Source organism: Procambarus clarkii, chromosome 18 (genome assembly GCF_040958095.1).
Source record: "Procambarus clarkii isolate CNS0578487 chromosome 18, FALCON_Pclarkii_2.0, whole genome shotgun sequence".
NCBI classification, from domain to species: domain Eukaryota; kingdom Metazoa; phylum Arthropoda; class Malacostraca; order Decapoda; family Cambaridae; genus Procambarus; species Procambarus clarkii.
In genome coordinates, this window is record NC_091167.1 from 4,577,791 (window position 1) to 4,649,879 (window position 72,089).

Sequence of the window (72,089 nt, forward strand, 5' to 3'; positions counted from 1 at the left end):
AGAGACAAAGCTCAACCCCCGCAAACACAATTAGGTGAGTACAATTAGGTGAGTACTCCCATCTCCTTGAAGAAGTAAGTTGGTGACTCGGGTCCAGCGAGACCTCCTTCTGTGTCCCACACCAACTCTGGAAACTTCCATTTGTTGCTCACCTAGACAGTCGCTGTCAATACTTAGAGGACTGGTGAGAGTAGCTTGGATACTCCAATCCGACTCTTTCTCACCTGGCACTCGTCCTCCCGCCTCCTCTCTGAACAGATGATCGAGCCCCACGTCATCCAGCATGTCCTCCTCAAGGTATAGCTTTATATACCTTGAATGCCAATATATTTAGTTATTGGTTATTCACCATGGACCAAGCTTCTACACCCCCTCAGTCTTCACCGGCAGTGGATGAAAATTCTGCTTTATTAAAAGGGGTTGGTTGCTACACAAAGATACTACAAGATCGTCGCACACAAATGTAGATTGATATATTCTTTGTGGGAAACTTATGATTGATTCGTAATGAGTACCCCACCCAATTGTTTTTTAAGACATTTAACGAGACTGTGCAAAGCTATGAAACTTATTATACACCAAAAACCCAAACGGAAATTTGGAGACTAAAAAAATTAACCTTCCAACACCGCGACATGATTACCTCCTTTGAGACAGGGCGGAATGTCTAATGGAGTCATACAGTGAGGACGTTGACCTCTAGCCCACACCCCGCAAATAACCTTCTTCCCTCTCTTCCTCTTCCTTTCCCCTACATCCCTCCCAGGTATGGGCACGTGTATTTAAAGGTCCCCAACTCCAACCTCGGCACAGTAGGAGTGTTGTCGAGTCTCTCTGCACGTTCTCCACCAAGCACCTCCACCCACCATGGCTATCCAAAACTTGCCGTTCGTCGAAGTCGATATCACCGACAGTCACTCGTTGGGTATGGAAGATGTAATCAGGTACGAGCTGCCCGCTACCGTTATAAGGCAATCAGGACTAGCATTCATCGTTTGAAAGACTTACCCCTACACCCGTGTGGAGAGGAACCCATATAAGCCGCGCCATCATCCGAAGTTGCTCTACCCCCGGAGATGTGCACCTGAAGATTGCCCCAGAACCTAGCAACGGACTCATTGCTGACCCAAGTCTCATTTTTCAGCCGATCACGGCTGTTCTGATCACCTCATTTGGTTGGTTGAAGACATCGCTCACCAAGCTGGGCAATATAATTATTCAAGACACCTACGATTTACTGTCTGGTCTTGCCCTACGGCACTGGGGCCATCCCAGACCACATGAACAGGTGGTATCCTAATGTTGAACCTCTCATTTTGTCACTACGTCACGAGCTGACAAAGTATGATAAGGAACTCGTCATGCTACATCGCCCTGTGGGGTTGGCCCAACGAGTGTCCCCCTCCCCCTTGGCGGCGGCGGCGGCTGAGTGGACAGAACATTGGATGCATGATTCTGTGGTCCCGGGTTCGATCCCGGGCGCCGGCGAGAAACAATGCGCAGAGTTTCTTTCACCCTGATGCTCCTGTTACCTAGCAGTAAATAGGTACCTGGGAGTTAGTCAGCTGTCACGGCCTGCTTCCTGAGGGTGGAGGCCTGGTCGAGGATCAGGCCGCAAGGACACTAAAGCCCCGAAATATAACCTCATGATAACCTCCCCATTGATGACCCCAGAGGTGAAGCTGAGAGTAAAATCATTGTCCTTGATGCTGTGGAGGATGAGGGTGGTATCACCGTAGAAAACTCTTCTCCTTCGACACTGCCTCCACTCAAGAAGAAGCATCAACAACAACAACAACAGCAGCAGTATGAATACATTCCTATTACATCTACAGCCAGTACTATGGGCGCCTGACAGCTGTGTGGACAGCGCTTCGGATTTGTAGTCCTGAGGTTCCGGGTTCGATACCCGGTGGAGGCGGAGACAAATGGGCAAAAATGTTTCCTTCACACTAATGCACCTGTTACTTAGTAGTAAATAGGTACCTGGGAGTTAGACAGCTGCTATGGGCTGCTTCTTGGGGTGGAGGCCTGGTCGAGGACCGGGCCGCGGGGACACTAAACCCTGAAATCATCTCAAGATAACCTCAAGATAACCTAGAGTACCACTTGCCCACCCACAACCAGTGCCAAACGTCGGATTGAGGCTCTTCACAATCCTGAGTGCCAGAAGGAGTTTTTCGTGAGCTCATCACCAAAAATAACATGCAAACATTGACTCTTTTACTTTCCTCAATAAATAAATAAAAATTAATCTATGTTTTTTTTTATTTTAAGCCAAACTCAAACCTTTTATTATTATTATTATTATTATTATTATTATTATTATTATTATTATTATTATTATTATTATTATTATTATAATTATTATTATTATTACCACCAACCACCGGCCAGTGGGTGAGAGGGGTGTCAACACATTCATCGGAGATATTAACACATGTTTAAATATTTAATTTTCAGTTTGAGACGGTACAATGTCGGACGAACGTTACATACATCTCACTAGCCTCGAAAATGCCGATATTTACAACAATAAGACTTTGGCATTTATAAACAACGTCTCCACATTACATTTAAACCCATCCATAAAACATGAGATGAGTTTAATAAATATACGCTTCCCTAATCGAATTAATGGTATTATCAGTGATTGATTGATTGATGAAGATTAAGCCACCCAAGAGGTGGCACGGGCATGAATAGCCCGTAAGTGGGACAATTTTGTTTTTCTCAGTATTCTGAGTTTGCATTTAACCATCAAGCTGTTATCGCGGGGGAGGATACTGCTTCACAGTCTTTATGAGGGTGTCCAGCTGCTGAACACCTTTGTTGACCAGGAGAGTGGCTGTGTTGATGGCTTCAGGGTGGCCACTGCATGATTCAGGAACTCTTAAAGCTCTTCTAAGGTCATTGGTTTTTTCACATTCCAGAAGATAGTGAAGTAATGACTTTTCTGTGACAGTTTGGCAGAAGATGCACTCTCTCTGTCGGGGTTCACCAATCTCCCAGTTGCTTCTGTAACCTAGACGTAGTCTATATAACCTAAGATCAGTGATGATAAGTACTCTGGTATTGATGTCTATACTACATTTAAACGCGAGGGTCGCACTGGGAGTCCAGAGCATTTAATATATACATTTCTTCCCATATCCAACATCTTATCACGAAACATCAAATTTATGACATCCGAACTTAGTCGTCAAATTACAACCGATATGAAGCTAAGTTTTAAAGCTGATTTTAACACCTACTTTTCAGATATAGAATCAATTCTCTCCTATGATCAATCTTTAGAGAGGATATTACTTGCTTCAACTTTTAACAATGGGGGTACTGGTTCTTTATATTCTCTTCATCAACAATTCAAACAAAGAATAGCCAATGTACTTGTTTTCGACAACAAGCGCAAATACACCATTAATCGCGCAAAAACAGATGACCTTACAACAGCCTCTAAGACTATAGCTTTATATACCCCCTCCCCCCCCCCCCCACACACACACACACAACTATAGAGGTTGCGTCTACTTTTCAATTTATTGTGATGTAATCGAACTAGAAAGATACAGAGGACAGATTGTAAATCTCTTAGATTCGATCAGTTTTCATGATTCATATTCCAGAGGGGCACACCTGCTAATATACAAATCATTAAATACCAACATTTTAAAGAAAAACAACCTTAAGATTACCGATCAGTTCTGGCAGGTGATTAGTTTTGAAGATGAAAGATCGGTTACTGCTATCCTACATATCCGCCCTTAAGTATTGTAATATATATAGAGCTGTTTCCCCCACTCCCCCCATGTCTTGGTAATTATAAAGACAGAGGTCAACATGAGAATATCTATCCAGCCCCCTACTCAAAATGAATTTCTGGAGATATTTGCTTCCCTCTCTTAGGGAGCATCGTGTGTGGAACGTGCATTGAAAGGGGGAAGGTTGGATGACATTAGAACCTACCAGGCAAATTATCTCAGATCTGGTGGGGGCTTCTTTGGGACTCTAGCTGGTATAGCACGACGTGCCATTCCATTTAGCATGAGGGGCTGTAACACCAAGTGCTATTGATTTTGGGAGAAATGTACTTGGTGATTTATCCAGTGGTAAACGAGATGTAAAGAGTGCCCTGTAAACACACGGTTTTGATGCTCTTAAGAGTGTGAGAAAGAAATTGGTAGCAGGTTTAAGAATTAAGACACTCTAGGGGAAAGACTCTCTCTAAGCAAATTGAAAAATATGTAAACGGAGTCTTTGCTACATAGATGATGTATTTTCACTAACTGCAAAGGGCCTATTGGCCCATATTTCTTGATGCTTCTATATTGGTGCGGAGTCTTGATGTGGGTAAAATATAGTTGTGCATTAATTGGCTGTTTATTGCTGGTGTCGACTTCTTAATGTGTAGTGCCTCGCAGACGTCAAGCCGCCTGCTATCGCTGTATCTATCGATGATTTCTGTGTTGTTTACTAGGATTTCTCTGGCGATGGTTTGGTTGTGGGAAGAGATTATATGTTCCTTAATGGAGCCCTGTTGCTTATGCATCGTTAAACGCCTAGAAAGAGATGTTGTTGTCTTGCCTATATACTGGGTTTTTTGGAGCTTACAGTCCCCAAGAGGGCATTTGAAGGCATAGACGACGTTGGTCTCTTTTAAAGCGTTCTGCTTTGTGTCTGGAGAGTTTCTTATGAGTAGGCTGGCCGTTTTTCTGGTTTTATAGTAAATCGTCAGTTGTATCCTCTGATTTTTGTCTGTAGGGATAACGTTTCTATTAACAATATCTTTCAGGACCCTTTCCTCCGTTTTATGAGCTGTGGAAAAGAAGTTCCTGTAAAATAGTCTAATAGGGGGTATAGGTGTTGTGATAGTTGTCTCTTCAGAGGTTGCATGGCGTTTCACTTTCCTTCTTATGATTTCCTCGACGAAACCATTGGAGAAGCCGTTGTTGACTAGGACCTGCCTTACCCTACAGAGTTCCTCGTCGACTTGCTTCCATTCTGAGCTGTGGCTGAGAGCACGGTCGACATAGGCGTTAACAACACTCCTCTTGTAGTGTTGTTAACGACTTGACGTCTGCGAGGCACTACACATCAAGAAGTCAACACCAGCAATCAACAGCCCATTAATGCACAACTATATTCTACCCACCTCAAGACTCCGTTCCAATATAGAAGCATCAAGAAATATGGACCAATAGGCTTTCTACAATCACTTCCATTCAATACCCATTGTTTCGTGTTCTGTCTTGTGTTTAGGAATTTAATACCCTATTAATACCACCTCACTCAAATGTAGATATAAACAAATCGAAGATGTGTAATTTCTATTCAGTTGTGTATGTGTAAACTAAAGTCTTTGAAAATGTAATAAGTCTTACGAAACGCGCTCAAGTGTCGCGTCAGACTAGAAATAAAAATGAATTTTGGAGAATTGATTTTTGAATTACCACCAACAGTGAAAAAGAATGTACGAAAGATCGAGAAAATTCGTGTTAGAATTATTAATCTTACTTTTTCGGTCATATTTAATAATAAATGTCTACAGGAAAGACTGCTTCCAAAATATACTAATATATATATATTCAAATTATATGAAGAGGTTCAGTTAGCCTGATTGAATCTTTTCCCACACAAGGGACACTCATGAGATTTTGTTTACCTCGCGGGGTGTCTTTATGCTTGGAAAAATATTCAGCTGCTGCACTACAACAATAATAAATACTCACTGAAATATGAGCCGTTGCCTTTCTCTGTAACCAACAGACAGACTTATTGGATATATTAAAGTTATACAAGCATACAATTGGTTAATTAATACACTAATAACATTCAATATACTTCTCTGAATGCCGTGTGCCTGTCTGACAAGTGTGCCAGACTGTGTAACTCTCTTGTCAAGTTTAGGCACGATATTTTATACCACAGCTTTGCTGTATGATGTTCTAGTAGCTTTGCTACTTGATTGTCCTTAATTGCATTTGCTGTAGAATGATAGGTGATGATACAGTGGAGGTGGAGACAATGTCACTTTGTGTGCTCCACTCTACACTTATTAGATATGATTTAGGAATTTTTCCTTGTAGATATATTGTCCAGGTACTCCCCCAGTTCTAAAGAGTAATCACTGGTGATAAAGATAATTCGATAAGGTGTCCTGAGATAATTAATGTTCACTAAGCACTGTGACACATGTTCACTGTTTGTAAACACACGCGTTGTCCCTGGGGTGCCCCCATCGGTCGCCTCATTCCTGAGATGGCTCCTCCCTCTCCCTTGAGAGGGGTAGCTTTAAATGAATATTGATTGATTATTTTTACTGTCTAGACATATGATTGAGATAAGATGTGATTATAATATAATTAGATATAGGATATAAATATTATAAGTAGTACTGGATAGTACTATTGATTCTCATTAAGGATTCGATTTAACCCCTACCGGAAATCGATTCAATTGTTCCAATAGTTTTTTTTAATCAGGAAATCCTTCTAGAAGCTTCTGGATCCTTGAGATATCATGCACAAAGCCACGCAGGCACCTATAAGGCCCTATGGTGTACGTGATCATAGGTGGCAGTCTTGTATGATCCAGATATAATGAATCTATAGTGATTCTGATATTATTCTGTTATGATTTTGATATGATATAGAAATAATACATTTCTTAGATAATAATATAGATATAGCGGGTAAAATTTCCCACAACATGATCACTACCTACAAAATTCTCAGAGGAATTGACAGGGTAGATAGAGATAAGCTGTTTAACTCGGGTGGTACGCGAACAAGGCAACACAGGTGGAAACTGAGTGCCCAAATGAGCCACAGGGACGTTAGAAAGAACTTTTTCAGTGTCAGAGTAGTTAACAGATGGAATGCATTAGGCAGCTCAACCCCTGCAAGCACAAATAGGTGAGTACATATATATGTACAATTCATCCCCTATCACCCAAACATCTGTCCAATCCATCCTCTCTCAATTATATATCTGTACAATCTATCCTTTCTCATCTATATATATATATATATATATATATATATATATATATATATATATATATATATATATATATATATATATATATCTGTACAATCCATCCCCACTCACCCTATATATCTACACAATCCATCCCTCTCTCACCCATATATCTGTACAATCCATCCCCCTCTCACCCATACATCGGTGCAATCCATCCCCTCTCACCCATATATCTGTATAATACATCCCCTCTCACCCATATATCTGTACAGTCCATCCTCCTCTCACCCATATATCTGTATAGTCTATTCCTCTCTCACCCATACTATCTGTACAATGCACTCCTTTTCACCAATGTATCTATACAATGCATTTCATCTCTCAAATATTTGTATAACTATCCCCCTCTCTCCCATATGTGATCAAACCATGCCCTTTCACTCAAATGTCTATACAATCTAAGTACTCTCACCCATATCCCCTCTCATCCATATATCTGTATAATCATCTTCCTCTCTCTCCCTTATATCTATATAATTCTTTCTCTCTCGTCTATATACCTTTAAAATATATCCCCTCTCATCTATATATCTTTAAAATCTGTCCCCTTTCACCTATATATCTGAACAATTAATTCCCTCTCAATCATATATAGAAACACTCCACCCCTTTCTGTTACACATATATAGAGAGAATTTATTACTCAGACACTACAACACAAGAATAAAGTAGCCCCGAGAAGGCCAAATTACTCGTTAGTACCGGGTTCTCACCCAACCGCTTTCAGTATATATCCAGCGTACTTCCAAACTTGTATCAACTTAATTTATTTTAAGTCTGATATGTTTCAGTTTTGGCTAGATTTTTTAAGCCATTTAAAATATCCGATGTAGTTACCTTTCAACACATTTGTTTATTAATGTAATGGCAATCTTAGACCTAGAGTTTAACTAATGTAAATTTAGATAAAGTCCGTGGGAGAGATTGACACAAGAATACGAAAAGACTAACACAAGAATTGGGAGAGACTGACACAATATTCTGGAGCGACTGGCCCAAGAATCAGGAAAGACAGACACAAGATTCGGGAGTAACTGACACAAGATTTGGGAGTAACTGACACAAGAATCTAGAGAGACTGACATGAGAATCTGGAGACTGACACATAAATGGAAAAGAAGATTACATAAGCAGTCATAATACAATCAGGGGTGTTTTGTATACTGTGTAAAATGACCAATGTATATTTTCTTAGTATATAATAAAAATAATAATAATAAAGATAGTACTGACATGGGTAATATTTACTTTAGGATAACAAAGGTTCAACAGTGTTAAAGTAATCAAGACGCATCTAACAATGTATTACTAAATGTTTTCCTGTTATCTTTAGTTCAATTCATCAGTCAATAGTTGGAAATAACTAATGAAAAACATTTTATTTTTTAAATCTTTACTAATTGTAATATTAATACCGAATATATTTAAAGTTATACAAAAATATATAAATTTTATTGGCGAGCTGGTTGTGCAAGGATGGAAGGTGATGGATGCTGATGTCGTCTTGATCTGAGGTCGTCTACCTCTGAGCTCGTCAGCCTTTCAGGAGGTTAACCTTTAAGGTCGTCTGCTTCTAGGGTCGTCCGCCTCTGAAGTCGTCTGCCTCTGAAATCATCTGCCTCTAAAGTTGTCTGCCTCTGAGATCGTCTGCCTCTGTGGAAGTCAGTCTTTGAGGTCGTTACCTCTGAGGTCGTCCGCCTTTAAGGTCGTCTTCCTCTGAGGTCGTCTGCCTCTGAGATCGTCTACCTGGCATTTGCCTCTGAGATCGTATGCCAATGAGGTTGTCTGCTTCTGAGGTCGTCTCCTGCAGGACGGACATCGCCGGGGCAGAGGTTGGCAGCGGCAACAAGGAGAGACAAATATAATTGTTCACGACTACTTATTCTGAAGAACATAAATTTATGTTCCGCGAGCCACCGACATCTTGCACCACCACAACACATTCACACAAAAAATTGAATTTTAGCATAAAGTTTATTTAGTAGAAAACTGTTATATTTAACAGTTTTGACATGTACAAAAGGTCGGGTGCTGACACCGTCAGGAGTAGCGGAGATCCTGGGACTCGGAGCCTCACTTGAGTCACCACAACACACCAGAGAACACATTGGGGGTGGTATAAAGCAACTGAAGTGTGAGGGCCACGGCCGGACGTTACATTAATAGTAACCCCATAATTTCTTAAATATGAAATTAATATTTATATTAATTTTCTTAAATGAATTTCAGGGAAGAAATTAACACTACAGCGGTGAGTCTACAAATCACTACAACTGTCAGTTATTTCAGCATTTTTGCCAAACCTAATATTTATAAGACAATGAAGACGTCTTCACTAATGAAACAAGGAAGCATGATAGCTGAAGATTGCTTTGTGTCTGAACTTTCTGAATTGTGGACACTGCTTTTATGATAACCAAAAAGATCGAGATTAATCACTGTCATCACTGCAGTATTGATCAAGATTTTCGGAGTTAAGCAAGAGATGGGACACGAACCATGGTTCAATACGACCACCTCTCATTATCTCAGCTTCCATGATCGAGCCTTCATGTTCTTCAGCTAGTGTTGTGGGTGTTATGGGTGTTGTAGATGCGTGGTGGGTGTTGTGCGTGTTATTGGTGTTATAGGTGTTGTGTGAGTTGTGGGTGGATGACGCTTCTCTATAGTGGACAGGTGGCACTGCTCTAGAGTGGACGGGTGACACTTCCCTATTCTTGGCAGGAGACACTGTCCAATAGTGGACGGGTGGCACTTCTGTATTTTGGACTGGAGACACTGTCCTAGCGTTGACGGATAGCACATCTGTATGCTTAGAAGGAGACACTGTCTCTGAGTGGACGGGCGACACTTCTGTATTTTGAGCTCGAGGCTCTACCATACAGTGGACGGGAGGCAATTCTCTCTTTTGAGTAAGTGGCACTGTCGTAGAGTGGACGGGTGGCACTTCTGCATCGTGGACGGCTGGTACTCGCATAGACTGAACATAAGACACTTCTGGATACTGGACAGCTGATACTGGCCTATACTGGACGTGTGGAACATTTGTATAGTGGACAGGAGGCACTGCCGTACGGTTGACAGACGCCTCTTGTGAATGGCGGACAGGAGTCGCCGGTGAACAGTGGACGGGAACCATTGTTGAGTGATTGACGGAAGCCTTCGGTGCACAACGTGAGTATGGCTTTAATCTTCGGGGTGGGTTAGGCACTGTCTTATTGTGTTCATGAGGGACTCTCATGTGGAGCTCTTGAGTTACTGTCATTTGGGGCTCTTGAGACACCGTCATTTGGGGCTCTTGTGGCACTGTTATGTGGAGCTCTTGTGGCACTGTCATGTGGGGCTCTTGATCCACTGTCATGTGGAGCTCTTGTGGCACTCCCATGTGAAGCTCTTGAGGCATTGTCATTTGGGGTTCTTGAGGCACTCTCTTGTGGGGCTCTTGAGGCACCGTCATTTGGGGCTCTTGAGGCACTCTCCTTTGAGGCTCCTGAGGCACTGTCCTGTGGGGCTCTTGAGGCACTGTCATGAGGGGCTCTTGAGGCACTGACATGTGGTGATCCTGAGGCGCTGACATGTGGTGTTCTTGAGGCACTGTCATGTGGTGATCCTGAGGCACTGTCATGTGGTGATCCTGAGGCACTGTCATGTGGTGATCCTGAGGCACTGTCATGTGGTGATCCTGAGGCACTGTCATGTGGTGATCCTGAGGCACTGTCATGTGGTGATCCTGAGGCGCTGACATGTGGTGATCCTGAGGCGCTGACATGTGGTGATCCTGAGGCACTGACATGTGGTGATCCTGAGGCACTGTCATGTGGTGATCCTGAGGCACTGACATGTGGTGTTCTTGAGGCACTGTCATGTGGTGATCCTGACGCACTGTCATGTGGTGATCCTGAGGCACTGTCATGTGGTGATCCTGAGGCACTGTCATGTGGTGATCATGACGCACTGTCATGTGGTGATCCTGAGGCACTGTCATGTGGTGATCCTGAGGCACTGTCATGTGGTGATCCTGAGGCACTGTCATGTGGTGATCCTGAGGCACTGTCATGTGGTGATCCTGAGGCACTGTCATGTGGTGATCCTGAGGCACTGTTATGCGAGGCTCTCGTGACACTGTCATTTGGGGCTCTTGTGGCAATGTCATGTGGGGCTCTTGAGTCGCTGTCATGTAGGGCTCTTGAGTCACTGTCATATGGGGATCCTGAGGCACTGTTATGTGGGGCTTTTGAGGCACTGTCATGTGACGCATTTGAGGCACTGTCATGTGTGGCTTGTGATGCACTGTCATGCGGGGCTTTTGAGGCACTGTCATGTGAGGCTTTTGAGACACTATCATGTGAGGTATTTGAGACACTGTCATGTGGGGCTTTTGAGGCACTGTCATGTGGGGCTTTTGAGGCACTGTCATGTGGGGCTTTTGAGGCACTGTCATGTGGGGCTTTTGAGGCACTGTCAGTAGGTGATCCTGAGACACGATCAAGTGCGGATTTTTAGGCACTGTCATGTAAGGCTCTTGAGGCACTGTCATTTGGAAATTTTGGGGCACTGTCATGTGGGACTTTTGAGAACCTGTCACGTGGGGCTCTGTTGGCACTGTCATGTGGGGCTCGTGAGGTATTGCTATATGGCATTCTTGAGGCACTGTCATATTGCGTTCTTGAGGCACTCTAATATTGCGTTCCTGAGGCACTGGCATATTGCGTTCTTGAGGCACTCTAATATTGCGTTCCTGAGGCACTGTCATATTGCGTTCTTGAGGCACTCTAATATTGCGTTCCTGAGGCACTGGCATATTGCGTTCTTGAGGCACTCTAATATTGCGTTCTTGAGGCACTCTAATATTGCGTTCTTGAGGCACTGTCATATTGCGTTCTTGAGGCACTCTAATATTGCATTCTTGAGGCACTGTCATATTGCGTTCCTGAGGCACTGTCATCTTGCGTTCTTGAGGCACTCTAATATTGCGTTCCTGAGGCACTGTCATATTGCGTTCTTGTGGCACTCTAATATTGCGTTCTTGAGGCACTGTCATATTGCGTTCTTGAGGCACTCTAATATTGCGTTCCTGAGGTACTGTCATATTGCGTTCTTGAGGCACTCTAATATTGCGTTCTTGAGGCACTGTCATATTGCGTTCTTGAGGCACTCTAATATTGCGTTCTTGAGGCACTGTTATATGATGTACTTTTGGCACTGTCATAACGCTGGCGGGAAGCTCTGGCTTATGTTGGGCATGATAAACTGAGGAATATTTAGCTTGTGGGACAGGTGTATAGCAGACCTGAGGCACTACAGTGTACTGGACCGGAGGCCCTGTTGAATGATGGATGGCAGGCACCGGTGTGTGCTGGAAGGGAGGCACCGGTGTATGCTGGAAGGGAGGCACCGGTGTATGCTGGAAGGGAGGCACCGGTGTATGCTGGAAGGGAGGCACCGGTGCATGCTGGAAGGGAGGCACCGGTGTATGCTGGAAGGGAGTCACTGGTGTATGCTGGAAGGGAGTCACCGGTGTATGCTGGAAGGGAGGTACTGGCGTGTGCTGGATGGGAGGGACCGGTGTATGCGCTGCAGTATAGTGGACGGATGAAGATGGTGTATAGTGTGTGGGGGTCACTGAGGTATGGTAGGCGTGGGGCACTTGTGCATAGTCGGTGTTGATCATCGCTGTATACTGGGGGGAAGTCAGTGTTTTATAATGTATAGGTAGTAATGGCGTAATATAGTTTGTGGGTGCTTGTGTTTGATTGGTGAGAGCCACTGTTGTATAGTGAGTGGGAGGTCCCGGTGTATGGGAAGAAGGAGATAATATTAACGTGTTGTACTTGGGCCTTTTGGGTTGGGTAGAGGGGACAGGAGGCTTAGGTAATATTTGTCTGAGATGATTGTGGATGGCTGGGGGAGGTTGACGAGGGACGGCAGGCCAACTTGTTAACGGCCCCAGTGTGGACACTTGTGACGGTCTAGTAGTAGGCGGAGCCGGTGTAGACAGGTGAGACGGTCCAGTAGTAGGCGGAGCCGGTGTAGACAGGTGAGACGGTCCAGTAGTAGGCGGAGCCGGTGTAGACAGGTGAGACGGTCCAGTAGTAGGCGGAGCCGGTGTAGACAGGTGAGACGGGCCAGTGGTAGGCGGAGCCGGTGTAGACAGGTGAGACGGGCCAGTGGTAGGCGGCGGCGGTGATGTGAACACTTGAGACAGGCTGGGAGGTACATTCAACTCCTTGCTTGGTCTGAAAGTATCGTTACGAAGAATGTAAAGAACTTGTACCTGGTCACGATTCAACATATTCACGGAGAAATATATTCAACATAAGCAGTCAAGATCTATGGAAAGCTGATAACAATACAGTTAACAGTTACATTCTAGAAACTTAAATACATCATTAAGAAATACTTTTGGTAATTGACTTACTTGCTGAACGCTGGATGTCGAGCAGGAAGAGGAGGTGCCTGCTGCTGTTGACTTGTTGAGCCAGCAGGAAGAGGTGCCTGCTGCTGTTGACATGTGGAGGCAGCAGAAAGTGGTGCCTGCTGCTGTTGACTTGTGGAGGCAGCAGGAAGAGGTGCCTGCTGCTGTTGACTTGTGGAGGCAGCAGGAAGTGGTGCCTGCTGCTGTTGACTTGTGGAGGCAGCAGGAAGAGGTGCCTGCTGCTGTTGACTTGTGGAGGCTGCAGGAGGAGGTGCCTGCTGCTGTTGACTTGTGGAGGCAGCAGGAGGAGGTGCCTGCTGCTGTTGACTTGTGGGGGCTGCAGGAAAAGGTGCCTGCTGCTGTTGACTTGTGGAGGCAGCAGGAAGAGGTGCCTGCAGCTTTTGACTTGTGGAGGCAGCAGGAAGAGGTGCCTGCTGCTGTTGACTTGTGGAGGCAGTAGGAAGAGATGCCTGCTGCTGTTGACTTGTGGAAGTAGCAGGAGGAGGGGCCTGCTGCAGTTGACTTGTGGAGGCAGCAGGAAGAGGTGCCTGCTGTTGTTGACTTGTGGAGGCAGCAGAAGGAAGTGCCTGCTGCTGTTGACTTGTGGAGGCAGCAGGAAGAGGTGCCTGCTGCTGTTGACTTGTGGAGGCTGCAGCATGTGGAAAAGCCAGACGAAAACGTCGTCGGAATCCTTGGTTGAAGGTTTCTGGAGCAGCTATGATGAGACGACTGCGGTGAAGCAGGTCTCCAACTCGCTTCCTCACACGAGATAAAGGCACGTCTCTTATGCAGGAGGGCGACCGTTTCATGAGCTCATTCACTGCCTCATGTGTAGACACACAACCTGTAAATATCGTTCTTGTATAAACCCATATTCTGTACTATTAATTCCCGTGGTCGTTCACACACAGCATTAAAGAATTCCTACAAGAACAAACGGGACCACACTCCTTACTCAGCACACACTCTTTACTTACAGGTGTCTAAACAGTCTAATTAACTCGTCACTCAGAAGGTCTAAGTGTAAACATTCCAAGAGTTCTGTCAGTATATTCCTGTTGTCATGTAAAGTGACTTCGTGAACCCTTCTTAACAAGGTATACTTCGTTCAGGATTATTATTACCTCATGAAATTATAATTGTATTTGGTTAAGTTTTAAGATGTTACTCACTAAATGTTAAAATGTTATTAATCATAACTCTTGTTAAGATTAGTAAGTAAGTAGTGTGTTAGTTTAGGTCATTACTCTGGTAAAACAAGAGTAACAACCACACTCCAACCAACGAATTATAACTTTGTCTTATACAATACACATTAGTTTTTAATAAACTTCATCAAAGAGTATGCTGGTAAATGAGTTCTGTAGTCATTGCTAATTGTTAATTTATTCCTAATAGTTTACCTCTACTACTACTATGCCAAAGACAGGTGAGTAGAGAGGTGACTTCGCTCTTTGTAAGGTTGGCGTTCGATCCCCCAATGGTTCAAGTGGTTGGGCATCGTTTCTTCCCTCCATTCTCATGTCCAAGCTTGTTTTCCTTGTATCTTTCCCAAGTACATAAAAGTAACACGAGTTTGTGCTCTCTCCTCATAATTAACTTGCCTATCTATAGTAAGTTCAGAAAAAAATAATTCAAAAGAATAATTTGCACTTACCCAAAGCAGATGCAGCAATGATGTCGACCAAGTGCTTCGTCAACTGAGACTTGTACCCTCTGCATTGGTTGTTGTTGCCGCCTCCTGTTTACCATTAATATATTAGACAACATCCTTTGTTAATTTTTTTTAACTAAAACAGCATAATTTATTTATAACAAATAAAATCATATTAACGTGATGATCAAGAGAAGACAGGAGCCACGAGGAGGATTCCCACTGCTTTAATCACGTCGTGGTGTTGTGGTCCAATGCGTTGCCTGGGAGTAAAAGGATTCTAATCCTTCTCTTGGATCCTACTTATTTTCTCACAAAAATAATTGTAAATTGAATTGCAAATTTTCCAAAATTAAATAATAACTTCTGAAATATAAATACAGATTGTTGATTTGTTAACAAAACTTAAAATTTCAGACACCCAGACCATGCTGTCATTAGTGAAACAAAAATAATTAGTGAATTATTATATCAACTTTACACACACACACATTTATATATATATATACATATATATATATATATATATATATATATATATATATATATATATATATATATATATATATATATATATATATATATATATATATATATATATATAATATATATATATATATATATATATATATATATATATATATATATATATATAATATATATAATATATATATATATATATATATATATATATATATATATATATATATATATATATATATATATATATATATATATATATATATATATATATATATGTCGTACCTAGTAGCCAGAATGCACTTCTTGGCCTACTATGCAAGGCCCGATTTGCCTAATAAGCCAAGTTTTCCTGAATTAATATATTTTCTCTAATTTTTTTCTTATGAAATGATAAAGCCAACCATTTCATTATGTATGAGGTCAATTTTTTTTTATTGGAGTTAAAACACTTTCGCGCTAACCGGACTCACCGGTGAGTCCTGTTTCGTCTAACGCTACCGCATAGTGGACATAAAGTTATGTCCTCTTTTAAAATATTTGTATAAAATTCAATTTTTATCCGATTTACTTTGGGTTTGTTTCAAACTGCGCGCCATGAGGCTCTCTTTCTCACCACTAGGCTGCATGGTACAATAAGTTCATGAAAGGTGTGGATCACTTCGATCAAATGGTATTATGTCCCAAACGGGTTGCAGGTGGGTGACTTTAGCCGTTTATACTGGTAATGCTTCCCCCATATCATGTATTATATGCATATGTCTGTTTAGGGAATTTTATTCCGATCAATGTACAACCAAAAATAACTGTGTGCAACAAGTATAAACTTGACAAACATTACAAAAGTAAAAACATTTCGTGTGTGTTTGACGCTCACTGATATGTTCCAGCGTTGTTTTATATTTGGCGCTATTCTATCTTACGCTTTGTTGATATTTTTTACCTATGGGCTCATAGAACATTCTATTGAGAACACATTGACACAAAAATGAATGACGTACATAGAAAATTAATGTCATGAGAGTGAAATAAGTATAAACTTTCAAAGCGCCGTGCGTCGTCCCGTCACCGATACCGGGTAACAATTTCACCACTTCCCACACTCTTGCGGGCGGGCCGCATCATTATTCTACGCTTATATTCATATCACCGTGTTGGGAATTTCATTGCGAGTCCATTGATACCAAAATTAACGCTGTAGAACAAGTGTGGAGGTCATAACAATCCCAAGAGTAAAAACATTTTGTTGCTGTTGGGCGCTCACGGCGAGTCTTCTTCGTAGTTATTTATTTGGTGCTGGTATCGCTATACGTTTCGTGACTTTTTTTTTACTGATGTTCTTCTAGAGAATTTTATTGCGAACACGTTGGTACCAAAATGAAATACGTAGCTCGAGAACTAAGGTCATGAGAGTAAATAGAGTATACACATTTTTGTTTTTATGCTTACGCGGGAAAATGCCGTGGCTGACGGACCTTCGCGGAGAGCGCGAAAGTGTAATTATTAACGTAGATATATGACCAAACCTAACCAACCCTACCTAACCTAACCTAACCTATCTTTATAGGTTAGGTTAGGTTAGGTAGAAGAAAAAGTTAGGTTAGGTTAGGTAGGTTAGGTAGTCGAAAAAACATTAATTCATGAAAACTTGGTTTATTAGGCAAATCAGGCCTTGCATAGTAGGCTGAGAAGTGCTTTCTGGCTACTAGGTACTCAGACCCTTAAAAGAGATGGTAATTTCGGAGTATTTAAATACACCAAAGATCACCACATATATATATATATATATATATATATATATATATATATATATATATATATATATATATATATATATATATATATATATATATATATACAACTTTAGAACACTTTCCCACCAGGAGACTCGAACCCTAGCCAGCACAGAAGCCTTCCAGCAACTGGCATAACAGGTACGCCTTAACCCGCTCCACCACCTGCTCAGACCCTTAAAAGAGATGGTAATTTCGGAGTATTTAAATACACCAAAGATCACCACCTCCCAAGAGCACTAGAGCAAGTGAGGGGTCATTTAGACGTTAATTTCATCAAGTCCCTGTTAATATGGGAAGACACAGTGTCTATGCTTAAGGCACAACTCTCCTAAACACGAGAGTGAAGTATACAACTTTAGAACACTTTCCCACCAGGAAACTCGAACCCTAGCCAGCACAGAAGCCTTCCAGCAACTGGCATAACAGGTACGCCTTAACCCGCTCCACCACCTGCTCAGACCCTTAAAAGAGATGGTAATTTCGGAGTATTTAAATACACCAAAGATCACCACCTCCCAAGAGCACTAGAGCAAGTGAGGGGTCATTTAGACGTTAATTTCATCAAGTCCCTGTTAATATGGGAAGACACAGTGTCTATGCTTAAGGCACAACTCTCCTAAACACGAGAGTGAAGTATACAACTTTAGAACACTTTCCCACCAGGAGACTCGAACCCTAGCCAGCACAGAAGCCTTCCAGCAACTGGCATAACAGGTACGCCTTAACCCGCTCCACCACCTGCTCAGACCCTTAAAAGAGATGGTAATTTCGGAGTATTTAAATACACCAAAGATCACCACCTCCCAAGAGCACTAGAGCAAGTGAGGGGTCATTTAGACGTTAATTTCATCAAGTCCCTGTTAATATGGGAAGACACAGTGTCTATGCTTAAGGCATATGCATATATATATATACATATAAATACACATATGGTTCCAAGGGTTGTTATAGCCGGGGGGAAGGGTTGTAGAGATAAGCTCCCACAGCCTGTAAAGTGCCCTTGATGGCTTGTGTCTCAAATAGCCTCTGACAACCAAGTCCAGCTCCTGGCCTGCACGTGTGGCTTAGCCTCTAGGCCTGGCGGAACTGCTTCTACCAACAGGAGAACGGGCGAAGGCACATCTCTGGCGCCTTAAAACCAGTTGCTTTGTGCAGATGGGACTCGTTAGCCTGGAAAGGCAGCTCATCGAGGGGAAGGAAAACCCCGAATTCAACCCTCTGCTGTCTTGTGGCTTAACCCACTCATGGGAAAGACTTCGGGAGTCAACCCTGAGGAAAAATTCGGAGTCGGAGTCCCTAAGGCAGTTTGCAGCTGTTTACAGCTACATTCTGGCAACTCCTGCGACGACACTGGTGCCAAGGGTATCGGCACTTGCCCTTCCCTTGGATCACATCGGTGGCGTTTAGAGGGTGGATCTTCTGCATGGGCAACAGCTGATCCTCCATAATTACTGCCCAGGCCTGTGCCCTGGAGAGGATACTCCAGGGTTGCCTTGGCGATGGCTCAACACGGGAAGTGACAGTTACCGGTGATAAGCCTGCCACTCAATTGGCGTAGAGTAGGGCGCCAGGGGTTGCTTCCGTCGGTGGGAGAAATCATCCGATTTCATAGGACAGCTACCGCCCGCCTCAAGCTGGGCAGTCCCCAGCCAAGAAGGTTCTGTCCCGCCACAGTCCTCCTGCTCCACTGGGTGTGTGGGGCTTAGGCCACAATCCAATAAGCGGATCGTCAACCCATGCACCAGGCAAAAGAAAACAAACACAGAGCCACCCAGTTCTCAAACTGGGCACATGGAATGTAAGGACCATGACACAGGGTCTCTCGGAAAATCTACTGGAAGTGAACGACGCCCGCAAGACAGCTGTGATCAACAATGAACTGCGCAGGCTCCAGATGGACATAGTCGCCCTGCAGGAAACACGTCTGCCCGCAACCGGCAGCATACGGGAGAAGGACTTTACCTTCTTCTGGCAGGGCAAACCACCAGAAGAGGTAAGGGAGCATGGCGTTGGCTTTGCCATCAGGAACACGTTGTTAGGGTCCATAGTACCGCCTATGGAGGGGTCTGCAAGGATCATCAAATTTCAGCTTCATACAGCAGTAGGAATGGTCAGCCTCATCAATGCCTATGCACCAACACTGACTTTCTCTACCGAAGCGAAGGACAAGTTTAATGATGACCTCGGCCTAGCTCTCAGAGATATAGCTCAACAAGAGCCAGTCTTCCTCCTGGGAGATTTTAATGCAAGAGTTGGATCACAGCTCTTGGCCTTCCTGCCTGGGCCAGTTTGGATTTGGGGAGATGAATAAGAGTGGGCAGCGCCTCCTGGAGTTCTGCTGCCGTCATGATCTCTGCATCACCAATTCCTTCTTCGACACCAAGCCCCAGCATAAGATTTCCTGGAGACATCCCAAGTCTAAGCATTGGCACCAACTCGACCTGGTGCTTAAGGGGCGTAACAATCTGAGAAATGTCAAACTGACCCGCAGCTTCCAGAGCGCAGATTGCGACACCGACCACTCTCTCGTCGTTTGCAGAGTAAAGTTCCAGCCCCGGAAAATCCACAGAGCAAAGAAGGAGGGAAGACCACGCACTAACGTAAACAAGACCCGTGACCTTCACAAGGTGGAGGAATTCACTGCGGCGCTTGTAAATGCCCTTCCTGTACCACCCTGCGATAGCGCAAGTGAGAGGTGGTTACACCTCAGGGGCACTATTTTCAACACTGCCATGTCCACCTTCGGTAAGAGGCAGAACAAGTCAGTAGATTGGTTCGAGGCCAGTGCAGAGGAACTGTTACCCCTCGTAGAGGAAAAGAGACGAGCTCTCTCATCCTACAAGAACCTGCCCTCAGAAAGGAACCTTCAGGCCCTCCGTACTGCCCGCAGTAGAGTTCAACAAACTGCGAGGCGTTGTGCTAATGATTACTGGCTTCGACTCTGTTCCAGCATCCAGACTGTGGCCACTGTCGGCAACATAAGAGGCATGTACGAAGAGATCAAACAGGCAACAGGCCCTACACAAAACCGGACGGCTCCTCTAAAGTCAGCCACTGGAGAGATCATTAAAGACCGTGATCAACAGATGAATCGCTGGGTGGAACATTACTCCGAACTCCACTCCAGAGAGAACTTGGTCAGCGTAGAGGCTTTGGGTGCAATTGAATGCCTGCCCATCATGGAAGAACTTGATCTTGAACCAACTGTGGAAGAAGTTGAGAAAGCAGTGGATTCACTTTCCTCAGGGAAGGCCCCAGGAGACGACAGGATTCCGCCTAAAGTTCACAAGTACGCTCGTGGAACACTTAAATCTGAGCTTCATGAACTTCTGTACCAGTGCTGGAGGGAGGGCTCGTTGCCACTAGACATGAGAGATGCAAATATCATCACTCTCTACAAAAATAAAGGTGACAGAAGCGATGTAAACAACTATCGCGGCATATCCCTCCTCAGCGTCGTTGGCAAACTCTTCGCTAGGGTCGTTTTGGTCAGGCTTCAGATTCTTGCCGAAAGAGTGTACCCCGAGTCACAGTGTGGTTTCCGAGCAGAGAGGTCGACCACTGACATGGTGTTCTCCCTGAGACAGCTTCAAGAAAAGTGCAGGGAGCAGAGAAAAGCCTTATACATTGTCTTCATTGACCTTACAAAGGCCTTCGACCTCGTGAGTAGGGACGGACTCTTCAAGATCTTGGCCAAAATTGGCTGTCCACCCATCCTACTCAGCATGATACAATCGTTCCACAAGGACATGAAGGGGACAATCGTGTACGACGGCTCAACTTCTGAACCATTCAACATTAACAGTGGTGTTAAAAAGGGGTGCATTCTTGTTCCAACCCTGTTCGGCATCTTCTTCGCGATCCTCGTCAAGCATGCCTTTGGAACAACCACAGAAGGCATCTATCTCCGTACAAGATCTGATGGAAAGCTCAATAATCTATCCAGACTCCGAGCAAAGACAAAAGTACAGATGCGAATCCTCAAGGAGTTCCTCTTCGTCGACGACGCAGCGATCACCACACACACAGCAGAAGGCCTGCAGCAGCTACTCAACCGCTTTGACGCAGCCTGTTCTGCATTCGGCCTGACAATCAGTCTGAAGAAGACACAAGTGATGGGACAAGATGTCAATGAGCTACCCTGTATAAATATAGCAGACAATGTGCTGGAGGCAGTTCACGAGTTTGTGTACCTGGGTTCCACAATCTCAGACACCCTTTCCCTGGTCACTGAGCTCAACAGGCGTATCGGGAAGGCCGCAACAACACTGGCCAGGCTCACAAAGCGCGTTTGGGAAAATACCAAACTGACAGTACACACCAAGGCACAAGTCTACATGGCATGTGTGGTGAGAACACTTCTCTACGGCTCGGAATCCTGGACCCTGCGCTCTCGCCAGGAGAGACGGCTTAATACCTTTCACATGCGGAACCTGAAACGCATCCTTGACATCACAGGGAAAGACCACGTCACCAACAACACTGTACTCGAGAAAACAGGAGTCCCTTCAATGTTCACTCTCCTGAAACAGAGACGTATGCGATGGCTGGGACGTGTCACACGCATGGTCGACGGCCGCATACCAAAGGACCTCTTGTATGGAGAACTGGCATCAGGAAGGAGACCCACCGGAAGACCTCAGCTGTGTTTCATAGATGCCTGCAAACGGGACCTCAAGCAGATGAACATCGACATCAACACTTGGGAGGCAGCAGCTGCGGACAGATCTGCCTGGAGATGTAAAGTGTAGAAGGGACTCCAGCAATTCGAGGATAAACTGAAGAGGCAGGCGGAGGGTAATAGATTTCAGAGGTCTCGACCACTGTCAGACGCACCCGCTTCGGCGTTTATCTGCGCTCGCTGTAGTCGAGACTGTCATTCTCGGGTTGGCCTTCACAGCCACAGCAGGCGCTGCATCCAACTAGACTACAACAACTAGACACCCAGGGCACAACTTCATAACCCCACGGAATTGACGGATGCCTAGTGTTACATATACACATAAGCAATAACAATCAACCACATAACTAAATGTTGGCAAAATTCACTTCTTAATTAACATAAATATAAATAATGCTCACCTGTAGTCATGACTGAAATATCTGTAGGATATCACTTAAATATAAAACTGTTGACACTATAGTGATGACTGTTCTCACTAATGTTTGGCCGATGACTGGGAATTATCACCTCATCAGGTTAATTTATATGAAACAAATCACACGTGACCTAGTCTAGACCTCGCAATGTCATGTGTCGGCGGCCTCTTCTTATGTTCAAGTTGACACTAATGATGGCACGTCTCCTCCACTATTGCCACGCCATCACCGCTATTGTCGCATCCTTACATCTTCTGTCACGCCAACACTGGTGTCAATAGGAGGTTGACGGTAGCATCAATGGTGCCAGGAATCAATGGATGCCTGGAAAGAGAGACAGACACACCGCCGCAGCTGTTGTCACGACAAGAATGATGCCGCCATCACTGGCGTTATGAAGACTGTGACGCCGCTGAAGTCTATGAGAAAGCGAGGACACTGCCACTGTTCCAGTGAAGAAAGTAATGCCGCTATCTCCTGTGTCAATGATCGTGACGGCGCCAAAACTGGTGTCGTTAACACAGTAACCATGTCCCCGATGGTGTCTTTAAGAGTGTGACATCGTCACTATTTGTGTCATAAACAGAGATACGCCGCCACTAATAGTGTCATGAACAGTGTGACGCCGCCACCGCTGGTGTCACGAGTAGAGTAACGCTGCAATTAATTAAGTCACAAACAGAGTGACGCCGGCAGAGATAGTGTCATGAAAAGAGTGAAGCTGCCACCAATAGTGTCATGAAAAGGGTGACGCCGCAACAATAGTTTTATCAACGGAGTGACGCCGCCACCAAAAGTGTCATGAACAGAGTGACGTCGCCACCAATAGTATCATGAACAGAGTGACGCCGCCACCAATAGTGTCATGAACAGAGTGAAGCCGCCACAAATAGTGCCATGAACAGAATGACGCCGCCACCAATAGTGTCATGAACAGAGTGAAGCCGCCACCAATAGTGCCATGGACAAAGTGACGCCGCCACCAATAGTGTCATGAACAGAGTGACGCCGCAACCAATTGTGTCATGAGCAAAATGACACCGCCACCAATAGTGCCATGAATAGAGGGACGCCGCCACCAAAAGTGTCATGAGCAGAGTGACGCCGCCACCAATAGTACTATTAACAGAGTGATGCCGCCACCAATGGTGTCATGAACGGAGTGAATCCGCCGTCAATAGTGTCAATAACAGAGTGACGCCGCCACCAATAGTGCCACTCTGTTCATGACACTATTGGTGGTGGCGTCACTCTGTTCCATAACACTATTGGTAGCGACGACATTCTGTTCCATACCACTACTGGTGGCGGCGTCACTCTGTTCCATAACACTGTTGGTGGCGGTGTCACTCTGTTCATGACACTATTGGTGGCGGCGTCACTTTGTTCATGACACTATTGGTGGCGGTGTCACTCTATTGATGACACTATTGGTGGCGGCGTAACTCTGTTCATGACACTATTGGTGGCGGTGTCACTCTGTTCATGACACTATTGGTGGCGGCGCCACTTTGTTCATGACACTATTGGTTGCAGCGTCAATCTGTTCCATAACACTAATGCTGACGCCGCCACCAGTAGTGTCATGAACAGAGTGACGCCGCCACCAATAGTGTCATGAACAGAGTGACGCCGCCACCAATTGTGCTATGGAACACAGTGACGCCACCACCAATAGTGTCATGTGTCATGAATGTGTCAATAGTGTCACTCTGTTAATGACACTATTGGTGGCGGCGTCACTTTGTTCATGACACTATTGGTGGCGGCGTCACTTTGTTCATGACATTATTGATGGCAGCTACACTCTGTTCCATAACACTACTGGTGGCGGCGTCACTCTGTTCCATAACACTGTTGGTGGCGGCGTCACTCTGTTCCATAACACTATTGGTGGCGACGTCACTCTGTTCATAACACTATTGGTGGCGGCGACATTCTGTTCATGACACTACTGGTGGCGGCGTCACTCTGTTCCATAACACTATTGGTGGCGGCATCACTCTGTTCCAAAACCCTATTGGTTGCAGCGTCACTCTGTTCATGACACTATTGGTGGCGGCGTCACTTTGTTGATGACACTATTGAAGGCGGTGTCACTCTGTTAATGACACTATTAGTGGCGACGTCACTTTGTTCAAGACACTATTGATGGCGGCGTCACTTTGTTCATGACACTATTGGTGGCGGTGTCACTCTATTGATGACACTATTGATGGCGGCGTCACTTTATTCATGACACTATTGGTGGCGGTGTCACTCTATTGATGACACTATTGGTGGCGGAATCACTTTGTTCATGACGTTACTGGTTGCGGCGTCACTCTGTTCATGACACTCTTGGTGGCGGCTTCACTCTGTTCCACAACACTATATGTGGCGGCGTCACTCTGTTCATGACACTATTGGTGGCGGCTTCACTCTGTTCCTTAACACTACTGGTAGCGGCGTAACTCTGTTCCATAACAATATTTGTGGCGGCTTCACTCTGTTCATGACACTATTGGTGGTGGCGTCACTCTGTTCCATAACACTTTTGGTGGCGGCGTCACTCTGTTCATGACAATATTGGTGGCGGCGTCACTTTATTCACGACACTATTAGTGGAGGCGTAACTCTGTTCCATAACACAATTGGTGGCGGCGTCACTTTGCTCATGACACTATTGGTGGCGGTGTCACTCTGTTCATAACACTACTGGTGACGGCGTCACTTTTTTCATGACACTATTGGTGGCGGCGTCACTCTGTTCATGACACTATTGGTGGCGGCGTCACTTTTTTTATGTCACTATTGGTGGCGGCGTCACTCTGTTCCATAACACTGTTGGTAGCGGCGTCACTCTGTTCTATAACACTATTGGTGGCGGCGTCAATCTGTTCCATAACACTATTGGTGGCGGCATTACTCTGTTCATGACACTATTGGTTAGGGAATAACTCTGTTCATGACACTATTTGTGGCGGCGCCATTCTGTTCATGACACTATTGGTGGCTGCGTCACTTTGTTCATGACACTACTGGAGGCGGCGTCACTTTGTTCATGACACTATTGATGGAGGTGTCACTCTATTGATGACACTATTGGTGGCGGCGTCACTTTGCTCATGACACTATCGGTGGCGGTGTCACTCTGTTCATAACACTACTGGTGACGGCGTCACTTTTTTCATGACACTATTGGTGGCGGCGTCACTCTGTTCATTCATGCACTATTGGTGGTGTCGTTACTCTGTTCCATAAAGCTATTGGTGTCGGCGTTACACTGTTCATGACACTTTTGGTGGCGGCGTCACTCTGTTCATGACACTTTTCGTAGTGGCGTCACTCTGTTCCATAACACTATTGGTGGCAGTGTCACTCTGTTCAATAACACTGTTGGTGGCGGCAACATTCTTTTCATGACACTACTGGTGGCAGCGTCAATCTGTTCCATAACACTATTGATGACGCCGTCACCAGTAGTGTCATGAACAGAGTAACGCCGCTACCAATAGTGTCATGAACAGAGTGACGCCGCCACCAATAGTGTCATGAACAGAGTGACGCCGCCACCAATTGTGTCATGTGTCATGAATGTGTCAATAGTGTCACTGTTCATGACACTATTGGTGGCGGCGTCACTTTGTTCATGACTACTGGTGGCGGCGTCACTCTGTTCCATAACACTATTGGTGGCAGCTACACTCTGTTCCATAACACTACTGGTGGCGGCGTCACTCTGTTCCATAACACTATTGGTGGCAGCTACACTCTGTTCAATAACACTACTGGTGGCGGCGTCACTCTGTTCCATAACACTGTTGGTGGCGGCGTCCCTCTGTTCATGACACTATTGGTGGCGGCGTCACTCTGTTCCATAACACTGTTGGTGGCGGTGTCACTCTGTTCATAACACTATTGGTGGTTGCGTCACTCTGTTCCATAACCCTATTGGTTGCGACGTCACTCTGTTCATGACACTATTGGGCGCGGCGTCACTCTGTTCTTGACACTATTGGTGGCGGAATCACTCTGTTCCATAACACTATTGGTGGCGGCGTCACTCTGTTCCATAACACTGTTGGTGGCGGCGTCACTCTGTTCTATAACACTATAGGTGGCGGCGTCAATCTGTTCATGACACTATTGGTGGTGGCGTCACTCTGTTTCATAACACTATTGGTGGCGGCGTCACTCTGTTCCATAACACTATTGGTAACGGCGTCACTCTGTTCCATAACGCTGTTGGTGGCGGCGTCACTCTGTTCATGACACTATTGGTGGCGGTGTCACTCTGTTCATGACACTATTGGTGGCGGTGTCACTCTGTTCATGACACTATTGGTGGCGGCGTCACTTTGTTCAGGACACTATTGGTGGCGGTGTCACTCTGTTCATGGCACTATTGGTGGCGGCGTCACTTTGTTCATGACACTATTGGTGGCGGTGTCACTCTATTGATGACACAATTGGTGGCGGCGTCACTTTGTTCATGACACTATTGGTGGCGGTGTCACTCTGTTCATGACATTATTGGTGGCGGCGTCACTCTGTTCATGACGCTATTGGTGGCGGCGTCACTCTGTTTCATAACACTATAGGCGGCGGCGTCACTCTATTCCATAACTTTATTGGTGGCGGCGTCACTCTGTTCATGACACTATTGGTGGCGGTGTCACTCTGTTCATGACACTATTGGTTGTGGGGTCACTGTTCCATAACACTATTGGTGGCGGCGACATTCTGTTCATGACACTACTGGTGGCGGCGTCACTCTGTTCCATAACACTATTGGTGGCAGCTACACTCTGTTCAATAACACTACTGGTGGCGGCGTCACTCTGTTCCATAACACTGTTGGTGGCGGCGTCACTCTGTTCATGACACTATTGGTGGCGGTGTCACTCTGTTCGTAACACTATTGGTGGTTGCGTCACTCGGTTCCATAACCCTATTGGTTGCGGCGTCACTCTGTTCATGACACTATTGGTGGCGGCGTCACTCTGTTCTTGACACTATTGGTGGCGGAATCACTCTGTTCCATAACACTATTGGTGGCGGCGTCACTCTGTTCCATAACCCGGTTGGTGGCGGCGTCACTCTGTTCTATAACACTATAGGTGGCTGCGTCAATCTGTTCATGACACTATTGGTGGTGGCGTCACTCTGTTTTATAACACTATTGGTGGCGGCGTCACTCTGTTCCATAACACTATTGGTAACGGCGTCACACTGTTCCATAACACTGTTGGTGGCGGCGTCACTCTGTTCATGACACTATTGGTGGCGGTGTCACTCTGTTCATGACACTACTGGTGGCGGTGTCACTCTGTTCATGACACTATTGGTGGCGGCGTCACTTTGTTCATGACACTATTGGTGGCGGCGTCACTTTGTTCATGACACTATTGGTGGCGGTGTAACTCTGTTCCATAACACTTTTGTTGACGCCACCACCAATAGTGTCATGAACAGATTGACGCCGCCACCTATAGTGTTATAGAACAGAGTGACGCCGCCACCAACAGTGTTATGGAAAAGAGTGACGCCGCCACCAATAGTGTTATGGAACAGAGTGATTCCGCCACCAATAGTGCCAAGAACAGAGTGACGTCGCCACCAATAGTGTCATGAACAGAGTGACGCCGCCACCAATAGTGTCATGAACAAAGTGACGCCGCCACCAATAGTGTCATGAACAGAGTGACGCCGCCACCAATTGTGTCATGTGTCATGAATGTGTCAATAGTGTCACTGTTCATGACACTATTGGTGGCGGCGTCACTTTGTTCATGACACTATTGGGGGTGGGGTCACTGTTCCATAACACTATTGGTGGCGGCGACATTTTGTTCATGACACTACTGGTGGCGGCGACACTCTGTTCCATAACACTATTGGTGGCAGCTACACTCTGTTCCATAACACTACTGGTGGCGGCGTCACTCTGTTCCATAACACTGTTGGTGGCGGTGTCACTCTGTTCATAACACTATTGGTGGTTGCGTCACTGTTCCATAACCCTATTGGTTGCGGCGTCACTCTGTTCATGACACTATTGGTGGCGACGTCACTCTGTTCTTGGCACTATTGGTGGCGGAATCACTCTGTTCCATAACACTATTGGTGGCGGCGTCACTCTGTTCCATAACACTGTTGGTGGCGGCGTCACTCTGTTCTATAACACTATAGGTGGCGGCGTCAATCTGTTCATGACACTATTGGTGGTGGCGTCACTCTGTTTCATAACACTATTAATGGCGGCGTCACTCTGTTCCATAACACTATTGGTAACGGCGTCACTCTGTTCCATGACACTGTTGGTGGCGGCGTCACTCTGTTCATGACACTATTGGTGGCGGTGTCACTCTGTTCATGACACTATTGGTGGCGGCGTCACTTTGTTCAGGACACTATTGGTGGCGGTGTCACTCTATTCATGACACTATTTGTGGCGGCGTCACTTTTTTCATGACACTATTGGTGGCGGCGTCACTTTGTTCATAACACTATTGGTGGCGGTGTCACTCTATTGATGACACTATTGGTGGCGGCGTCACTCTGTTCATGACACTATTGGTGGCGGCGTCACTCTGTTCCATAACACTATAGGCGGCGGCGTCACTCTATTCCATAACTTTATTGGTGGCTGCGTCACTCTGTTCATGACACTATTGGTAGCGGTGTCACTCTGTTTATGACACTATTGGTGGCGGCGTCACTCTGTTCATGACACTATTGGTGGCGGCGTCACTCTGTTCCATAACAGTATAGACGGCGGCGTCACCCTGTTCCATAACACTATTGGTGGCGGCTTCACTCTGTTCAATAACACTACTGGTGGCGCCGTCACTCTGTTCCATAACACTATTAATGGTGGCGTCATTCTGTTCATGACACTATTGGTGGCGGCTTCACTCTGTTCCTTAACACTACTGGTAGCGGCGTCACTCTGTTCCATAACACTATTGGTGGCGGCGTCACTCTGTTCCATAACACTATTAGTGGCGGCGTCACTCTGTTCATGACAATATTGGTGGCGGCGTCACTCTGTTCCATAACACTATTGGTGGCGGCGTCACTCTGTTCATGACAATATTGGTGGCGGCGTTACTCTGTTCACGATACTATTAGTTGCGGCGTAACTCTGTTCCATAACACTATTGGTGGCGGCGTCACTCTGTTCCATAACACTGTTGGTGGCGGCGTCACTCTGTTCTATAACACTATTGGTGGCGGCGTCAATCTGTTCATGACACTATTGGTGGTGGCGTCAATCTGTTTTATAACACTATTGGTGGCGGCATCACTCTGTTCATGACACTATTCGTTAGGGAATAACTCTGTTCATGACACTATTGGTGGCGGCGTCACTCTGTTCATGACAATATTGGTGGCGGCGTCACTTTATTCACGACACTATTAGTGGAGGCGTAACTCTGTTCCATAACACAATTGGTGGCGGCGTCACTTTGCTCATGACACTATTGGTGGCGGTGTCACTCTGTTCATAACACTACTGGTGACGGCGTCACTTTTTTCATGACACTATTGGTGGCGGCGTCACTCTGTTCATGACACTATTGGTGGCGGCGTCACTTTTTTTATGTCACTATTGGTGGCGGCGTCACTCTGTTCCATAACACTGTTGGTAGCGGCGTCACTCTGTTCTATAACACTATTGGTGGCGGCGTCAATCTGTTCCATAACACTATTGGTGGCGGCATTACTCTGTTCATGACACTATTGGTTAGGGAATAACTCTGTTCATGACACTATTTGTGGCGGCGCCATTCTGTTCATGACACTATTGGTGGCTGCGTCACTTTGTTCATGACACTACTGGAGGCGGCGTCACTTTGTTCATGACACTATTGATGGAGGTGTCACTCTATTGATGACACTATTGGTGGCGGCGTCACTTTGCTCATGACACTATCGGTGGCGGTGTCACTCTGTTCATAACACTACTGGTGACGGCGTCACTTTTTTCATGACACTATTGGTGGCGGCGTCACTCTGTTCATTCATGCACTATTGGTGGTGTCGTTACTCTGTTCCATAAAGCTATTGGTGTCGGCGTTACACTGTTCATGACACTTTTGGTGGCGGCGTCACTCTGTTCATGACACTTTTCGTAGTGGCGTCACTCTGTTCCATAACACTATTGGTGGCAGTGTCACTCTGTTCAATAACACTGTTGGTGGCGGCAACATTCTTTTCATGACACTACTGGTGGCAGCGTCAATCTGTTCCATAACACTATTGATGACGCCGTCACCAGTAGTGTCATGAACAGAGTAACGCCGCTACCAATAGTGTCATGAACAGAGTGACGCCGCCACCAATAGTGTCATGAACAGAGTGACGCCGCCACCAATTGTGTCATGTGTCATGAATGTGTCAATAGTGTCACTGTTCATGACACTATTGGTGGCGGCGTCACTTTGTTCATGACTACTGGTGGCGGCGTCACTCTGTTCCATAACACTATTGGTGGCAGCTACACTCTGTTCCATAACACTACTGGTGGCGGCGTCACTCTGTTCCATAACACTATTGGTGGCAGCTACACTCTGTTCAATAACACTACTGGTGGCGGCGTCACTCTGTTCCATAACACTGTTGGTGGCGGCGTCCCTCTGTTCATGACACTATTGGTGGCGGCGTCACTCTGTTCCATAACACTGTTGGTGGCGGTGTCACTCTGTTCATAACACTATTGGTGGTTGCGTCACTCTGTTCCATAACCCTATTGGTTGCGACGTCACTCTGTTCATGACACTATTGGGCGCGGCGTCACTCTGTTCTTGACACTATTGGTGGCGGAATCACTCTGTTCCATAACACTATTGGTGGCGGCGTCACTCTGTTCCATAACACTGTTGGTGGCGGCGTCACTCTGTTCTATAACACTATAGGTGGCGGCGTCAATCTGTTCATGACACTATTGGTGGTGGCGTCACTCTGTTTCATAACACTATTGGTGGCGGCGTCACTCTGTTCCATAACACTATTGGTAACGGCGTCACTCTGTTCCATAACGCTGTTGGTGGCGGCGTCACTCTGTTCATGACACTATTGGTGGCGGTGTCACTCTGTTCATGACACTATTGGTGGCGGTGTCACTCTGTTCATGACACTATTGGTGGCGGCGTCACTTTGTTCAGGACACTATTGGTGGCGGTGTCACTCTGTTCATGGCACTATTGGTGGCGGCGTCACTTTGTTCATGACACTATTGGTGGCGGTGTCACTCTATTGATGACACAATTGGTGGCGGCGTCACTTTGTTCATGACACTATTGGTGGCGGTGTCACTCTGTTCATGACATTATTGGTGGCGGCGTCACTCTGTTCATGACGCTATTGGTGGCGGCGTCACTCTGTTTCATAACACTATAGGCGGCGGCGTCACTCTATTCCATAACTTTATTGGTGGCGGCGTCACTCTGTTCATGACACTATTGGTGGCGGTGTCACTCTGTTCATGACACTATTGGTTGTGGGGTCACTGTTCCATAACACTATTGGTGGCGGCGACATTCTGTTCATGACACTACTGGTGGCGGCGTCACTCTGTTCCATAACACTATTGGTGGCAGCTACACTCTGTTCAATAACACTACTGGTGGCGGCGTCACTCTGTTCCATAACACTGTTGGTGGCGGCGTCACTCTGTTCATGACACTATTGGTGGCGGTGTCACTCTGTTCGTAACACTATTGGTGGTTGCGTCACTCGGTTCCATAACCCTATTGGTTGCGGCGTCACTCTGTTCATGACACTATTGGTGGCGGCGTCACTCTGTTCTTGACACTATTGGTGGCGGAATCACTCTGTTCCATAACACTATTGGTGGCGGCGTCACTCTGTTCCATAACCCGGTTGGTGGCGGCGTCACTCTGTTCTATAACACTATAGGTGGCTGCGTCAATCTGTTCATGACACTATTGGTGGTGGCGTCACTCTGTTTTATAACACTATTGGTGGCGGCGTCACTCTGTTCCATAACACTATTGGTAACGGCGTCACACTGTTCCATAACACTGTTGGTGGCGGCGTCACTCTGTTCATGACACTATTGGTGGCGGTGTCACTCTGTTCATGACACTACTGGTGGCGGTGTCACTCTGTTCATGACACTATTGGTGGCGGCGTCACTTTGTTCATGACACTATTGGTGGCGGCGTCACTTTGTTCATGACACTATTGGTGGCGGTGTAACTCTGTTCCATAACACTTTTGTTGACGCCACCACCAATAGTGTCATGAACAGATTGACGCCGCCACCTATAGTGTTATAGAACAGAGTGACGCCGCCACCAACAGTGTTATGGAAAAGAGTGACGCCGCCACCAATAGTGTTATGGAACAGAGTGATTCCGCCACCAATAGTGCCAAGAACAGAGTGACGTCGCCACCAATAGTGTCATGAACAGAGTGACGCCGCCACCAATAGTGTCATGAACAAAGTGACGCCGCCACCAATAGTGTCATGAACAGAGTGACGCCGCCACCAATTGTGTCATGTGTCATGAATGTGTCAATAGTGTCACTGTTCATGACACTATTGGTGGCGGCGTCACTTTGTTCATGACACTATTGGGGGTGGGGTCACTGTTCCATAACACTATTGGTGGCGGCGACATTTTGTTCATGACACTACTGGTGGCGGCGACACTCTGTTCCATAACACTATTGGTGGCAGCTACACTCTGTTCCATAACACTACTGGTGGCGGCGTCACTCTGTTCCATAACACTGTTGGTGGCGGTGTCACTCTGTTCATAACACTATTGGTGGTTGCGTCACTGTTCCATAACCCTATTGGGTGCGGCGTCACTCTGTTCATGACACTATTGGTGGCGACGTCACTCTGTTCTTGGCACTATTGGTGGCGGAATCACTCTGTTCCATAACACTATTGGTGGCGGCGTCACTCTGTTCCATAACACTGTTGGTGGCGGCGTCACTCTGTTCTATAACACTATAGGTGGCGGCGTCAATCTGTTCATGACACTATTGGTGGTGGCGTCACTCTGTTTCATAACACTATTAATGGCGGCGTCACTCTGTTCCATAACACTATTGGTAACGGCGTCACTCTGTTCCATGACACTGTTGGTGGCGGCGTCACTCTGTTCATGACACTATTGGTGGCGGTGTCACTCTGTTCATGACACTATTGGTGGCGGCGTCACTTTGTTCAGGACACTATTGGTGGCGGTGTCACTCTATTCATGACACTATTTGTGGCGGCGTCACTTTTTTCATGACACTATTGGTGGCGGCGTCACTTTGTTCATAACACTATTGGTGGCGGTGTCACTCTATTGATGACACTATTGGTGGCGGCGTCACTCTGTTCATGACACTATTGGTGGCGGCGTCACTCTGTTCCATAACACTATAGGCGGCGGCGTCACTCTATTCCATAACTTTATTGGTGGCTGCGTCACTCTGTTCATGACACTATTGGTAGCGGTGTCACTCTGTTTATGACACTATTGGTGGCGGCGTCACTCTGTTCATGACACTATTGGTGGCGGCGTCACTCTGTTCCATAACAGTATAGACGGCGGCGTCACCCTGTTCCATAACACTATTGGTGGCGGCTTCACTCTGTTCAATAACACTACTGGTGGCGCCGTCACTCTGTTCCATAACACTATTAATGGTGGCGTCATTCTGTTCATGACACTATTGGTGGCGGCTTCACTCTGTTCCTTAACACTACTGGTAGCGGCGTCACTCTGTTCCATAACACTATTGGTGGCGGCGTCACTCTGTTCCATAACACTATTAGTGGCGGCGTCACTCTGTTCATGACAATATTGGTGGCGGCGTCACTCTGTTCCATAACACTATTGGTGGCGGCGTCACTCTGTTCATGACAATATTGGTGGCGGCGTTACTCTGTTCACGATACTATTAGTTGCGGCGTAACTCTGTTCCATAACACTATTGGTGGCGGCGTCACTCTGTTCCATAACACTGTTGGTGGCGGCGTCACTCTGTTCTATAACACTATTGGTGGCGGCGTCAATCTGTTCATGACACTATTGGTGGTGGCGTCAATCTGTTTTATAACACTATTGGTGGCGGCATCACTCTGTTCATGACACTATTCGTTAGGGAATAACTCTGTTCATGACACTATTGGTGGCGGCGTCACTTTGTTCATGACACTATTGGTGGCAGTGTCACTCTGTTCATAACACTATTGGTGACGGCGTCACTTTTTTCATGACACTATTGGTGGCGGCGTCACTCTGTTCATGACACTATTGGTTAGGGAATCACTCTGTTCATGACACTATTTGTGGCGGCGTCATTCTGTTCATGACACTAGTGTTGGCGGCGTCACTCTGTTTATTACACTATTTGCGTCGTCACTCTGTTCATGACACTATTGGCGGCGGTGTCACTCTATTGATGACACTATTGGTGGCGGCATCACTTTGTACATGACATAATTGGTGGGGGCGTCACTCTGTTCCATAGCACTATTGGTGGCTGCGTCACTCTGTTCATGAAACTATTCGTGGTGGCGTCACTATGTTTCATAACACTATTGTAAACGGCCACATTCTGTTCATGACACTATTGGTGGCTGCGTCATTCTGTTCCATAACACTATTGGTGGCGGCGACATTCTGTTCCATAACACAAATGGTGGCGACGTCACTCTGTTCATGACACTATTGGTGGTGGGGTCATTGTTCCATAACACTATTGGTGGCGGCGACATTCTCTTCATGACACTAATGGTGGCGGCGTAACTCTGTTCCATAACACTGTTGGTGGCGGCGTCACTCTGTTCCATAACACTATTGGTGGCAGTGTCACTCTGTTCATGACACTATTGGTGGTGGCATCACTCTGTTCCATGACACTATTGGTGGCGGCATCACTCTGTTCATGACACTATTGGTGGCGGTGTCACTCTGTTCATGACACTATTGGTGGAGGTGTCACTTTGTTCATGACACTATTGGTTGCGGCGTCAATCTGTTCATGACACTATTGGAGTCGGCGTCACTCTGTTCATGACACTATTGGTGGTGGCGTCACTCTATTCCATAACACAATTGGTGGCGGCGACATTCTGTTCATGACACTACTGGTGGCGGCGTCACTCTGTTCCATAACACTACTGGAAGCAGCGTCAAACTGTTCCATAACACTATTGGTGGCGGCGTCAATCTGTTCCATAACACTATTAGTGGCGGCGTCACTCTGTTCCATAACACGATTGGTGGCGACGTCAATCTGTATATGACACCATTGGTGGTGGCGTCATTGTGTTCCATAACACTATTGGTGGCGGCGTCACTCTGTTCATGACACTATTGGTGGCGGCGTCACTCTGTTCATGATACTATTTGTGGGGGTGTCACTCTGTTCATGACACTATTGGCTGTGGCGTCACTCTGTTAATGACACTATTGGTGGTGGCGTCACTCTGTTCCTGACACTATTGGTGGCGGCGTCACTCTGTTCCATAACACTATTGGTGGCGGCGTCACTCTGTTCCATAACACTATTGGTGGCGCCGTCACTCTGTTTCATAACACTATTGGTGGATGCGTCACTCTCTTCCATAACACTATAGGCGGCGGCGTCACTCTATTCCATAACTTTATTGGTGGCGGCGTCACTCTGTTCATGACTCTAGTGGTGGCGGCGTCACTCTGTTCCATAACGGTATAGACGGTGGCGTCACTCTGTTCCATAACACTATTGGTGGCGGCTTCACTCTGTTCAATAACACTGCTGGTGGCGGCGTCACTCTGTTCCATAACAATGTTGGTGGCGGCGTCACTCACTTCATGACACTATTTATAGCGGTGTCACTCTGTTCATGACACTATTGTTGCTGGCGTCACTCTGTTCCATAACACTGTTGGTGGCGGCCTCACTCTGTTCATGACACTATTGGTGGCGGCGTCACTCTGTTCCATAACACTGTTGGTAGCGGCGTCACTCTGTTCCATAACACTATTGGTGGCGGCGTCACTTTGTTCCATAACACTGTTGGTAGCGGCGTCACTCTGTTCCATAACACTATTGATGGCGGTGTCACTCTGTTCCATAACACTGTTGGTGGCGGCCTCACTCTGTTCATGACACTATTGGTGGCGGCGTCACTCTGTTCATGACACTATTGAAGGGTGTGTCACTCTGTTAATGACACTATTAGTGGCGACGTCGCTTTGTTCAAGACACTATTGATGGCGGCGTCACTTTGTTCATGACACTATTGGTGGCGGTGTCACTCTATTGATGACACTATTGATGGCGGCGTCATTTTATTCATGACACTATTGGTGGCGGTGTCACTCTATTGATGACACTATTGGTGGCGGAGTCACTTTGTTCATGACGTTACTGGTTGCGGCGTCACTCTGTTCATGACACTCTTGGTGGCGGCTTCACTCTGTTCCATAACACTACTGGTAGCGGCGTCACTCTGTTCCATAACAATATTTGTGGCGGCTTCACTCTGTTCATGACACTATTGGTGGTGGCGTCACTCTGTTCCATAACACTATTGGTGGCGGCGTCACTCTGTTCATGACAATATTGGTGGCGGCGTCACTCTGTTCACGACACTATTAGTGGAGGCGTAACTTTGTTCCATAACACTATTGGTGGCGGCGTCACTCTGTTCCATAACACTGTTGGTAGCGGCGTCACCCTGTTCTATAAGACTATTGGTGGCGGCGTCAATCTGTTCCATAACACTATTGGTGGCGGCATTACTCTGTTCATGACACTATTGGTTAGGGAATAACTCTGTTCATGACACTATTTGTGGCGGCGCCATTCTGTTCATGACACTATTGGTGGCTGCGTCACTTTGTTCATGACACTATTGGAGGCGGCGTCACTTTGATCATGACACTATTGATGGAGGTGTCACTCTATTGATGACACTATTGGTGGCGGCGTCACTTTGCTCATGACACTATTGGTGGCGGTGTCACTCTGTTCATAACACTACTGGTGACGGCGTCACTTTTTTCATGACACTATTGGTGGCGGCGTCACTTTTTTCATGACACTATTGGTGGCGGCGTCACTTTTTTCATGACACTATTGGTGGCAGTGTCACTCTGTTCATAACACTATTGGTGACGGCGTCACTTTTTTCATGACACTATTGGTGGCGGCGTCACTCTGTTCATGACACTATTGGTTAGGGAATCACTCTGTTCATGACACTATTTGTGGCGGCGTCATTCTGTTCATGACACTAGTGTTGGCGGCGTCACTCTGTTTATTACACTATTTGCGTCGTCACTCTGTTCATGACACTATTGGCGGCGGTGTCACTCTATTGATGACACTATTGGTGGCGGCATCACTTTGTACATGACATAATTGGTGGGGGCGTCACTCTGTTCCATAGCACTATTGGTGGCTGCGTCACTCTGTTCATGAAACTATTCGTGGTGGCGTCACTATGTTTCATAACACTATTGTAAACGGCCACATTCTGTTCATGACACTATTGGTGGCTGCGTCATTCTGTTCCATAACACTATTGGTGGCGGCGACATTCTGTTCCATAACACAAATGGTGGCGACGTCACTCTGTTCATGACACTATTGGTGGTGGGGTCATTGTTCCATAACACTATTGGTGGCGGCGACATTCTCTTCATGACACTAATGGTGGCGGCGTAACTCTGTTCCATAACACTGTTGGTGGCGGCGTCACTCTGTTCCATAACACTATTGGTGGCAGTGTCACTCTGTTCATGACACTATTGGTGGTGGCATCACTCTGTTCCATGACACTATTGGTGGCGGCATCACTCTGTTCATGACACTATTGGTGGCGGTGTCACTCTGTTCATGACACTATTGGTGGAGGTGTCACTTTGTTCATGACACTATTGGTTGCGGCGTCAATCTGTTCATGACACTATTGGAGTCGGCGTCACTCTGTTCATGACACTATTGGTGGTGGCGTCACTCTATTCCATAACACAATTGGTGGCGGCGACATTCTGTTCATGACACTACTGGTGGCGGCGTCACTCTGTTCCATAACACTACTGGAAGCAGCGTCAAACTGTTCCATAACACTATTGGTGGCGGCGTCAATCTGTTCCATAACACTATTAGTGGCGGCGTCACTCTGTTCCATAACACGATTGGTGGCGACGTCAATCTGTATATGACACCATTGGTGGTGGCGTCATTGTGTTCCATAACACTATTGGTGGCGGCGTCACTCTGTTCATGACACTATTGGTGGCGGCGTCACTCTGTTCATGATACTATTTGTGGGGGTGTCACTCTGTTCATGACACTATTGGCTGTGGCGTCACTCTGTTAATGACACTATTGGTGGTGGCGTCACTCTGTTCCTGACACTATTGGTGGCGGCGTCACTCTGTTCCATAACACTATTGGTGGCGGCGTCACTCTGTTCCATAACACTATTGGTGGCGCCGTCACTCTGTTTCATAACACTATTGGTGGATGCGTCACTCTCTTCCATAACACTATAGGCGGCGGCGTCACTCTATTCCATAACTTTATTGGTGGCGGCGTCACTCTGTTCATGACTCTAGTGGTGGCGGCGTCACTCTGTTCCATAACGGTATAGACGGTGGCGTCACTCTGTTCCATAACACTATTGGTGGCGGCTTCACTCTGTTCAATAACACTGCTGGTGGCGGCGTCACTCTGTTCCATAACAATGTTGGTGGCGGCGTCACTCACTTCATGACACTATTTATAGCGGTGTCACTCTGTTCATGACACTATTGTTGCTGGCGTCACTCTGTTCCATAACACTGTTGGTGGCGGCCTCACTCTGTTCATGACACTATTGGTGGCGGCGTCACTCTGTTCCATAACACTGTTGGTAGCGGCGTCACTCTGTTCCATAACACTATTGGTGGCGGCGTCACTTTGTTCCATAACACTGTTGGTAGCGGCGTCACTCTGTTCCATAACACTATTGATGGCGGTGTCACTCTGTTCCATAACACTGTTGGTGGCGGCCTCACTCTGTTCATGACACTATTGGTGGCGGCGTCACTCTGTTCATGACACTATTGAAGGGTGTGTCACTCTGTTAATGACACTATTAGTGGCGACGTCGCTTTGTTCAAGACACTATTGATGGCGGCGTCACTTTGTTCATGACACTATTGGTGGCGGTGTCACTCTATTGATGACACTATTGATGGCGGCGTCATTTTATTCATGACACTATTGGTGGCGGTGTCACTCTATTGATGACACTATTGGTGGCGGAGTCACTTTGTTCATGACGTTACTGGTTGCGGCGTCACTCTGTTCATGACACTCTTGGTGGCGGCTTCACTCTGTTCCATAACACTACTGGTAGCGGCGTCACTCTGTTCCATAACAATATTTGTGGCGGCTTCACTCTGTTCATGACACTATTGGTGGTGGCGTCACTCTGTTCCATAACACTATTGGTGGCGGCGTCACTCTGTTCATGACAATATTGGTGGCGGCGTCACTCTGTTCACGACACTATTAGTGGAGGCGTAACTTTGTTCCATAACACTATTGGTGGCGGCGTCACTCTGTTCCATAACACTGTTGGTAGCGGCGTCACCCTGTTCTATAAGACTATTGGTGGCGGCGTCAATCTGTTCCATAACACTATTGGTGGCGGCATTACTCTGTTCATGACACTATTGGTTAGGGAATAACTCTGTTCATGACACTATTTGTGGCGGCGCCATTCTGTTCATGACACTATTGGTGGCTGCGTCACTTTGTTCATGACACTATTGGAGGCGGCGTCACTTTGATCATGACACTATTGATGGAGGTGTCACTCTATTGATGACACTATTGGTGGCGGCGTCACTTTGCTCATGACACTATTGGTGGCGGTGTCACTCTGTTCATAACACTACTGGTGACGGCGTCACTTTTTTCATGACACTATTGGTGGCGGCGTCACTTTTTTCATGACACTATTGGTGGCGGCGTCACTCTGTTCCATAACACTGTTGGTAGCGGCGTCACTCTGTTCTATAACACTATTGGTGGCGGCGCCATTCTGTTCATGACACTATTGGTGGCTGCGTCACTTTGTTCATGACACTATTGGAGGCGGCGTCACTTTGATCATGACACTATTGATGGAGGTGTCACTCTATTGATGACACTATTGGTGGCGGCGTCACTTTGTTCATGACACTATTGGTGGCGGTGTCACTCTGTTCATGACACTATTGGTGGCGGCGTCACTCTGTTCATGACACTATTGGTGGCGGCGTCACTCTGTTCCATAACACTATAGGCGGCGGCGTCACTCTATTCCATAACTTTATTGGTGGCGGTGTCACTCTGTTCATGACACTATTGGTGGCGGTGTCACTCTGTTCATGACACTATTGGTGGCGGCGTCACTCTGTTCATGACACTATTGGTGGCGGCGTCACTCTGTTCCATAACAGTATAGACGGCGGCGTCACCCTGTTCCATAACACTATTGGTGGCGGCGTCACTCTATTCCATAACACTATTTGTGGTGGCGTCATTCTGTTCATGACACTATTGGTGGCGGCTTCACTCTGTTCCTTAACACTACTGATTGCGGCGTCACTCTGTTCCATAACACTATTGGTGGCGGCGTCACTTTGTTCAGGACACTATTGGTGGCGGTGTCACTCTGTTCATGACACTATTGGTGGCGGCGTCACTTTGTTCATGACACTATTGGTGGCGGCGTCACTTTGTTCATAACACTATTGGTGGCGGTGTCACTCTATTGATGACACTATTGGTGGCAGCGTCACTTTGTTCATGACACTATTGGTGGCAGTGTCACTTTGTTCATGACGCAATTGATGGAGGTGTCACTCTATTGATGACACTATTGGTGGCGGCGTCACTTTGCTTATGACACTATTGGTGGCGGTGTCACTCTGTTCATAACACTATTGGTGACGGCGTCACTTTTTTCATGACACTATTGGTGGCGGCGTCACTCTGTTCATGACACTATTGGTTAGGGAATCACTCTGTTCATGGCACTATTTGTTGCGGCGTCATTCTGTTCATGACACTAGTGTTGGCGGCGCCACTCTGTTTATTACACTATTTGCGTCGTCACTCTGTTCATGACACTATTGGCGGCGGTGTCACTCTATTGATGACACTATTGGTGGCGGCGTCACTCTGTTCCATAACACTATTTGTGGTGGCGTCATTCTGTTCATGACACTATTGGTGGCGGCTTCACTCTGTTCCTTAACACTACTGGTAGCGGCGTCACTCTGTTCCATAACACTATTGGTGGGGGCGTCACTCTGTTCCATAGCACTATTTGTGGCTGCGTCACTCTGTTCCCTAACACTAATGGTGGCGGCGTCACTCTGTTCATGAAACTATTCGTGGTGGCGTCACTCTGTTCCATAACACTATTGTTAACGGCCACATTCTGTTCATGACACTATTGGTGGCTGCGTCATTCTGTTCCATAACACTATTGGTGGCGGCGACATTCTGTTCCATAACACAAATGGTGGCGACGTCACTCTGTTCATGACACTATTGGTGGTGGGGTCACTGTTCCATAACACTATTGGTGGCGGCGACATTCTGTTCATGACACTAATGGTGGCGGCGTAACTCTGTTCATGACACTATTGGTGGCGGTGTCAATCTGTTAATGACACTATTGGTGGTGGCATCACTCTGTTCCAAGACACTATTGGTGGCGGCATCACTCTGTTCATGACACTATTGGTGGCGGTGTCACTCTGTTCATGACACTATTGGTGGTGGAGTCACTTTGTTCCATATCCCTATTGGTGGCGGCGTCACTCTGTTCATGACACTATTGGTGGTGGCGTCACTGTGTTCCATTACACTATTGGTGGCGGCGTCACTCTGTTCATGACAATATTGGTGGCGGCGTCACTCTGTTCATGACACTATTGGTGGCGGCATCACACTGTTCCATAACACTATTGGTGGCGGCGTCACTCTGTTCCATAACACTGTTGGTGGCAGCGTCACTCTGTTCTATAACACTATTGGTGGCGGCGTCAATCTGTTCATGACGCTATTGGTGGTGGCGTCACTCTGTTCCATAACACTATAGGTGGCGGCGTCACTTTGTTCCATAACACTATTGGTAACGGCGTCACTCTGTTCCATAACACTATTGGTGGCGGCGACATTCTTTTCATGACACTACTGGTGAGGGCGTCACTCTGTTCATGACACTATTGGTTAGAGAATTAATCAGTTCATGACACTATTTGTACTCACCTAGTTGTGCTTGCGGGGGTTGAGCTCTGGCTCTTTGGTCCCGCCTCTCAACCGTCAATCAACAGGTGTTCAGGTTCCTGAGCCTATTGGGCTCTATCATATCTACACTTGAAACTGTTTATGGAGTCAACCTCCACCACATTACTTCCTAATGCATTCCATTTGTCAACCACTCTGACACTAAAAAATTTCTTTCTAATATCTCTGTGGCTCATTTGGGCACTCAGTTTCCACCTGTGTCCCCTAGTGCGTATGCCCCTTGTGTTAAACAGCCTGTCTTTATCAACCCTGTCAATTCTCTTGAGGATCTTGAATGTGGTGATCATGTCCCCCCTAACTCTTCTGTCTTCCAACGAAGTGAGGTTTAATTCCCGTAGTCTCTCCTCGTAGCTCATACCTCTCAGCTCGGGTACTAGTCTAGTGGCAAACCTTTGAACCTTTTCCATTTTACTTCATTTTCATCTTTTACTCCATTTTTCTTACTTACCATTTCCTTTGAACATTTTTCCATTTTGTGGCGGCGTCACTTTGTTCAGGACACTATTGGTGGCGGTGTCACTCTGTTCAGGACACAATTGGTGTCGGCGTCACTTTGTTCATGACACTATTGGTGGCGGCGTCACTCTATAATGACACTATTGGAGGCGGCTTCACTTTGTTCATGACATTATTGGTGGCGGTGTCACTCTGTTCATGACACTATTGGTGGAGGTGTCACTTTGTTCATGACACTATTAGTTGCGGCGTCAATCTGTTCATGACACTATCGGAGGCGGCGTCACTCTGTTCATGACACTATTGGTGGTGGCGTCACTCTATTCCATAACACAATTGGTGGCGGCGACATTCTGTTCATGACACTACTGGTGGCGGCGTCACTCTGTTCCATTACAATATAAGCGGCGGCGTCACTCTGTTCCATAACACTACTGGAAGCAGCGTCAAACTGTTCCATAACACTATTGGTGGCGGCGTCAATCTGTTCCATAACACTATTAGTGGCGGCGTCACTCTGTTCCATAACACGATTGGTGGCGACGTCAATCTGTACATGACACCATTGGTGGTGGCTTCATTGTGTTCCATAACACTATTGGTGGCGGCGTCGCTCTGTTCATGACACTATTGGTGGCGGCGTCACTCTGTTCATGATACTATTTGTGGCGGTGTCACTCTGTTCATGATACTATTGGCTGTGGCGTCACTCTGTTAATGACACTATTGGTGGTGGCGTCACTCTGTTCCTGACACTATTGGTGGTGGCGTCACTCTGTTCCATAACTCTATTAGTGGCGGCGACATTCTGTTCATGACTCTACTGGTGGTGGCGTCACTCTGTTCCATAACACTATTGGTGGCGGCGACATTCTGTTCCATAACTCTATTGGCGGCGGCGTCACTCTGTTCCATAACACGGCATCACTCTGTTCCATAACACTATAGCGGCATCACTCTGTTCCATAACACTATAGGCAGCGGCGTCACTCTATTCCATAACACTATTGGTGGCGGCGTCACTCTGTTCATGACACTATTGGTGGCGGCGTCACTCTGTTCCATAACAGTACAGACGGCGGCGTCACTCTGTTCCATAACACTATTGGTAGCGGCTTCACTCTGTTCCATAACAATGTTGGTGGCGGCGTCACTCTGTTCATGACACTATTGGTGGCGGTGTCACTCTGTTCATGACACTATTGTTGGTGGCGTCACTTTGTTCCATAACCCTATTGGTGGCGGCGTCACTCTGTTCATGACACTATTGGTGGCGGCGTCACTCTGTTCATGACACTATTGGTGGCGGCGTCACTCTGTTTATGAATCTATTGGTGTCGGCGTCACTCTGTTCCATAACTCTGTTGGTGGCGGCGTCACTCTGTTCATGACACTTTTGGTGGCGGCGTCAATCTGATCATGACACTATTAGTGGTGGCGTCACTCTGTTCCATAACACTACTTGTGGGGAAACTCCAGGCAGCTATTCTCTTTTTTAAATAGACTTTAATAAGATAAAGTTCTGTCTTATTTATTTTTCTTAGTAAGTAAGAATTAATTGAATGAACTGTATGTACTTGTAAACTGCCTGAAATTATCTCACATTATGGGGGGGAGGGGACAATTGGTAGCCTAAAGCACTTTGAGATGGCTCCTTCTTGAACTAACAATTGTTTACCCTTTATAATATTATAATACCACATGTGGTGGTTCACTTATCATTATATCATACCACATATGGTGGTCTAATCTACTAGTAATAATTACTAATTATGACTACTAATACTACTATACTAAAATAGCTTAGCTGAGCCTGTTGTGGGGGCCTGCTAAGGCGTGTAGGTGAAGCATCAAGATGGGTGTGGCCCTGCCTCTTTGTGCCACGTAATGGCGGCTGGTGGGAAGGAAAAGGCTTGGCAAACAAGTAGTTAATTATGTGTATGGACCAACTGTCTGCACAGATTCTTGGTGCTCCTATCACAATTTACCTGTATGGGATGCAAAGAATTAATCAAAGTTCCCTAAACATATCAATTACAGGTATGACATGAAATGTGAGGGCTGTAATGGAGTACACGTACATTGTGTTTGTTTTCTGCATACATCGTGACCGACTTATTTATAAACCAAAATATGTGTACACTATAATTTCAAATACAATACTTGATAAGCCGAATACGGTCGTTGTTGTGATGTTATTAGGCTGTATTGCTGGTTGTTGACACGTAATTGGGGTGTCTAGTTGATTTCACCAGCTCTAAAGCCTTGCACAGAGTAGGGCTGTTTTGTTATTGTTGTGGAGTGGGAGCGTCGGTCTCTCTTTGGGGCCAACGCCCTCAGCCTGGTTCACTTCTCAAAGTTATTTTACATTAACAAAGGAACCTAGCTACATTTTGGTGTTAATAATTATATTCAGTCTTGTTGATTACTTTTTTGTTAAATCTAGATAAAAAACTATTCTATAAACATCATTAGAACATTGAAATATACGTGTTGTCTATGACGTCACGGGATATCCCATTTTCTTTCCTGAAGGGAAAACGAAAAAAGGGTGATACTATGTTGTGTGTGTGTGTGTGTGTATGCGTGTCGGATTCCCGACATAATTCCGGGGGGGTGGGGGAAGAACACGGGACGAAGTCCCGGTAAGGACTGCGATCACTTATTCTTTTCCTTCAGAATTATAGTGCTGCTTTAATTTGAGTTTACATTGTTGTGCAGCAGTCCGTTGGGGACGTATGTCCCGTACTGGCGTATCGGGTGCTGGAAGTCATTGCACGTCTTCTTTCCTGGCCAGTTCTAAAGGTACTAATTTCTCTAAAGTTTTGAGAGTAGTGTTGCCTCGGCATTTTACTTTCACTATTCTCAAGATGCCCTGGCTGTCTGGATGAACAGAGACTAATTGACCTGTAGGCCACTCTGAGCGTGGTCCATCACTATCCACCAGAACTATGTCACCAGGGTTCAAGTTAATTCTGTTATAGGGATTGTTTGCCCCATAATGATACTCCCTCAGAGCTGTAAGGTATTCACGAGTCCATACGTCATTCCACCGACTTATCACCCTTGAAAGATGTTTGAAATGTTGAACCAAATCACTCTCTTTGACATATGAAGGATCCTCTGGTTCCTCGTCCATAAGGGACACGAGTGTTTTGAGAGGTCTCCCATACATCAGATGAGCTGGACTTAATGGTTCACGCTGCAAAACATCATCAGAGAGGTAGGTAAGTGGTCGGTTATTAACTCGTGCTTCTATCTCTATGATTACTGTTTGAAGCTCCTGTAGGTCAATCCTTTGGTGGTGTAGGGTTTTCCGTAGGGAACGTTTCACCATACCAACCATGCGTTCATAGAAGCCTCCGTGCCATGGTGCTCTGGGAGGTATGAATTTCCAATGGCACTGCCGTTGAGTTAGGGCTGTGCGTACCTTTGGGTGTGTCCAGATTTTCCTCAGACATGCTTCTCCTGCCACTAAGTTGGACCCATTGTCTGAAATCATTAACTTAGGACAAGATCTACGTGAAGCAAACCTGCGGAAAGCCTGTAAGAATGCTTCGGCACTCATATCGGGAGTCACTTCTAGATGGACTGCCCTTGTTGTGGCACAAGTAAAAAGACAGATAAAGGCTTTTACTGGTTTCTTGTCTTTAGTGCCTGTTAGTGTTAGTGCTCCTGTGAAATCTACTCCTGTTGTCTCAAAGGGACGAATATGTACGACTCGTTCCTTCGGAAGTGGAGGAGGGCCAGGATATGGACACACTCTGGCATCGTATCTCCGGCAAACAACACAGGATTTGATTATGGATTTTACTGTCTGTCTACCTTGGGGTAGCCAGTACTGTTGTCTTAAGTCCATGAGAGTATCTAATACCCCACCATGCAGAGTGCAGTATTTGTGTATATGTAACACAATTAGTTTGCTTACTCTGTGGTGACGAGGGAGCAATATTGGAGTTTTTGCTTCCAGATCTATGTCAGCATGCTGTAAGCGTCCTCCGCATCTTATCAAGTTATAATTGTCAGTGTCTAACCAGAGACCCAGATCATGTTGTAGCTTCTTAGGAACATTGTCAAATTCTGTCCCGAATGTGTCGATCTGAGCTCTTTTGACCCAGTACTTTAGGGCTCTAGGGAATTTATGCTTGATTCCTATTTTCTTTAGAAAATCAAACACTACTTGGGTGACACCTATAAGTTTGTTCAGTTCAGAGTACCGAGCAGGATCAATTACCAAAGTCCGAGGTAGTTCCGGGTTCTCAATGGGAACAGTGAGATTGGTCACAATGACTTGTGGCTTTTGTTCAGGCCACTGGTCGCTGATTAGCCACTGAGGTCCATTGAACCACATCTCTGCCTTTGTTAATTGCCGTAAAGTCAGGCCTCGGGAGAGATAGTCAGCTGGATTCTCTTTAGTAGGTACATATCTTAGTTTATACCCTGCTGACAACTCTCGTATTTCCTTAACGCGGTTACTCACATAAGGATTCTTACTGTTATTGTTTTTAACCCACTGTAGCACTGCCTCATTATCTGACCATACTACTGTTTCTTTAAAGTGGATGTGGCTTAAGGCCTTGATCAGATAATGAGCCAATCTTACACCTAGCAGTAAGGCTGTTAATTCCAGTTGTGGCAGAGATCTTTTCTTTAAAGGTGCCACTCTGGCCTTTGATGTGAGCAAATTGGCTTGCCCATTTGAGACCAGGTAAGCTACTGTACCATAAGCCTTTCCTGAGGCATCACAAAATACATGCAGCTTAATTGGTTCCTTTTCATTTACTACTGTGTTCCTAGGGAACTTGACAGACTTTAGGATACTTAATTCTTTCACTAACCCTTGCCATTTTTCTTGTAGGGCAGGTGTTAGAAGATCATCCCAGCCTATCTTTTGTTGCCAACAATCTTAAATCAACTTCTTCCCATTAATTAGTATTGGACTTAATAGTCTTAATGGGTCGAAGGGTTTGCTGACTTGTGATAGCAATTTCCTCATTGTTAAGTTAGTGGTATCTGTCTCCACTGACTTGATTGTCAGCTGATCGGTTGTCGTGTTCCATTGGACACCTAGTACCTTTGTCATCTCGGGTACTTGGTAGTCGGGAAATTCAGTTGCGATCAGTTGTTTTAATTTGTCATTGTTAGAGACCCAAGACTGGAGAGGCATATTGGCTCCCATTAATTCTCGGTTGGCCCTCATGGTATATGTCCAACAGTTTACTCTCACTGTTCGTTGTTCCTTGAAAATTATCCACATACAGGTTTTCGCTAATTTCCATCTTGTTCGGGCTATTGGGCTTCTTCAAGTGCGTATCCAAGGTAGCTTGAAGCAGAAATGGAGAGGACGTGGCCCCAAACAAAACTGACACAAACCGGTAAGTGATTAATTCACTGTTCGGATCGTTAGGATCCTTAATCCATAGGAACTTTGTGTAGTTCCGGTCTTCTTCTTGAAGACCTACCCTAAGGAATGCCTTGCTAATGTCGGCCGTATATGCATAAGTCCCTATACGAAACTTTAACAGCACGTCACAAAGCCTTTGTGTTAGGCTAGGGCCAGTTTGAAGGCAGTCATTTAATGAAACACTATTCTGCCCCATCTTAGCACTGCAATTAAATACTATCCGTAGTGGGGTAGTAGCAGAATTCTTCTGTACAGGATGGTGTGGCAGGTAGTGTCCTTCCTTTGGGTTATCATTTGTTACAACTTCGATAAATTTGTCATCGAGCTGCTTCTGTATTATTTCATGGTACAACTTCAAGTTCTCAGGTTGTCTTTGTAAGCGCAATACCTGTTATCTTAATTGATTTTGTGCCATAAAGTGGTTGACGGGTAGCTGAGGGTGATTCAGCTTCCATAGTAACCTGACCCAGTACTGATTATCTTTGTAGATAACTGAGTCCAGGTATTGTTTGTAAGTCCAGTTATCATCTGGGCTAGGTTGTTCAGGGACAATGCCGAGAGTTGCCAGGTCCCATAATTTATGTACTGGGGGATCAAGCTCATCCTCGGACATGTCTCTGAGTTGCAGTGGAGACTGGTCTCCTAGTCATGCAACCATTACTGTGTTGGCATGTTGGTGGTCTACAGGTGCGGGTTGTTTCAGCCGTAATACTGGGCCTGTTAGTAAATAGCCACCTGCAGATGGTAACACGTTCATACCGTGGTAATCTTCCTTTCCCATGATAAACTTATGGTAGACATCTGATCCCATAAGAATTCCAATATTGGAAAGGTTGTCCGATGTAATTTTATCAGCCAAAGGAATTCCCTTTTCTTCCAGGAATTTGGCTCTTGTTCCTAGACCTTCTACATACAGGTCTGTTGGGAATCTATCTACTACCAGTGCTAGTACCTTTCGTACATAACCTCCTAATTGTACTTTGGGTCGTACTACCCTGTAAGCTCGGGCTCCTGAGTCAGTCAGAAATCCTGCTATGTTTATTCGTGTCTCCTCTACAGGTGTAAGTTTCAGTTTATCTACCAACTCCTTTGATATAAAGGTCAGTTGGGACCCTTGATCAAATAATCCACGTACGGCAGCCTCGTTCTTTCCATTTCTAATGATCAATCATGCAGTAGGTAGAGCTGATTTATGTTTAGACCTTGTTGAGAAGACACTTATGTCAGGTAACATAGTACAAAGCTGTACTGAAGTGGTAGCTCCTTCCTCCTCCTGTGGTTTGGCAGACTTTGTACTTGTGTCCCCACAAAGTGCTGTATGGTGTTGACCCTTATGGCACCTATTGCAGGTGCGTATTGTAGTTGTACAGTTGTCGGGATGATGTTCCCTTGTACACTTGGTACATCTATGTAACTCCTTGAGTCGTTTTATGCATGTTGCACGATCGGGGTAACGTCTGCAATTGTACATGGAATGTGATTGCTCACAAAACACACATGGTCTCCAGACGTTAACAGTATCTCGAGGAGTCACCGTTTTGGGCGACACGTTAACTGTAGGTTTGGAGGGACCAACTGCATATGTGCCCACACTGCTTTGATTCCACTTTGTGGAGGGGGAAGTTGTTTTAGCTTTGTTTGGAGTACTGTTTGTACTCTGTTGTTTACTATTAGTAGTAGACGAAGGTTTAGATGTCGCTTTTCCTTCTGGATTAACTCTTTCTCGTTCTATGATGGTTTGTAACCCCTTGGTAATCTCCTTTACTGTTAGGGGAGGACTTACCAAATAACACAAACAACTTATCCAGTATGTCCCTGGGTAATTTTTGTGTCATATGGACTTGGATTATCCAATCTGATGCATGCAAGTTCACTTTATTTTTAAGTGCCTTGAGCATGGACTCAAGCTCCAATCTGAAGGCTTGGAGTGAGACTGCTGTATTATTTGGAGGTTTAATGTCTAACAGTTTCTGTGTTAGAATTCTGATGGTCCTTTCTGGTTTAGCGTAATTATCTTTCAGGAGTTGTACTGCATTGTCATAATCGTCATCTGTGTGATTCAGATTACAGACCACCTGAAACGCTTCATCCTTTAAGACACTCTGTAAGTATGTAAACTTTGTCGTTTTTGGTACATTGGCATTAGAATCCACAGAATCGACAAATTTGCTCCAGAAACCGTCCCAACTCTCGTCCTCTGTTCCAGAAAAAGTTGAGAGACTGAGTGATGGCAATTTAACTTCTGGTGCTGTCTGGTTCTGGGAAGTTGTGGTTGCAATATTTATATTGGCTTTATGGGCATTTATGATATCATCAAAGTGTTGCAACCTTGCAAACATTGCATCCTCAAAATCAGAGTTTTCTTGTAGTATGTTGTTCATTGTATCTTCATCAATATTGGTAACGTTAAGTAATTCTTGATATTTCATCATTTGTTGCAACACACGGTGATATTTGTTCTGTGCAAGCTTACGATAGTTTTCCAGTGCTGCATAATTAACTGGAGTTTGATTACTCAAGTCTTCACATTTGCTAATCTGTCGTGTCAAATGTCCCTTCATACTGGTTAGGGTTATTTTTACATTTTTGACAGTAGACATCTTGGAAATACTTGTTAGTCGTGTAGGACTATTTCTGGCACTTGTATTAGTAGAGCCACTAGTTTCCAAACTAGAGCTACTTATCATTTATTTAAATATACACTGTATAATCATACACACTATAATTTGAGTGGTAGACCTGTATCATAAACCACAAGTGAAGCTTAACAATCTTTGGACAACACCCACCAGTGGGCCTCGAACCCAGAAAGCACAACTACCTTCCAGTAGCTGCCATAACTAGTACGCTTTAACCCACTACACCATCAGACCCTACAAAAGAAGTAGAGACTTCGAGATATATATACACCTCAAATATCTCCACTTCCCGAGGGCACTAGACAAGTGTGAAGTTACTCTGCGTTTTTCCATCAAGCCACTGTCAATGTGAGAGAACTCGTGTCCATGCTATAAGCCTATACTTGCATAAACCACAAGTGAAGATTAACAATCTTTGGACAACACCCACCAGTGGGCCTCAAACCCAGAAAGCACAACTACCTTCCAGTAGCTGCCATAACTAGTACGCTTTAACCCACTACACCATCAGACCCTACAAAAGAAGGGTTTGTGACACCGCCACCAATAGTGTCATGAACAGAGTGACGCCGCCTCCAATAGTGTATTGAACTGAGTGACACCACAACCAATAGTGTCATGAACAGAGTGACACCGCCACCAATAGTGTCAATTTACAAACTGACGCTGCCACCAATATTCTAATGAACAGAGTGATGCTGCCACCAAAAGTGTCATGAATAGACTGACGCCGCCACCAACAGTGTCATGAACAGAGTGACACCGCCACCAAAAGTGTTCTAAACAGAGTGACGCTGCCACCAATATTTTCATGAACAGAGTTACGCTGCCACTATTAGTGTCATGAACAGGGTGACGCCGCTACCAATAGTGTCATGAACAGAGTGACGCTGCCACCAATTGTGCTATGAAAGGGAAGCTAAGCAGCAAAGTAAAAGGGCATGGAGAAACTATAGGAATAACAGGACATTGGATAGCAGAGAAAGGTACCAGAATGCCAGGAATGAATATGTCAGGGTGAGAAGAGAGGCAGAAAGACAATACGAAAAAGGCATCGCAAGCAAGACAAAGACTCAGCCTAAATTGCTGCATAGCCACATCAGGAGTTAAACGACAGTAAAGGAACAGGATATGAAATTAAGGATAGGTACAGAAGGATTCATTACAAACGACAAGGAAGTGTGTGAGGAACTGAATAAGAAATTCCAGGAGGTCTTCACCTTAGAGCAAGGAGAAATTCCAGAGATAAGAGAGGGAATAGCTAACCTGAAACCACTGGAAGAGTTTGAGATTACCAGCTGGGAAGTAAGGAAGTGTTTACTAGAGTTGGATGTGACAAAGGCTATAGGCCCAGATGGAATCTCCCCTTGGATACTAAAAGAAGGAGCAGAAGAACTGTACCTACCACTCTCCATAGTGTATAACAAATCACTGGCAACAGGGGAACTGCCAGAAATTTGGACAGCAGCTAACGTAGTCCCGATATACAAGAAAAGGGATAGACAGGAGGCACTGAACTACAGGCCAGTGTCCCTGACCTGCATACCATGCAAGCTGATGGAGAAGATTGTGCAAAGAAAGCTAGTGGAGCATCTGGAGCAAAATAAATTTGTAACACAGCATCAACATGGGTTCGGGAAGGCAGGTCCTGCCTCACAGGGTTACTTGAATTCTACAACCAGGCAACAAAAACAAGGCAAGAAAGAGAAGGCTGGGTAGACTGCATATTTTTGGATTGTTAGAAAGCCTTTGATACAGTGCCACACAAGAGGCTAGTGAAAAAGTTGGAGATACAGGCTGGAGTGAAAGGGAAGGTACTCCATTGGATAAAGGATTACCTAAGCAACATAAGACAACGAGTCAGTGTGAGGGGTGAGGTCTCAGACTGGCGAGACGTTATGAGTGGAGTCCCGCAGGGGTCAGCCCTTGGACCTATACTGTTTCTGATATATGTAAATGATCTCCCAGAGGGTATAGAATCGTTTCTCTCAATGTTTGCCGATGATGCAAAAATTATGAAGAGGATTGAAACAAAGGATGATAGTAGGAGGCTCCAAGATGACCTAGACAGACTGAGTGAATGGTCCCTCATATGGTTGTTGAAGTTCAACCAGAGTAAATGCAAAGTAATGAAACTAGGCAGTGTAAACAAGAGGCCAGACACAGGATACAGAATAGTAGATGAAGTATTTAATGAAACGGAAAGAGAGAAAGATCTAGAAATTGATATCACACCAAACCTGTCTCCTGAAGCCCACATAAAAAGAATAACGTCTGCGGCATATGCGAGGCTAGCTAACATCAGAACAGCCTTCAGGAACCTGTGTAAGTAATCATTCAGAATCTTGCACACCACATATGTAAGACCAATCCTGGAGTATGCGGCCCCAGCATGAAGCCCGTACCTTGTCAAGCACAAGACGAAGCTGGAAAAAGTCCAAAGGTATGCCACTAGACTAGTCCCAGAACTAAGAGGCATGAGTTACGAGGAAAGGATGCGGGAAATGCACCTTACGACACTCGGAGACAAAAGAGTAGGGGAGACATGATCACAACCTACAAAATCTTCAGGAGAATCGACCCGGTAAACAAGGATAAACTATTCAACACTAGTGGGACGCGAACACAGGGACACAGGTGGGAACTGAGTACCCACATGAGCCACAGGGACGTTAGAAGGAACTTTTTCAGTGTCAGAGTAGTTAACGGATCGAATGCATTAGGCAGTGATGTGGAAGAGGTTGACTCCATACACAGTTTCAAATGTAGATATGATAGAGCCCAGTAGGCTCAGGAATCTGTACACCAGTTGATTGACAGTTGAGAGGCGGGACCAAAGAGCCAAAGCTCAATCCTCTCAAGCACAAATAGGTGAGTACAAATAGGTGAGTACTAATAGTGTCATGAACAGAGTGACACCGCCACACATAGTGTCAATTAACAAAGTGACGCTGCAACAAATATTGTAATGAACAGTGACGCCGCCACCAATAGTGTCATGAACTGAGTGACGCCGCCACCAATAGTGTCATAAACAGAGTTACGTCACCACCAATAGTTTCATGAACAGAGTGATGCCGCCACCAGTACTGTCATGAACAGAGTGACGCCGCCACCAATAGTGTCATGAACAGAGTGACGCCGCCACCAGTACTGTCATGAACAGAGTGACGCCGCCACCATTAGTGTCATGAACAGAGTAACGCCGCTACCAATAGTGTCATAAACAGAGTTACGTCACCACCAATAGTTTCATGAACAGAGTGACGCCGCCACCAGTACTGTCATGAACAGAGTGACGCCGCCACCAATAGTGTCATGAACAGAGTGATGCCGCCACCAATAGTGTCATGAACAGAGTGACGCCCCCACCAATACTGTCATGAACAGAGTGACGCTGCCACCATTAGTGTCATGAACAGAGTAACGCCGCTACCAATAGTGTCATAAACAGAGTGATGCTGCGACCATTAATGTCATGAACAGTGTGAAGTCGGTAGTAATTATTTCAGAGCCAGATAGAGCCACCTATGTAGGGCAATCAGATAAGAAAATCAGAAGCGGAGTGCCAGATAGAGCCACTCCATATTAGGTCATCAAAGGTGGGTGTGGCAGCAGTCAAAAAACAGTGAAGATAGATATCTATTATGTACTGCTATGATCATGTTCTATATACAGCAAATTATGGTGATATATCTAAGTAAAAAAATGTATATTTATTTGTATTATACACACACAGGTGAGTGCCAGTTACACCCCATCCCTCTATGGGCAGGTGTAAAAAAACAGGTTCTTCTCAGTAGGGTGGTCCCCCCGTACCCCTCCCCGTTCCTGACGGCCTTGACTCTACCGTAAGAGAGGTCCACGCCCAGCTGGTTGTTTTGTCTGATGCTGCTACTCCCCCCCCCCCAGTTACTATACAGGCTAGGGCTTCATATAAGAGTATTTAAAAGTAAATGTAAGAGTAAAATAGAGGATATAAGAACTTTTTATTGAGCGAATAAAATAAAATAAAATAAATCTATTACCAGAAAGTGAGGGTAATTCTAACCAGGCCCTTCAAGAATTTCAATCTTCCCTGTGGGTGTTTTTGGAGAGACACCTTCCATTTTCTAGGAGGAGGTTGACGATCTTCTGGGGAGGTTGTGGGTTGAGAGGGTTTTTTATAGGGGGTAACCTTCCCCCCCTTGTTAGCTAGGTTGCCTAGCTAACAAAAATATTCTCTACACCACCTACAGGAACCAACCCCTACACCTCTACAAAATGTCCTAACTCAATGATGTTTCATAGGAAAATATCGTCTCGCATAAGTAGGGGCTCGTTTACCGTTTAATTTTAAAGTAACGCTGGAAAATACATTATGTAAGTAATGTACTGTCGAAGGCAAGCCCAGATGGCTTATTCTGTGAGCAAACATGATGCAATATAGCCCACAGGCAAGAGTAAATTCACTCTGGAGTCTGTAGGACATTCCAAACACCTCTGTTATTTTGTTAGTTTTAATAAATCCCTTAAAATAATGACCATAAGTAACCAATGACATTGCATAACTATAAAAAAACCATTCAGTGCTTAACTTTATCAACATGAATACCTACCTAATGTCCCAAAATTATTCTACTGTGTGATGGTAATATATTAGTTATAAAGACTATAGATTTTCTTGATGAGATATTTAAATGTTCTATCTCATCTGCAATATAACAACCTAGGTAGAGCACACGATCCCGTAGATTATTTTTTTAAATTAATATTTATATCATAATAATTCATTATGTTTTTAAGCCCGCATGTCGCGCAGAACAGTTCTCTGCCCGTCGATGGATAGTACCCCAGTCGTTTCCCCAAACAGTAAAACCAGTCTGTTATATGTAACACCACCACCAAATTCAAGCTCCATACGCAAGTTGCCAGATTTCTCCACAGGGAGGGAATCCTTCGTTTGAATGGTGCTTAAGTCAAAGGCGAATATTGATCTTCCTTTATTAAAAGTGTCATAGGCCAGTAGTGAATCACGCTCTAAGCCTAATGTCTTCAAAGTTTCGTAATAAAGGCGAGAATAGTGGTTGTCGTAATCGCCCCCAATTCAGTAAATTGCATTATTGTTCAAATACATGGCGATACTTTTCAGCTTTCCATTTTCAAAATATAATCCATTACCTTGCTGAAGACTGGCAAAATAATTAATTGGAACAATTACCATATATATTTTGTGTGGAATTACTTGCGTCCAAGGCTGATCAATTAAGAGACTAGTTTGATTCCCTGCTAGGACATGTTTTAGAAATGGTTCTATTGAAAGTATAGCTTATGGGGTCAGGGGATGCTAACAGTGAGCTGTTTAAGGCCAGGTAAGCACTTTGGTTTGGGAACACCCGCTGACCCATAACTTAGCATAATCCATATGCATGCGATACTTAGAGCCATCGGTCACGCTTGTATTTAGCACCCAAGCATGAGGAGAGAGCTCCAATCTTAGACGTACATCTATATTGTCCAATACGTATTGGTTTAGGGTTGTTATATCCAATACTAGGGGGAAACACATTGACAAACCTTTACTTTTTAAATCAGTCATAATTTTTTTATCCTTGATGCTTGCTCCAGTAAAATAAGTATTAGTGAATTCATTAGTGATTATACCATCGTCATCACTCCAGTCCCTACGAAAGGCTCCAATTCTCCCCAAGGAAGACATTTTTGATGGAGGCAAGGAGGTAATTAATTTAATAAACGACCAATAATTAAAATTAGAATTTGTTTCAACTACCTGCTCTCCTAAGAAAACCTGAACACCTTTAAACATGGTATTTGACAACCCGTTCACAAATTCCACATAGTCATCCTCTTCCAATTTTGTGGTATCGTCATCTTTCGTTAAAGATACCTTAAAATCTATAACAATATTAGCTAGATCTAAGAAGGCACCATGGGTGTCAGGAATGCGGAATTCTAAGTAATTATCCCGCAAACGTTGATTAATGGGGAGGTTGACAGGTAGAATGTCTATTTGCTGCGTAGAGGCAATTGAACTCTCCACATTACGTATTCTGTTACTTTTAGGAAATTGGTCAATAATACTGGAGCTATAATATTCTAGTGGTATTTTGACCCCAGCTCCACTAGCTGCCGCCATGATCCCCACCGAAAGATAAAGTATGACTGCTTACGATAGTGAAAATATGTCATTTTTAGAGGCGAGACCTCATTTACATTTTTTATTTTTATTTTTTTATACCCCTAGAGAGTCTTTAAATTTTTCCCCGTTACCAATTTCTTCCCCACACTCTTAAGAGCATCAATACCGTGAGTTCTCAGAGCACTCTTTACATCTCGTTTACCGCTGGTTAAATCACCAAGAACATTTTTCCCAAAAACTATAGCACTCGGTGTTAGAGCTTTCATGAAAAACGGCATAGCTCGTTGGGCCATGCCAGCCAAGGTTCCAAAGAAACCACCACCAGATCTGAGATAAGGTGCTTGGAATGTGCATATGTCATTCATCTCACCCACTCTCAACCCATGTCTCCTAGAGAGAGGAGCGAATATCTCGCCGAATTCTTTTTGAGAAGGGGGGTGAAAAGGTATTCGCATCTTGACCCGTCTTCTTATAATAACCAAAGTCATGGGTAAACACTTATATATATATATATATATATATATATATATATATATATATATATATATATATATATATATATATATATATATATATATATGAAGCCAGAATGCACTTCTCAGCCTACTATGCAAGGCCCGATTTGCCTAATAAGCCAAGTTTTCCTGAATTAATATATTTTCTCTAATTTTTTTCTTATGGAATGATAAAGCTACCCATTTCATTATGTATGAGGTCAATTTTTTTTTATTGGAGATAAAATTAACGTAGATATATGACCGAACCTAACCAACCCTACCTAACCTATCTTTATAGGTTAGGTTAGGTTAGGTAGCCGAAAAAGTTAGGTTAGGTTAAATTAGGTAGGTTAGGTAGTCGAAAAAACATTAATTTATGAAAACTTGGCTTATTAGGCAAATCGGGCCTTGCATAGTAGGCTGAGAAGTGCGTTCTGGCTACTAGGTACAACATATATATATATATATATATATATATATATATATATGTATATATATTAGTATATTTTGGTAGCAGTCTTTCCTGTAGACATATATTATTAAATATGACCGAAAAAGTAAGATTAATAATTCTAACACGAATTTTCTCAATCTTTCGTACATTTCTTTTCACTGTTGGAGGTAAATAAAAAATCAATTCTCCAAAATTCATTTTTATTTCTAGTCTGACGCGACACGAGCGCGTTTCGTAAAACTTATTACATTTTCAAAGACTTTAGTTTACAAATACACAACTGAATAGAATTTACGAATCTCCGATTTTATATCTACATTTTAGTGAGGTGGATGGAGTGAGGTGGCATTATATATATATATATATATATATATATATATATATATATATATATATATATATATATATATGTCGTACCTAGTAGCCAGAACTCACTTCTCAGCCTAATATGCAAGGCCCGATTTGCCTAATAAGCCAAGTTTTCATGAATTAATTGTTTTTCTACTACCTAACCTACCTAACCTAGCCTAACCTAACTTTTTCTGCTACCTAACCTAACCTAACCTATAGAGATAGGTTAGGTTAGGTTAGGAAGGGTTGGTTAGGTTTGGTCATATATCTACGTTAATTTTAACTCCAATAACAAAAATTGATCTCATATATAATGAAATGGGTAGCTTTATCATATCATAAGAAAAAAATTTGAGAAAATATATTAATTCAGGAAAACTTGGCTTATTAGGCAAATCGGGCCTTGCATAGTGGGCTGAGAAGTGCGTTCTGGCTAATAGGTACGACATATATATATATATATATATGTCGTACCTAGTAGCCAGAACGCACTTCTCAGCCTACTATGCAAGGCCCGATTTGCCTAATAAGCCAAGTTTTCATGAATTAATTGTTTTTCGACTACCTAACCTAACCTAACCTAACTTTTTCGGCTACCTAACCTAACCTAACCTATAGAGATAGGTTAGGTTAGGTTAGGTAGGGTTGGTTAGGTTCGGTCATATATCTACATTAATTTTAACTCCAATAAAAAAAATTGACCTCATACATAATGAAATGGGTAGTTTTATTATTTCATAAGAAAAAAATTAGAGAAAATATATTAATTCATGAAAACTTGGCTTATTAGGCAAATCTGGCCTTGCATAGTAGGCTGAGAAGTGCGTTCTGGCTACTAGGTATGCCATATATATATATATATATATATATATATATATATATATATATATATATATATATATATATATATATATATATATATATATGTCGTACCTAGTAGCCAGAACGCACTTCTCAGCCTACTATGCAAGGCCAGATTTGCCTAATAAGCCAAGTTTTCATGCATTAATGTTTTTTCGACTACCTAAGCTACCTAACCTAACTTTTTCGACTACCTAACCTAACCTAACCTAACCTATAAAGATAGGTTAGGTTAGGTTAGGTAGGGTTGGTTAGGTTCGGTCATATATCTACGTTAATTTTAACTCCAATAAAAAAAAATTGACCTCATACATAACGAAATGGGTAGCTTTATCATTTCATAAGAAAAAAAATTGAGAAAATATATTAATTCAGGAAAACTTGGCTTGTTAGGCAAATCGGGCCTTGCATGGTAGGCAGAGAAGTGCGTTCTGGCTACTAGGTACGACATATATACATATATATATATATATATATATATATATATATATATATGTCGTACTTAGTAGCCAGAACTCACTTCTCAGCCTACTATGCAAGGCCCGATTTGCCTAATAAGCCTAGTTTTCATGAATTAATGTTTTTTCGACAACCTAACCTACCTAACCTAACCTAACCTAACGTTTTCGGCTACCTAACCTAACCTAACCTATAAAGATAGGTTAGGTAGGGTTGGTTAGGTTCGGTCATATATCTACGGTAATTTTAACTCCAATAAAAAAAATTGACCTCATACATAATGAAATGGGTAGCTTTATCATTTCATAAGAAAAAAATTAGAGAAAATATATTAATTTAGTAAAACTTGGCTTATTAGGCAAATCGGGCCTCGCATAGTAGGCTGAGAAGTGAGTTCTGGCTACTAGGTACGACATATATATATATATATATATATATATATATATATATATATATATATATATATATATATATATATATATAAATATATATATATATATATATATATATATATATATATATATATATATATGACAGTGTCAGACCACGGAGGAAAAATGAAACAGGAAATTTCCTTAAGTACTTTCGTATATTAAATACATCTTCAGAAGGTCCAAAATTTAATATACGAAAGTACTTAAGGAAATTTCCTGTTTCATTTTTCCTCCGTGGTCTGACATTGTCACATTCTTAATCACGTGTTTATTTTCTACCTAGTAGCCAGAACGCACTTCTCAGCCTACTATGCAAGGCCTGATTTGCCTAATAAGCCAAGTTTTCCTGAATTAATATATTTTCTCTAATTTTGTTCTTATGAAATGATAAAGCTACCCATTTCATTACGTATGAGGTAAAAAAAAAATTATTGGAGTTAAAATTAACGAAGATATACGACCGAACCTAACCAACCCTACCTAACCTAACCTATCTTTATAGGTTAGGTTAGGTTAGGTAGCCGAAAAAGTTAGGTTAGGTTAGGTAGGTTAGGTGGTCAAAAAATCACTAATTCATGAAAACTTGGCTTATTAGGCAAATCGGGACTTGCATAGTAGGCTGAGAAGTGCGTTCTGGCTACTAGGTACGACATATGTATATATATATATATATATATATATATATATATATATATATATATATATATATATATATATATATATATATATATATATATATATATATTTCATTGAATATGACCGCATATTCTGTATTTATTATTTTCTGGTTTAGGGCTTCTATCCCTCTAACTATTTTCTTAGCATCAGGGCTTAATTTTTCAATTAAGCCCTGATGCTAAGAAAATAGTTAGAGGGATAGAAGCCCTAAACCAGAAAATAATAAATACAGAATATGCGGTCATATTCAATGAAACATGTTTGAAAGAAAACCTGCTGCCAGTATACACCAATATATATATATATATATATATATATATATATATATATATATATATATATATATATATATATATATATATATATATATATATATATATATATATATATGACAATGTCAGACCACGGAGGAAAAATGAAACAGGAAATTTCCTTAAGTACTTTCGTATATTAAATACATCTTCAGAAGGAAGACCTTCTGAAGATGTATTTAATTTATTATACATATATATATATATATATATATGTCGTACCTAGTAGCCAGAACGCACTTCTCAGCCTACTATGCAAGGCCCGATTTGCCTAATAAGCCAAGTTTTCATGAATTAATTGTTTTTCGACGACCTAACCTACCTAACCTAACCTAACCTAAATTTTTCGGCTACCTAACCTAACCTAACCTATAAAGATAGGTTAGGTTAGGTTAGGTAGGGTTGGTTAGGTTCGGTCATATATCTACGTTAATTTTAACTCCAATAAAAGAAATTGACCTCATACATAATGAAATGGGTAGCTTTATCGTTTCATAAGAAAAAAATTAGAGAAATTATATTAATTCAGGAAAACTTGGCCTATTAGGCAAATCGAGCCTTGCATAGTAGGCCGAGAAGTGCGTTCTGGCTACTAGGTACGACATATATATATATATATATATATATATATATATATATATATATATATATATATATATATATATATATATATATATAAGATGAATAGGAAAACCAGGGGTATACTGAACATCTTGTATCAGAATCTTTACTTTAAAAAACATAACGTTTCGAATACTTCTCGTATTCATCATCAGATCTAAAAGAAAAAACAGAAATCACAATCAAATAGCTGGTAAACAAAGAACTCATACTAAATATAATTGCCTATCAAAGAAAGGAAAATGCTTAAAAAACAAAACACTTAAGCGCACTTAAAGTGATCAATACAAATAAAACTTATTAACTGTCACATATATTAATACTAATTTAAAATCCATTAAACTGCAAGATGAAATTTATAACTACTAAAACAAACCATTCCATTAAACTTTCATGAAGTGATCAGAAGTGAAACTTGATATCTAACACATAGATACTAAACACTATAACAAATATTTATATAATGACTACAAATCTACAAAAAATGTATGTAAAATACAAACAGAATAAACGACAATTATAAAGTACTAACCAAAATCTTATAAAAAACTCAAATATTAAATAAAATTAAATACCAAAAAATGTATTATATATCCTAAATAAAAGATTATATTAATATACAATGTTAAGACTTGAAATAAGTAAGAAAGGGCAAAGACATGGTAAACTAAACAAAATTAAACTACCAAAATAAACTAAAAATCATATTACAGGGCCTACTGTGCACTATACAGTGTACAATTGAACAGCTGAAAGGTTGCTATTTAACAGAGGCCGCAGCTCCTTTATATATAAGGATTCCATTACTCTCAAATCTGACTGGCCATTCATACAAGTGTCCAGAATTTTAAAATCAGATTCCAGCAGAGAAGGATCAAACTCATAACAATGGTTTCTAATCTCCGAAAATGCTGGTTTAGACAATGGTAATCCAGTCCTAAAAGATAATCCCCGGTGCTCAAGTATCCTAATCTTAAAGTTCCGAATGGAACTCCCGACATATCCAGCATTACAGCTGGAACAATTATACATATATACGACATTTGAGCACAAGGGGGTTGGCACTTTATCTTTAAATTTAAAATAAGAGCCTATGGTATTTGTGTTGACAAAAATAAATCTAAAGTCTACTTGAGGATAACACTGCTGCAACAGCCTCCTCAAACGACTCCTTATAGAAAAGCTAATACTGCCATAAAATGGTAATTTAATATATTTAAGATCCTTTTCCACTGTAGTAATCCTACACGATGGGTCAAACTTCTTATTTAAGAAATTCCTTATAAAAGTATAAACCATATGCACAGGATAACCATTATTTGAAAAAAATTTCACAAGAAAATTAATTTCCTGATCAAAGTTATTCCAATTAGAACATAAAACAAAGGCCCTATTCAGTAGAGTGTTAATAGCATTTTTCTTAAAAATATCAGGAACAAAGGAATTAAAATTTGAACCTAAACCAGTAAAGGTTGGTTTCCTAAAAACATTAGTGTTGAACCCATTGAGGTTATTCACTTTTACATCAAGAAACGACAATGAATTATCAACTTCACACTCTGCAGTAAACCGTATATTACTATGTTGTGCATTAAGATACTCTCTAAATTTCTCAATATGACACTGGTCCCTAAACAACAAAAAAGTGTCATCTACATATCTCCTGTACAAGACTGGTTTAAAGGCCGAAGGACAATTATCAAGCCAATTTATTTCGTGAAAACTCAAAAAAGCATTAGCCAGTGCAGGACCTAAAGGAGACCCCATTGCTACTCCATCAATTTGTTTATAATAAATATTATTAAACATAAAGATGGAGTCTTTAACTGCTATTTCTAACAGCCGTCTGAATATTTTACTACAAAATCCAGACACTAAGGTAGTGTCAGCAAATAATTGACTTACACAGATATCAATGGTTTCCAACAGAGGAATATTAGTAAATAGTGATTCAACATCGAAACTGGCCATTATAGTTGGGAACTCAAAATTTAAAGAGGAAAGTTCTTTTACAAAATCCTGAGAATTTCTCACAGTAAATTCATTGTGTTAATGGTTCTAATAAGGGAACCAGAAACTTAGCCAGTTTATAATTAAAAGTGCCAATCGCTGATAAAATAGGACGAATCGGTATACCTGTTTTATGAACTTTAGGTAACCCATATAAGATGCCAGGCTTAGAGCCAGTTGCAAGTAATTTAGTATAATCGAAAAGAGAGTCTTTCAAACTTCTTAAAACTCTATTCAGTTTATCCTCACATTTCAAAATATACTAGAATGGGTCTATATCAACCAACGTAAATTTAGAGGGGTCTTCTAACAACCTTTCCACCTTATTAACATACTCTAACTTGTCCAAAACCACTATACCCCTACCTTTATCTGGCCTGGTAATGCAAATACTCCTATCGTTCTTTTTTAAGCTCAAATGTCGTATATATGTATAATTGTTCCAGCTGTAATGCTGGATATGTCGGGAGTTCCATTCGGAACTTTAAGATTAGGATACTTGAGCACCGGGGATTATCTTTTAGGACTGGATTACCGTTGTCTAAACCAGCATTTTCGGAGATTAGAAACCATTGTTATGAGTTTGATCATTCTCTGCTGGAATCTGATTTTAAAATTCTGGACACTTGTATGAATGGCCAGTCAGATTTGAGAGTAATGGAATCCTTATATATAAAGGAGCTGCGGCCTCTGTTAAATAGCAACCTTTCAGCTGTTCAATTGTACACTGTATAGTGTACAGTAGGCCCTGTAATTTGATTTTTAGGTATTTAATTTTATTTAATATTTGAGTTTTTTATAAGATTTTGGTTAGTACTTTATAATTGTCGTTTATTCTGTTTGTATTTTACATACATTTTTTGTAGATTTGTAGTCATTATATAAATATATGTTATAGTGTTTAGTATCTATGTGTTAGGTATCAAGTTTCACTTCTGATCACTTCACGTAAGTTTAATGGAATGGTTTGTTTTAGTAGTTATAAATTTCATCTTGCAGTTTAATGGATTTTAAATTAGTATTAATATATGTGACAGTTAATAAGTTTTATTTGTATTGATCACTTTAAGTGCGCTTAAGTGTTTTGTTTTTTAAGCATTTTCCTTTCTTTGATAGGCAATTATATTCAGCATGAGTTCTTTGTTTACCAGCTATTTGATTGTGATTTCTGTTTTTTCTTTTAGATCTGATGATGAATACGAGAAGTATTCGAAACGTTATGTTTTTTAAAGTAAAGATTCTGATACAAGATGTTCAGTATATCCCTGGTTTTCCTATTCATCTTAAAATTAAGATTCCCGAAGGGAACATCGATCATAAATATATATATATATGTCGTACCTAGTAGCCAGAACGCACTTCTCAGCCTACTATGCAAGGCCGTATTTGCCTAATAAGCCAAGTTTTCCTGAAGTAATATATTTTCTCTAATTTTTTTCTTATGAAATGATAAAGCTACCCATTTCATTATGTATGAGGTAATTTTTTTTTTATTGGAGTAAAAATTAACGTAGATATATGACCGAACCTAACCAACCCTACCTAACCTAACCTAACCTATCTTTATAGGTTAGGTTAGGTTAGGTAGCCGAAAAAGTTAGGTTGGGGTTAGGTTAGGTCGGTTAGGTAGTCGAAAACACATTAATTCATGAAAACTTGGCTTATTAGGCAAATCGGGCCTTGCATAGTAGGCTGAGAAGTGCGTTCTGGCTACTAGGTACGACATATATATATATATATATATATATATATATATATATATATATATATATATATATATATATATTCCGCCTTGTATATCTGATCACTAATTCAAGTATATCACTTGAGAAATCAAAGACAACAAAACGCAACTACTTCATGCTACAAACGAATGGAGAAATAGCAACATCGACGAAAGTCTCCGTACCCGCATTGAACAACACCTCGACATCCTCACAGACCGACATCACCTCAGCACTGAAACAAGGATTATCAAGAAACTAACAACGTTATATGGAGGACCTATGGCAATTCCACGACCAAGAGATGGCTTCCTGAACCTTGCAGGAATTAACCTCACTGAGGACCAAATCACTCTCCTAAATCTGGGTATAAACTGTCACGTTATGTCCAGACCGAGTGAGATGGCCGGGAAAGTGGAGTTGGAAATCCTGTTGGACGACATATTCGACCTCGAGACACAAAAGAAGGTCACTACCAAAGATACCTTACAAGCAGAACTTATTGCGGAAGGGGGAAAGAATCGAGGCAATTACAGAAACACCATACTGTCCCCCGAGCTCAAAGCGGCAGCTAAAAGCCTTCGTGAGAACAAGGAGATACGTGTCAGGAGAGGCGACAAGTCGCCAATATACGTCATTCTTAAAAAAGACGAATATCTGGCGAAAATGAACCCTCATACTCTCTGACCAAACTAAATTCCAAAGGGTAACGAAGGACACTACAGCCGAATTGAAAGCAAAGGACAACAAACTGATCGAAACTGTGAACGCCAAGAAATCCGGACTCCACCTGCCAAAGATTATTGGGGAATATAAATTTGGATATGCGTATGGAAATGTCAAGACACACAAGCCTGGAAACCCACTTCGGCCAATCATTAGCCAGATACCCACACCCACGTACAGACTGGCGAAGCGACTCAACGGCCTGCTGACTCCTTATGTCCCTTGCGCCTTCAGGCTGAAGTCTCCAAAGGAATTTGTTGACTTACTGCGGGGCACACGGGCCACAGGGATAAGAGCCTCGTTGGACGTAGAATCACTGTTCACCAACGTACCTGTGGACGAGACAATCGGGATGATAGCCGACAGAGTGTATCGTGATCCAGCCTGTACTCCTCTTGACATACCAGAAAATATTCTAAGGAAACTACTCCAAGCTTGTACTAAAGAGGCACCCTTCTTGAGCCCGGATGGGCACATGTATAAGCACGTAGATGGGGTCGCCATGGGTTCTCCCCTAGGTGTCCTGTTTGCAAACTTCTACATGGGTACCATCGAGCAAAAAGTCTTAGTCGACATGAACTTGAAACCGGCCATATACTGCAGGTATGTTGACGACATTTTTACACAGGTACCTGATGTCAGACATCTGCAGGAGCTGAAGGAGGCGTTTGAGCAGAGTTCCGTGCTGCGTTTCACTTACTAGATGGAAAAGGATGGGAAGCTGCCCTTTCTAGATGTAACAGTCATGGAAAAGAGCGGAGGTTTCCACACTGCAGTCTACACCAAGGAAACGAACATAGGAATGTGCCTAAATGCCAACAGCGACTGCCCAGACAGGTACAAGAGGAGTGTTGTTAACGCATATGTCGACCGTGCTCTCAGCCACAGCTCAGAATGCAAGCAAGTCGACGAAGAACTCTGTAGGGTAAGGCAGGTCCTAGTCAACAACAGCTTCTCCAATGGTTTCGTCGAAGACATCATAAGAAGGAAAGTGAAACGCCATGCAACCTCTGAAGAGACAACTAACACAACACCTATACCCCCTATTAGACTATTTTACAGGAACTTCTTTTCCACAGCTCATAAAACGGAGGAAAGGGTCCTGAAAGATATTGTTAATAGAAACGTTATCCCTACAGACAAAAATCAGAGGATACAACTGACGATTTACTATAAAACCAGAAAAACGGCCAGCCTACTCATGAGAAACTCTCCAGACACAAAGCAGAACGCTTTAAAAGAGACCAACGTCGTCTATGCCTTCAAAAGCCCTCTTGGGGACTGTAAGCTCCAAAAAACCCAGTATATAGGCAAGACAACAACATTTCTTTCTAGGCGTTAAACGATGCATAAGCAACAGGGCTCCATTAAGGAACATATAATCTCTTCCCACAACCAAACCATCGCCAGAGAAATCCTAGTAAACAACACAGAAATCATCGATAGATACAGCGATAGTAGGCGGCTTGATGTTTGCGAGGCACTACACATTAAAAAGTCAACACCAGCAATCAACAGCCAATTAATGCACAACTATATTCTACCCACCTCAAGACTCCGCTCCAATATAGAAGCATCAAGAAATATGGACCAATAGGCTTTCTACAATCACTTCCATTCAATACCCATTGTTTCGTGTTCTGTCTTGTGTTGATGAAATTAATACCCTATTAATACCACCTCACCCCATCCACCTCACTCAAATGTAGATATAAACAAATCGGAGATGTGTAAGTTCTATTCAGTTGTGTATGTGTAAACTAAAGTCTTTAAAAATGTAATAAGTTTTACGAAACGTGCTCAAGTGTCGCGTCAGACTAGAAATAAAAATGAATTTTGGAGAATTGATTTTTGAATTACCACCAACAGTGAAAAGAAATGTACGAAAGATCGAGAAAATTCGTGTTAGAATTATTAATCTTACTTTTTCGGTCATATTTAATAATATATATATATATATATATATATATATATATATATATATATATTTGATGGTTACAAGATATACATGGGTTGATACAAAAATAATAATGCAAAAAGGTGCTTAAAGGTTATGGATCTCTTGAAGAACACAACAATGGGAAACATTGATGAATGTCACAGACGGGTTCGATCATTGTTGCAAGTCAAACACTTCTTCGAATTCCTCTGAAGTTGGACTAGTGCCCAAGACGCAACAGGCATTTCCCCTCTGAATCGCAACACTGAGGCGCTGGAACAAGAAACTTTTTGCTCTCTGGTCTTTTGTAGCGCTGATCAATTTGTCCCCCAATTCCTTCAGGAACTTCAATGCACATTTTCCCCACGAACCGAGGGTCTCCGAGCCGATCGGAACAAAGCTGTAGCAGTGTGCTAGACCTCTGTATTTAATAATTTTCTGCGATTCCCTGAAAGAAGCAGCACCACCGCTTTCACGTGTGCTGTAGTGGAGGTAGGTACTGGCCAGTGTGGCAGCGCACGTGTAGTCCCATACCACTTGCTTACCATCCTTCCAAGGTAGCAAGGTGACCCCATCAGGGCGCTTCTGTGGGTCGTTAGGTCTGGATAAGTGTGGTTCTCTTTGTGCCGGGCAGCGGGCTGTGGCGAGGCTCCTCTTGATGATGTCGTTGACTTTTTCATGTCTTGCAATTTTACCCTGTGATTTACGACTTACCAGACCATGACGACCATATTGGTCTGCCATCGCAGTTCCGCAGATGCACCTATGTTCGGTGAGGATGGGGGCGGCAAGGCGAAGGGCAACTCCAATGCGGAGAGCGTCATGACTGAGGCGAGTTCCCAGGGCTGCATTGGGCACAGCAAATAAAAAATCCCCGGCGTGGGGTGCTGTTACCGCTAGGAGGCGGGCTTTGTTTTCAGCATCAGCGTTGTCAATCATTGCTGTGACAGTCTTTTCCATTATGGGGCTATCCCAGTGGGCCTGCTTGTGGTCTTTTGGGACTTGTGGTCGGGGTTGAGGGTGTGCAATGGTGTCCCATTGTCTGGCTGCTTCGATGAACGTTTGATCATGAGTTCCCGCTGTCTCTCTCATACGCTCTGGTAGGATCTGCCCTACCAATTCGTTGGCTGCTGTACATGAGGATAAGAATGCTGGAAGTGCTACCTCAGTTGCCTTTCGTATGCCTATCCCTCCAAATCTCACTGGTAGTGTTGCTTGGTCCCACTGACTGTCATCTAAATCTAGGTTGAGCGCCTTCCTGAATATTGACCTGAGGAGCTCATCATATTGATTTAGAAGTGGGTTGCCAAAAGTTGGTGCACACCTTAAGAAGTATGTTAGCCTGGGCAGGGTAAGGCACTTTGTGAGAAGGTAGAGGGCATCGTGGGAGTCCAAGTCCCCAATTCTCTCTTCCATCCTCTTTAGGTCTCTAAACTTTTCGTCAAGGACTGCAGCAATGGCATTGTGGCCCAGAGGTGCTCCGAGTAGTGTGCTGTCGGTAGGTTTAACGACTGAGGCTTCTGGTAGAACTGATTTCACTGCTCTAATGATTACTTCACTAGATGCAATAATTTCGCACTTGGAGGGGCTAAGAACGAGACCCATGGACTCCCCCCGTGTCTTCACCAGCTGTAAGTCTTCTAGCAGGGAATCTTGTGTGCCTGCCAGAGTGCCATCATCCAGGAACCAGATGTTGAGCTCGCTGGACAGTCTGGTTGTAATTTCTCGAACCGCTATGCAAAAGAGGAACGGTGCAAGTGGGTCACCCTGTTGAATTCCCTCTGCTGAGGTGACTTCATGTTTGCCAAACAGGAGGGTTGAGTCTTTGCTGTAGCCTGCTGACACAAACGGGAGAATGCTTGGGCAATGTTCCTGGACTGCAGTGAGGATTGCTTCCCTTTTGACCGAGTTGAAAGCGTTTTTAAAATCTAATTTTACTACTGCCTGGTCTTCAGTAAGAGAGCTAATGTAGGCTCGTGCAGCATGAGCCGCTGCTTCACAGCCTTGGGGGACTCCAAACCCCAGCTGGTTGGGTTGCAGCATGGTGGCTGCTTCCGTTCGGATACTTCTGACAGCAGCCCTTGCAACTAGGCGGCGAAGGGTATTACCAACGGCAATGGGTCTGATCCCTCCCCCCTTCTTTTTCAGGGCACATAGGGATGCACCAGAGAAGAATGGTTTGATTTCATCAGGGATTAACCCGGCGAGGCAGTTGTTGACAAACGTTGTGATTTCTGTCAGGAGCGCTTCTGCAGCTGGGCCAAGAACAGGGTTCACCATTTCCTTCACATGTTGAGGTCTTACCCCTGTGTAGCCTCCTGAGGAGCCCGGGGGAAATGAAACGATAGCTTTATAAACCTCTGACTCCCGGAGGACGAGAGGTTCCTGATTAGGGGCGAGCCTGACCTGTGGGGGAGGTCCACCTACGGCCCTGACGGGGTGTTTTTCTCTCAGTGCTTGGGCTGTGGTTTCATCCGTGGGCAAAATTTTGTCCTCACTTGTGATTAACCTGAGTGCCCCGACTGTATTGCCCTCTTCAATTTTCTTGCTGACTTGGGTACCTAATTTTCTGTTGTCGCTGATTGTCGTACTTGGTCTGCCTCGGCGGTGTTTGGTGTGTTTGGGGAGGCGGACTAGGTTGTCAGCCCTCGGAAAATCCCTAATTGCTTTATTGACGGATGAGGCCAGTGTCTTGCCTCCTCTGTCTGGTACACCTAAGCATGCATTGCCAAAAAGTAACAGATTGTGCCAGGCTTTGATGGTATCAGGTGCAACAAGGTTATTTGACCCTCTGTTGGCTTTTGCGATGAGGTCCGTGTATTTCCCTGCAGCAAAAGGGCGAGAGGCCTTTGGGATGTGGGTGAGTGTCCTGGTTGACGTTGCTTTAATTGCCTCTAGCAGGTCGTCTGTTGCAATGTAATCTGTTGCGATTTGTACTGGTGCAACAGGCTCCTGAGTGCTGCCTCCTCCCACGGGAGGCCTCCCTGACCCAGGACAGGCTCCTCTTGATGATGTCGTTGACTTCTTCATGTCTTGCAATTTTACCCTGTGATATATATATATATATATATATATATATATATATATATATATATATATATATATATATATATATATATATATATATATATATATATATATATATATATATATATATAGAGGAGGGAGTACCACCTCTAGATGGAAGAAGGGGGACCCATAGCCTCGGAGGAAACCACGCATAACGCATTAGAGGGAATGTTTAGATCCCCTCCAATACAGTTTCTGTGTGCTTTTCTCCTACCACCCCCATCCTTTTTTATTTTTTGTGCTTTATTATGCATTTGATGGTTACAAGATATACATGGGTTGATACAAAAATAATAATGCAAAAAGGTGCTTAAAGGTTATGGATCTCTTGAAAAACACAACAATGGGAAACATTGATGAATGTCACAGACGGGTTCGATCATTGTTGCAAGTCAGACACTTCTTCGAATTCCTCTGAAGTTGGACTAGTGCCCAAGACGCAACAGGCATTTCCCCTCTGAATCGCAACACTGAGGCGCTGGAACAAGAAACTTTTTGCTCTCTGGTCTTTTGTAGCGCTG

General features: G+C 43.8%; 3 protein-coding genes across 3 annotated transcripts; all 3 read right to left on the reverse strand.

Moving 5' to 3' along the window:
• Positions 1-9,472: 9,472 nt before the first annotated feature.
• LOC138365902 (proteoglycan 4-like) lies at positions 9,473-13,333 on the reverse strand. The gene is made up of 2 exons (XM_069326615.1): positions 11,069-13,333; positions 9,473-10,963 (listed from the first exon to the last, which is right to left on the reverse strand). Exons 1-2 carry the CDS (start codon positions 13,331-13,333, stop codon positions 9,473-9,475), a joined length of 3,756 nt encoding a protein of 1,251 aa, XP_069182716.1.
• Positions 13,334-13,455: 122 nt separating this feature from the next.
• On the reverse strand, positions 13,456-14,265 carry LOC138365903 (uncharacterized). The gene has a single exon (XM_069326616.1). The coding sequence runs from the start codon at positions 14,263-14,265 to the stop codon at positions 13,456-13,458; it is 810 nt and encodes a 269-aa protein (XP_069182717.1).
• A 19,702-nt stretch (positions 14,266-33,967) lies between these two features.
• LOC138365904 (uncharacterized) lies at positions 33,968-47,603 on the reverse strand. The gene is made up of 10 exons (XM_069326617.1): positions 47,374-47,603; positions 46,317-46,629; positions 43,650-43,802; positions 39,994-40,161; positions 39,044-39,220; positions 38,472-38,654; positions 37,083-37,250; positions 36,133-36,309; positions 35,561-35,743; positions 33,968-34,126 (listed from the first exon to the last, which is right to left on the reverse strand). Exons 1-10 carry the CDS (start codon positions 47,601-47,603, stop codon positions 33,968-33,970), a joined length of 1,911 nt encoding a protein of 636 aa, XP_069182718.1.
• Between the last annotated feature and the right edge of the window lie 24,486 nt (positions 47,604-72,089).

Bases quoted from the DNA above. Each gene is read 5' to 3' on its own strand.
- LOC138365903 (XM_069326616.1), bottom strand. From the start codon at position 14,265: ATGAAACGGTCGCCCTCCTGCATAAGAGACGTGCCTTTATCTCGTGTG.
- LOC138365902 (XM_069326615.1), bottom strand. From the start codon at position 13,333: ATGTTGAATCGTGACCAGGTACAAGTTCTTTACATTCTTCGTAACGAT. The intron at 10,964-11,068 runs GTGCCTCAGGAT...ACAGTGCCTCAG, and splicing joins CTCAGGATCACCACATGACA to GATCACCACATGACAGTGCC.
- LOC138365904 (XM_069326617.1), bottom strand. From the start codon at position 47,603: ATGTGGTTCAATGGACCTCAGTGGCTAATCAGCGACCAGTGGCCTGAA. The intron at 36,310-37,082 runs GTGAACAGAGTG...CGCTATAAATAG, and splicing joins ACGCCTCCACTAATAGTGTC to TGTCATGAAGTGAGTGACGC. The intron at 35,744-36,132 runs GTGACGCCGCCA...TGTCATATACAG, and splicing joins CCACTAGAGTCATGAACAGA to ATTGACGTCGCCACCAATCG.